The sequence below is a fragment of the Boleophthalmus pectinirostris genome, unplaced genomic scaffold (genome assembly GCF_026225935.1).
Source record: "Boleophthalmus pectinirostris isolate CB_2022bp ecotype Guang Dong unplaced genomic scaffold, ASM2622593v1 HiC_scaffold_5, whole genome shotgun sequence".
NCBI classification, from domain to species: Eukaryota; Metazoa; Chordata; class Actinopteri; order Gobiiformes; family Gobiidae; genus Boleophthalmus; species Boleophthalmus pectinirostris.
In genome coordinates, this window is record NW_026571404.1 from 29,783,358 (window position 1) to 29,855,446 (window position 72,089).

Below are 72,089 nucleotides of genomic sequence, written 5' to 3' on the forward strand. Positions count from 1 at the left end.
ATTACTACATGACATCACAAGGTGAAACAGAGTGTTTTCCATTTGAGAGATGACCTCCACTTAAATATTCAGGATTTCTGTATGTATGTACGTGTGAATGAAAAAAAAAAAACAACACTCACCTGGATATGCTTTTGATGAGGAAACATTATAACACACATCAAAAAATGGCGTTATAATGCCCTTTAACACGAAGAAAAAAGGCTCCTGTAGGCTTGGTAAATGGAAATATATTCAAATTTAAAAAAACAAAAAAAAAACATTGTTATAAAGTAGATTTCATTGTGGATTTGCCTTCCTACTGTTTATAAACAAATGAATATTGATGGTGCAATGTTGGGAGAAGATAGGAGTCTTAAGAGACATGAAGTGACTAAAAACAGCTTTTACCCTTGGGCCAGAAACACTGTGAATAAATAAATAAATACATAAATGACTCAACTTTCCTTTCAATAAAAACATTTTATGAAAAACAACATATTTAAAACCTGGTGAGCTTATTCCAGCCATTCACTCGCTTGTTTTAGTGAAGTCAAGTAGGTGTCTTGACCTTGTCTTTGACCTTGAATCCTCCGCAATCTGGCATTAAACATTTCTATCTCCACATAAAAAAGCAAGTTACAGGTCAGATTTGGGGAGAAGCAAGCCCAATCACAGTAAAAATGTATGTATTCATTTGTATGAATAATGTATTCTTTTCTATGTATTATTATTTTTATTTTTTTTTGCAATAAACATCTTCATGCATGGAGACAAGCAGCTGGCCAGCATATCCTCCACCAGAATGTTACATAGCTCACCTTTAAAGAAAACATATGATGCAATAGGATGAAGCTGTATTTTGTTTCATTTGCACTTGTTTCATTAATCCATTAATCCAAAGTCATTTTCTCTGAGCACTCAAATGCTCTGTTTACAAATTGGTCATTTAGTTGTGTCACAGATAAAACACCAGACTTCTCTTACCAAGCTTTTAAGCCCATAGACCACACGACCCATTCTATAGTCAGACTGTGTTGACAACAAACACATGTCTCTATTACCATTCATGGAGGATAAGGACTTCAGCTGTTTAGTTTGTAATTGTAATTCCCCTTGCTGACAACAGAGGGAGCTACAGCCCAATGTCCCACTGGAAAAAAAAGAGGTTTATAAAGTTTATAAAGTATACCTACCTACCTTTTGTTTAGTAGAGACTGGCAATTCCAGGGCTGAGATTATTATCCAAATGATTCTAGGTGTATGGAGAATAAAAACACAATGGAGCACTTCCTTTAACTTGTTGGATTCTTTTTAAAAACAATACAGTGTACCTCTTCTTCCATGGGGAAAAGCTGTCCGTATTTCTCCCCTTCATCCCTTAGTTCTTGTTCGATGTTTCTCTGCTTGTTGATGGTGATGCAAATCCTTTCTTTTAACAGTGCTTTCTTGGCCTTATCAATGATTCGTTTTGCGTTATGGGTTGGAATCAGGGCCTTGATGTTAATACTTGCTGGGATGATGTCCTGGTCTCTGCATGACAGGTTGAAATGTAGGTGGTTGTTGTAGTGGACGAGCACCCTTTCCAGCCTCTCCAAATGGTGAAGTGCTTTGACACCTTTTTGTCCAAATCTTCTTAAAAAGATTCTTCTTATGTACTTAGTCCATTACATGGGCCTGGTGCGAGCTAACAGGGGAGAGTAAGCAAAGGTTTAAAATGTTTATTGATAAATGATTAAAGTGCCTTTGCAGTAAAGAAACCAGTAAAAGAAAATGAAATAAGTAAAATAAGTGCATTTCAATGTAAATAGTTGTGGTTAAAATTAGTTGTACTTATCCTCTGGTGTTGTCTGCCTCAGGTGTTCCGGCCAAAAGAGTCCCCAGGCAGCTGGAGCACTTTAAGAAGGTTTAGGGGCAGGCAACCATTTTGTGAGGAGGAGGGGAGCTCAGATATTTTTACTTTTCTATTTAGTATTTTTAAATGAATAAAACACTGCTAATTTAATAAAGAGAGATATTTTTGTATTTAGATTTAATTGAATATTTGTTGCATTGATCGATCATTCTTGATATCTAACTTTTTAAATATTGAATGTAAATAGTTTGAACGTACCTGCACTTTAAGTTGAGCTCACCCAATTAAAGGAGGTGGCCTATAAAAGGAGCCAGCCTCACCTTTGTATGGGAGAAGTTGCTGTGTGTGAGCGCAGGATAGAGCCATGTAGTGATTTCTCGAAGCTTCATGTGCACATGAAACCACCAGGAGTATAATGACAGGCAGCTCTGTCTGAACAACATCATGTGTGATGCATAGAATTTTTGTGTCTTATGTCTGTTGGGAATGACTATGAATTACAAAAAATGTATGACCCAATAATTTTTGTACATTATCACAAATGTGTATAATAATTTTTGTATGTATTCTGTGTGTGTACATTTTTCCCAAAATAGTAATATCATAATATGGGTAAGCTGTTTTTCTGAAAATGGCAAGGGTGTAATCAGGCAGAGGACAGTGAAAGTGCTTGTGGAACTAGGAAAAGGGCACAGATTATGCTTGTGTAACTTGGACAATGAATAAAATGAAATTTTATTCATTTTTATTCAGAAACAAGTGTTTCTCAATAGTTTTTGGTTTTAAACGATTTCTTTTTTTTTTTTTTGACACAACCTTTCCGGCCTTGGAGAGACTATAAACTCTATCCAAACTCTAGTATCCAACTCTCCAAACTCTATCCAATCTCTCAGCTGACCGCAGCTCTCCTTCAAACACCCACATTGTGAGTGGAGCCTGAGGGGTCTATATCACTGTAATAACTCGCAGCAAAATCTGAACCACTTCCCGAAGCAATCACATGGTACAGCCGGGCAGCAAGGCTTCGAACGTCATCATTTTTGACTCCTTCCTCAAATGAAGCAAGCCTCGATACGCGCTTCGCCGAAACACCCCCTTCATTACTCAACACACGCTTCAAAGCCTCGGCACATCTTGTAACATCACTACTGCTTTTTTTTTTTTTTTAATGTTTGTACTTTTGTGAAATATTTTTTCAATTTTTTTTGTCTTGGTTATGGAATAAATGCACTTGGGATCTGCACTACATATCAGCTCAGCTCTACTCTGTTCCTCTTGTACACTTCCTGTTTTACCACATGACATCACAAGGTGGGGTGTTTTCCATTTGAGAGAAGAACTCAGCCTGAATATGAAGGATTTGTGTGTTAAACATGTGTGAATGAAACAAACAACTTCAGGTAGGTTTGTGATGAGGAAACAACATTATAACACAGAATCAGAAAAGCGTAATATGGGCCCTTTAACTTCATATACATATCATCAACTCAAGATCACCACACCGTACATACACTTTTGAATTATGGTTTAGCATTTCTTTCTATCCCTTATGACCCTTCACTGCTCTAAAATCCTCTCTTGCGTTAGCCTTGGGGAGTGTACGCATTTCCTCTTGTCTTTACAGGAAGAATAAAGCATCCCACAGAAGGTCATGTTAGGGGGTGTAGAAGTACGGTGGAGCGTGGAGGGGCACGAGATGGAGTGTGCCAGGGAAAAGCCATCAGATGCCCTCCTCTCTCTTGCTCCTTCTCAGCCAAGCACAGTCCTTAGCACAGTTATTGATGGGTGCCGCTGAAGTACAGAGGAGAGGAGGAGATGTCTCAATCCTTGGGCAGGCAAAACAAGTGCAAAGTGAAGGGTCAGCAGGAGACGTGCATGTACTGTTTATGACTTGGTTTAATAGGAGAACAGACAGACAGAGGAGCAGAGGGGATTTACAATAGAGAAAGAGGAAATGCATCTTATCATAAAAGTGGTAGAGATAGTAGGCTACAGTAGAGCCCTTGTTTTGGATGCGGGAAAACACATCTCGCAGTGTTTACAGGTCTGTCCAAGGAAATATGAGGTGAGACTGAATGTACAGAAATAATACATTATCGTAGCAATTAGTCATTATTTAGGTATTTTCCAGTAAAGCAGGTTAACTGGTCAGTATCTGGAGGGCTAAAGGGGAGAGGAAAAGAGGGTGGGGCTTGAATTTAATTAGGTCAGTCCTGTGTGATGTCATGTAGTACTTGAAATTGCAGTGACCACCGGAGTTTTGGGCCATATTGATCAGAAAGATGCAAATTGACCTAGTTTGCACTAAAATGGCAGAAAATGGAACAGTAGACAATTCTATTATAATACCCTGTACACATTTAGTGGCTTTAGTTTTTAATGCCACTTTTTTCCAGTGATGCAGTGTGTTAGAATTTCCCACAAGGGATTTCCACTGTCTACCATCTCTAATGAGACATGTGACAAAAATACCAGACGCAGATCTGATTAGATCTGATGCCAATGAAAACAAATGTCAGGATTAGCAGCTCAACTAAAAACATAAATATTTACTGCCAGCGTTTTGGATTTCTGCTTCATGTGTAAGATAAAACTACACTAAATACGAATTATGTTTTTAGATAATAACCTTTCAGAATGCAGATTATTAACATTATTTTTGGTACACTACAGTGCAAGATAATGTCCTCTACTGTCTGAGACCTTCTCCATGGACTACAAGACACTATCACCATCTCTACACCATCAAGTTTAAAGGAAGGCTTAAAGATTGTTTTCATTGTTTTGCATAATTTGGTGGGTCTTATTCCTTAACTTTATGTGCTTGATTATTTTAAATTGACATGTTTTTTTCTTCACTGGTGCTATTTTGTTGATTAAAATATTATTGAGCAGTTTTAAATTTTGGATTTTATCCTGGGACTAAACACCTAAACTCCACCCTCAACCACATTTCAAACAGAGCTGCTAAACTGGGGAGTAACCCTACATTCAATCATCTTCCAACTCCCACTTGGACCTCGGATTTGACGTCACGGCCAATCTTGATCTTGATGTATTATTATGTTTCGTGTGTTGGACTCAAAGACCCTCACCACAACACCGACTACTGTATCCATAGGCAGCAATACGGATGCGGTAAAGTACTGCAGTAATACGAGTGATTGAAATTGTCATTTAAACCACCAAAGTGTCCAAACACAATGAAAACAGTTCATATTCACACATCACAGTGGGTGTAGCCATTTTGGATTCTGACTCGGAATTCTTGCTCGGTTTACTTTTTCCACCACTGAGGTCTGAGTCACGCCATCCCAGGAAAAGGGGCGTGTCACACATGTCGCTAGGCAACTTCCTCGGAAAATGGAAGGATAATCGAACGCAGGGTACCTCAAGGACTAAAGGAGCAGGGTCCAGAAGTATAAGAAACTGTGTGATTGGTCTAACAGCTATCCACACTTCAAATTCCGCCCCTGCAGACAAGTGTTTGTCATCAGTTTGTCTGTAATCAGGGCAGTCTTTTGTGATGTCACCAACTACTGGAAATTGCAGAGGCCACTGAAGGCAGCACATGCTTAGATTTTTTTTTTTAACTAGAAAGCTACAAATTTACCCAAAGTTGCCAAAAAACAGGAACAGTATAATATAACAGTATAATGCCATTAAAATATCACATACACACTAAAGCCGTGAAAATAAGTTGATTTAGTGTTTAGTTTTATTTTATCAGGCCATGCTACTGTCTTTGGGTACAATCAGGACAATAGTGGTGCTTGGTGGGTCTCCTTAGTTATTATGAGATGGTTTTCTTGAGTTTTGATAGACAAGTTAAAGGTGCGTTGTGCAACTTTTCTGGTGGAGGGTCCTACTTATACTTGCCATGCTTAGCTCCATGGAGATGCTATTGCTTGGTATGGAATGTTTCACAGTATTGCATTAAAGCTTTTTATCATCATGAACACCAAACCAGACCAAGTTACAGGTCAGATCTGTGGAGACGCAAGCCTGCTCACAGTCCGAAGTAAAACCGTTTAACGTCATACTGTGGAACATTTCAGGGAGAGCAATGACATTCATAGAAACAAATAAATGACGAACCACCAACCAAAAAGTTATATAATGCACCTTAAATTAATTCAAAAGTTCTCAACAACAGAGTTTACTGTATTTTTAACACTTGTGCGATTACAGCTGTGTATGATTCCCAAACTAGGAAAATATTTATAGATAAAAAATGGGGGAGGACAGGGGAGAGAGGGGAGAGCAGAGGATTTACAGCAGAACAAGATGAGAACTGGTGTTATCTCACAGAGCTCTGATACACAGCGCTTCCTCTGAATGGGGAAAACATATCTCACAGACTCTTTGCACTTGCTCTGAAAGTTTAAAGTGCGGTGTAAGTCCAAATGTTTACATATCTCTGAATAAATTGTAATATTGATGAGGCAAAAGAAACAGTAGATTTTGATTCAGTAGATATCTGTTCTACATCCCAGGTGGGTTTAGCTGTACTTTCTTTATGCACTTTTTAAACTTTGGCAACAAGAAGACACTAGTTTAACACATGACAAGGATGCATAGAGCAAAATTATGTATTTATGTATCTGCCAATGGCAATATCAGTACTTCTATAATTTTAGCATCCTTCAAATTCAGTTCTTTATCCTTATCTCTCTTACCGTTGTAAAATTATAAAACTACAATTTCATATTGTTTGATTCTCTCCTGTTTTTTTTTTCTTAATGTGGAGCTAAATACTTAAAAGTTAGCCTCAAACCACATATCAAATAGAGCTTCTAAACTGCACAATACCTGTAGGACTAAAGGAAAAGAGAGAGAGGCTTGGGCTATAAACTGTATAAAGAAGTGGACTAAGTGAATGTGACGTCCCCCATAGCTTTTGGCTCTAGTCAAATGAAGCCAATCAAAGCAGTTAGAGCAGCTAATTTAAAGCCCAGTTCCATCCAATCCAGAGCAAGGGTGTTGAAGGTAACAACCCAGACTTCGCTTTCCACACATACTCCCTCCAGCTCTTCCTTGGGGACCCTGAGGTGTTCCCAGGCCAGCCCAGAGACATAGGCCTTTCAGCATGCCCTGGGCCTCCTCCTGGTGGTACAGGCCCTGAACATCTCACCAGGGAGGCCTTCAGGAGGTATCTGGAACAGGTGTTTTAAGGCAAATCAGCAAAATAAAACCATGAGGATTATGTAGAGCATGTTTCTTTCCACCTTAAGGTTTATCCCGTTGATTCATGTGGAATTTTTATTGCACATTATTGCTACTGTAGAATACATGCATCAAGAATCTCGGACTTCCGGTCATTGCGCAATGCATACTGGGAAGGATTTTCCGAAAAAGTGAGCATCAAACCGCTGTGTTTGTTTTCCCAGTGGGATGCGTCTATTTACAAAGCCGATCTTTTCTACTTTTTTGAACCAGATCGCTTTTTTTTCAAATTCTGATATTGTCATATTTTAGTTTTAGGATTTGGACATCGTAATTGTGTGGTTGTTGGATCCTAACAGCGGAAAACGGCTCGAGAAATTTGTTTGCAAACTCTATAAATGCAAAAGGGAATCAGATCTGTGTGACTGCAAACCTCTGTTCAAACTGTTTCCCTTCCTAACGGAACTGAAAAATAGTGAAAGGCGAAGGTGATGGTGTTTTCATTGGTGTAAGTCTTAAACCCATTAACTTGAATAAGATACAATAATCTGAAATAGAAGATAGTACAAAAATAACTCAATTGCTGCTGAAAGAATGCAACTTTTGACTCTGAAAAACATTATGTTGCTGTAAATACTGTATTATTTTTGTTACACATAATAAATTGACAATGGTAAATTTGGAATGAATACAGTATTTTAGAAGCTGAAGTTTCACACTGAATTCCCTTTTACATACACCACAATTATGTATATATATTTATAAATTCATACTTTTCCATGGTAAGTAAACACCTAACTTTCACAGCAGACATTGGGAACCCAGCTTGTTCAGAAAGAAGAAACTTTTAGAAGCCAGACTTGAGATCTCATGGTGTATTTTCTGCAGTTTGTTTGGCACATTGCTGGAAGCCCTCGCTGACAGACAGTTGAAACCACTTCTGCACAAGGCTGAGGGCAGGAGACTGTAGTCAAGTCACTCCGACAGGCAGACAGGGGTCAGACAGCAAGCTAAAGACACTGCAACTGAACAAACAGCACAGAAAAACAACCAAATATGAGAAAATGTTATGTAATGTAACAATAATAATAATACGACAAAAACAAATATTATGCAAGATACTTTTTTTTTTTAGCTTTCTGCCATGTTATAACATGTTCTCTCATCAAAAACATTCCTGAAGAGCATGCATGTTTGAGTAATTTAGCGATCTCTCTTTATACCCTCCTTATAGTAAGCTGCAAGATTTTGTGCAAAGCTCTGCCCACAAATCTACATCACCCACGCTCCCACACGACAGTTCTCCATAAATATAAAAAAAGCATGATATAGGAAAACAGGAAGTAATACAGGAAGTGCTCCATTGTGTGTTAAACTCCACCTTCACTATAATAGCCCATCTCTACTAAACTAATGGTAATGGGTAGCTGTTGGATGGGGAGCTACTGGTTCATGACATCACAAGGTGGAACGGAACATTTTGAGCATGGAAGATGTAGACAGATAAGTAAACTAGGCTTACTTAGACATGTGTGAATGCAACAAAACACAACTCCAAGTTTCTGAAGAGGTAACAATATTCTAACATTCTAACATGGCTTATAACTCCCAAGAGTGAATCTGCATCATATATAATAAACAAGTAAGAAACTTTACCTCTTAAATGACCTGACTCATCTCTACAAAGGTCATAGAATGTGATAATATTTGCCTGATTAACTTAAATATAATATCAAATGTAATTCAGTTTCTATTTTCATGGCAACAGTCGCACATCCACAAATTACAAAGTGCTTGGTTTCCCTCCCAGCAAAGATACCAGGGGAAATCATCTCCCTTCCAGTGTGTAGTGTTTTGTTCATTGATTTGGCATTTGGGGCTGTAGCAACGTAAATGCAACCTGCTAGATTGTATTGGCTCTACACTGAGAGATATTGCTATCAATCTGTGGCATTGGCCCCTAGTTCTGACCTCCTCCAATCGCTCATGTATAAATGACATTCATACATAGACAAGGTGAGGTCTGGCTCAAGGTCCACTGCTAATTGAGTTGGGGAACATTTGCTGCTATGTTCTTAATCATATTTTAACATTTTGTACACTTTTCATAATGAACAAATATTTTATTAAGAATGATCAGGCTTAATAACATTTAAAAATACCGTAACTCCTTAATGGAAGGCACTGTACCTTAAAATGTTCATTTTTAAAGATTTTTAATGGTCCAAAGTTATTCCTCATTAATCCAAATTATCCACAATGTGTTCATAAGCAAAACTTCCACATTTCAGGCCATAGCTGAGTTTGCTGTCATAATAATGCTGACAACAATGAGCATGCTAAGCCTACACTTCCTGATTTTCTGAAAGTGAAACTGTTGAGAGGTTGGGAGACAGACGTTGCAGCTAACTTATTTGATGTCAAGAGCTGCAGACACATTCTATCTGGACTAGACCAATTTTGCTCAGATACATGAAAAAATGGGATACTGACCCTTTAAAGGTGCACTGCTCAATGGCTAGTAAGAGGGGCCGCTACCTATTTGCCTCAATGGAGATGTTATTGCTTGAAATGTTCCATGGTATGACTTTAAACATTTCCATATAGCATTTCTTCATCATTGGTGTTTCTGTTGCTCAAAAATACAACTCCTTCTGTGAATAGAGGCAACTTCCCACAGATCTGAACTGTAATGTAGAGTAGTCCTTTAACCTGCTAGTCTCCCGTGTGACAGGTAGGTTTAATTTATAATATGGAAGATTCTAAACCAGACATGTCAAACTCAGGCCCTGGGGCCAAATTTGGCCCGCAATATAATTATACTTGGCTCCTGAGATCATATCAAATATGTATTAGAGCTGCCCGCTAACCCTACAGATATAGAGACATTATTTATTTAAAATGTTGTTATTTTATATTATGCTTATTCTGGATTCAATGTTTAAGCAAAATTATTATTAAACATTTATTTTAATAAGAAAAGGTTTAACATTACATATCTCGAAAGAAGAGAAAACATGCAGTTGTCGTTGTAATTTCTCAATAAATATTTAATTTGACCTACGATTTAGTCCAAGTTTTTAATTTTGGCCCTCTGTGAATTTGAGTTTGACACCCCTGTTCTAGACAAAGAAACATTTCCATGGAGACATGCAGGTGGTGGACCCTCTATTAGAAAAGCCTCAATCATTAAATTATTAGTTCATTGTGATTTAAAGCTTTCTTTCTGCATTATCACTGCTTATTAAGAGGTAGTTTAAAATGATAAAAATTTGCTTGGAAGGACTGACATATTTTATAGAAATAGTTACCTATTACTAAAGTATTTGGAAGAAAAAAGCAACAAATGATGTAAAATCATGCACCTTCTACTTGTTTGCACAATTTTCCCTCCGTTACTTTTCCCTCCGTTACCATGACCTTTCTTAATAAAAAATCTCATGAGTCAAAAAGTAAGAGGTTTTTCAACCTAATCTTGTACCATATGGTAGAAAACTATATGAAGCAAATATTCAAACCAGTTTGTTAAGGATATGTAAGTGAGAACCGCTAGTTATCACTGTTTGGATTTATTGCCCAAAAAGTGCTGCATATTTCATTCCCTCTGTTACCGACATGAGTTTTTACATTTTTTGTCAACAACTTGAAAGAATATCACAGGTTTAACTTGACCCTGTTGGAGTGTTAACTCTTTCCTACATTCTAATACTTTACTTATTTCAATAGTCCCTCTAGTTTCTGAATAAGAGACATTTGAATGTCAAAAATCTGCCCCCGTTTCCCTCCGTTACCACTTGAGTGGACCCACATGTAATCAGAGGCTGTGATTGGTGGAGGCCACTACAACCCATACATACTAATATATGTATGGGTTGTTCCAAGTAGGTGTCCAAGGGGGAAAGAGTTAAAAAGGTAAACAAATGGTTAATTCATTTGTTATTACAGAGTTAAAATTACAGTTTGATAAATAAATATATTCAGATTGAATTCATTACAAGACTACAATAAGTTAATGTTTAAAAGGCTATATAATAGCTTTATTTGTTATGTAAAACCAGAAAAGGATTATTTTCCTTCAGTTGTAGCACCAGATATTTTCACCCATAGATGGCGCTGGTTCTCTGTATTCCAAAGGAGGATGTTGTTCTTTGAAAACCTCAGCTGAAGAAGTTATAAACAGTTATAAACATGTTTGCTCGTCAGATAGAACATCGCGAGTTGTTACAGAAATATGAGTGATTTGACACTGGCAACATTTTTTCAGTAAAGCCATTTTAAACTGAAGTTATCGCTCGGACATTTTTTTTTCATTGTAGTTGTAGCCGAATCCACAACACAGAGAACAACAGACTGTTAACGTCACATATGAACAGTTCTTCAGATAACTATAGCATAAACAACAGAACAGAACAAGTTTAACAAACTCTCCATCTCACTCCAAATCACTAAATCCATTCAATTCTTCATCCTCGGTGTCACTTCTGAACAACTCCACGACCTCCGGAGGTAAACAGAGCGCCGCTTCCTTTTCTGTGTAGCTGTCGTCAGACTCAGCATCAGTTCCAGTTGGAATTATTCCGGCTTTTCTGAATCCCGACAGGAAGGTTTCAGTGTCACTGAAGTCCAGGCTTTGTCCATCCATCCAGTGACTTCAGGAAAGTTGCATGAAACTGTTGAAGCTGTGTTCTCCATCCCCGCTTTCCACCAGTCCCTCACAAGTTTTTCGCTCACTCCAAACTTTCTTTCTGCTGCTCGATTACTGTATTCAGCTGAATATTTCACTACTTACAGCAGGACACAGGCTCTTTCTGCAGGAGACATGCCCAGTAGAGTGAAGTGACAGTGGTACAGGAGGAACAGATACTGACACACAAGACTAGAGCCTCTCATGGCTTCAGTGTGAACATTTTAACACGGTGTACACTTAGTGCTGTGTACTTTGTGTGACTGCTGTAACACAAAGTATGAAAAACGCAATACAAAACGGCAAAGTGAAGCTCCATTCAACAGATAGGAGCGTGTAAAGGTGCATGAGATTGAAAGTTGAGTCCTTTTGATGGAGTCCTGTTTCGTAGGTTTCATCATGCTTACAGTATTTTTCACTCTGTTCCTGTCTACTGCCAACAAATCCATTTTCTGATTCTGTTACAATACATCACATCCCCCAACACAAAAGCAAATCTGTTTCTCCAATTCTCTTTGTCGTTGGAAATATTGACATTGCAACTCCGCTTTGTGTATTGAGAAGGGAACATACAACTGCACAATGTTATGTACAGTAGAATGTTGGGTCAAATTAAGGTCCAAAATTGACTCTTGTGAACTTCAAGCCATGTTAGAATGTAACATACCTGGAGTTGTGTTTTGTTTCATTCACACATGTTTGAGTAACCCTTTATTATTAGTCTGTCTACATCAGGGGTGTCAAACTCATTTTGGTCCGGGGGCCGTATCCAACCTGCTTTGATCCCAAAGGGACCGGATCAGAAAACTCATGGCATATAAACCCCAAAAATAGCAATAAGTTCAAATATTTGTGCAGAGAAACACAAATCTATTACAGAAATCTTTTTTAATTGATGAACTCTTTCTTTTACAAAATATTATAATATTATGAACAACCTGAAACTTTAAGAAAAATGTAATTTCAACACAGTGTTTTAACATTAAATTGTATGTAAATAGGAATAAGTCAAATTTTTTTGGGAAAATCCTGCACTCGGCTCCACTTTTCTCATTTTTGACATTTTTCTGATGAGGGTGTCACGGTCAACAGTCAAAACGATCGTCCTTTTTCCAAATCATCGAGTATTTGGAAAGAGACAAGTCTTCATTTGTGCTGCTCTGGTGGGAGGGGCCACGCACAGAGACGCTGGAGACGCTGCTATGATAAGCACCGCAGAAAATACAATATTTTAAAAGAAAATATAATTAAAATATTTTAGTACAAAATCAGCAGAGGGCCACATTAAAGGTCTTGGAGGGCCGGATCCGGCCCTCGGGCCTTATGTTTGACACCTGTGGTCTACATCTTCTAAGCTCAAAATGCTCTGTTCTCCAACTTGTGATGTCATGGAGTGGTAGTTTTCAAGTTAAAAGCTATCTTTTACCTTTTGTTCAATGGAGATGGACAGTTCCAGGGCTGAAATGATTTTAGTGAAAATGTATAGAGTTTAAAAGCACAGGAACACTTTGTGTATTACCATATGACATCATAGGGTGGAATGGTGTTTTCACCCTAAATATCCATGGTTTGTGGGTTAAACATGTGTAATCAAAACAAAACACAATGCTAGGTATATAGGTAAACTTGAAGAGTCACGATAACTATACTCACTTATTGTTCAATATATGAAAGCTGAAATGACTAATGTAGCCAAGCGCCGGGGTTTCAAAATGGCCGTCCAGTCAAGTCAATGGGCCGATCTCAATGGCGTATGATTCCAGATTAGCCTTTAGCCCGGCGAGGTACTTCCCGTCGCTGTGGACCGACAGAGCATGTGCAGTAGTGCTCTTTTTTCCCGTGGGCACACACGCGAATGCATGTGAGCGCACACACGGAGGGCGGTCTCGTGTGTCATGTGATTGCTTTGACCAATCAGAGCGAGAGGAGCTGGAGCGAATGATTATAAAGTGTTTTTTTAAGACAACTGAAGGACCTGAGAAAAGGTTTATGATCTAAAAATAGGTAAAAATCGCCAACAAATCCAACATTTTTAAAAGTTGTAGGTGCCCTGTCAGCCGAACACGAGCAGTCTGTGATTACATTGTGCTCTATGAGAAAAATCCTCTCAGTCCATGGGTTTTTTCCACCGAAGTTCCAGTCAACCAGAGGTAGCTACTTGCTAGCAATAACCTATCCAGTTATTTTAATAGATCCATGACCGTAGCTAGTCCATTACATGGGCCTGGTGCTACCTAACAGGTAAAGGACAGAACAAATTCAAAGTTTTTAAAATGTCGTTGTAGTTGTACAACAAGTTGTATTTTAGTGAAGTGATCTGTACAAGAAAATAAAATAAGTAAATGAAATAAGTACATTTATTTAAGGAATTGTGAGCAAAATCAATTGTACTTATCTGTGTTGTCTGCCTCAGGTGTTCCGGCTTAAAGAGTCCCCAGGCAGTTGGAGCACCTTAAGAAGGTTCCGGGACAGGCAACCATTTTGTTAGGAGGTGGGGTGGACAGATATTTTAACTCTTTTCTATTTAGTATTTTTAAATGAATAAGTAAAACACTGCTAAATTAATAAAGATATATATTTGTTTTTATTTTGATGTAATTGAAGATTTGAGCACTGTTTTTGATAGCAAACTTTTAAACAATAAAATAAAATGACCTGTAATTGTTGCCTGTACTTTGAGATGAGCTCACTCAATTAGAGGAGGTGGTATATAAAAGGAGCCGGTGTACTTTTTGTAAATATTTTTTCCATTTTTTTTCTTGGTTATGGAATTAATGTACTTTGGGTCTGCACAAAAAATCAGCTCAACTTGACTCTATTGCTCTTAGACCTAAATGCTAAAGTTGCTATCCGGGCTATTACAATGACATATATGAAAAGGACTGACAAAGAGGTGTGATCTTTAAAAACACAGAGGAGCTTCATGGAGTACTGCAACGTGATGTCATGTGCTGATGAGAGGTTAAGTGTTTTGAGAGCTGACGCAGACAGACTACATGCAGGATTACTGAAATGCTAACAAATGCAACAAAACAAAACATACACAACTACAGAGACGGCAGGTGATGCCGTAGGGCCAAGTTACACGTCAGATCTGTGGAGAGGCGAGCCCACCCACAGTAAGTATGCAAGTTTTACGTCAATAAAAACCTACGTTATTGAGTAAATACAAAATGGATATGTTTAATGCCATACCGGGACATTAAAGACAAAGCTACTAAGTGTTTGTCCACTGATGCGAAGGTTGGCAGTTCGAATCCCGCTCTCAACATTAACATCATCGGTAGAGCGATCAGATCCACTTGCCCACAGGTTGATGGTGAGAAGCAAGCTCCCACTGGTGAATACTGCTGTTGTGTTCTTGAGCAAGACACTTAACCCCCCCTCCGTGCGCTTGTGTATGAATGTGTGAGTGAATGGACAGGCGGTTCAGCTGTGTTTATGTTACGCAAATGGCACTACAGCGTGAAAGAGTGTCCTAGTCGGCGATGAAGGGCCCTTGATTAGAATAAGAGCAATTCCCAAGTGTCCTTCTGTGTGTCCCTCTTTGCTTTCCATACGTCAGCCGCTGTGATGTTGACACTTAATATAAATCCCCCGGGATGCTTCTGTAAATGTGTTCCCTCCACGACATTGCTGTTTATTCATGACACGGACTGGGCATGCTTCAGTCCGTACACACAAATGTTAAGAGCACTTACCCCCGTCACTGTTATGGCACCCCTCATAAAGGACGTCCTGACATAGACGCTTTATATGAATGAGATCATCTGCAAAGGGTCACTTTTCACATGGGGGAAATCACAAAGGGTTTAAGGGTATATAACTTCTGATTGGATTGTGAGTGGAGAAGAGGCTGGGCTACTTGGAATTGTTTTGCAGTCTAAAAAAGTTCATATTGTCTTCATTTTAAATTGTTCATATTAAGATGTTTTCTGATCTAGATTATAATAATTTAATTTCCTCATCAAAAACATGTTATTACATTATTGTTGTGCAGTGTATTTTTGACATATCTGACTTTTTAATCTACAAACCAGAATTTGAGTAGTTATAGTATTCTACACTACAAAGGCAAAACACTGTAACATCATGTTTGGTCAAAAATTAGTTCATGTCATTTTGGGGGTAATTGAGACCTCCTTTATGAAAAATATTGAGCTTAAAATTGACCATTGACCCTTATTTGGCAGTTCCTGTACTCTGCCTTTGTATCATGTGCCAAAACTAAGGAGTCGTGCAAAGGCAAAAGGCAATAACAGTGTATGTTTGGTTTGTGATTTAATTTAATAAATATATTTTATTTTAAAATCCAATCTCTCGCCTCCTTATTTTTATTGCAGCCTTGGCACAGGGTCTTAACACATTCAATAAATATACTTTTGTATTCAGTTATACTTAAATTATCTTTAATGTGAAAGTATTTTGTGTATTTATTCATATTGTATATACTATACTGCAAAGTCACTTGTCTGTCAAACTGTTTAACTGTGTACCTGATCAGCACTAAAATGGGAATCCACAGGTCTTCTGTATAATTTCAGACTAACACCATGATGACTCGACCTTGGTGAGGTGTTCTTATAATGGCTGGAAGTCTGGTGAAACAAATAATGATCATGTCAGTTACTGCCTTTTGCTTTTACAAGACTCCGTATTTTTGGCTCATGATAAAAAGGCAGAGTACAGGAACTGCCAAATAAGGGTCAAAGATCAATTTTGAGCAGATATTTTTTTGCTTACAAATATTTCTTCATTATAGCAACTAGGTGTCAAATTTTGGGAGCTCTACCTATTATACTCTGGTTTGGTCTGGACAAAACAGAAACTTTGAATTCATTTTTCTCAGTTTCACACTCTGGTGAGTTTAGGTCTTTTGCTTTGTAGGGAAGTAATGTTTAGATAAAAAAGAAAAATATCAGGCATACACATAGTTAGAAAATATTTAAAATCCTTCATTAAAAACAGTAAGAACTGTAAGCATCCTTCATTATATGGATACCAATAGCTTTCTGTCACTGCTGATTTATTATTATTATTATTATTTTTATGACTTTAAAGGAAATGTATATAAGATTTTGACTTTATATTCATTTGATAATTTCATTTAATGCTGAAATCCAGTTGGTTTAAACCTAAAAGGACTCTCTCTGGTCTGAATCTAAACCCCAGAATCTGCAGCCAATCATGAATAAGTGCCTCTGCTGGAGAACACGCTGTCCACACTGAGAATGAGAAAGACTTGTATGTGTCCTCTATGTGCAGATATGTGTGTGCAGATATGTGTGTGCAGATAGAGGACAAGGCAATGGCAACCCGGGCTCACTGTGTAATGCGTTTTTCACTTAATTGCATATGAACTAAGCTTTGAAATGGGTTTGTCTTTCCCTCTAGAATATCTATATTTGCTTTATTTCTGTCAGGAAGCAGATCCACATTACACTGAATTCCTTTGGCTCTTGTCTGAGATGGTGAGCAGCAGAGGTCGTATGTTATTGGATTGTAAATGAGTTTACGGGGCCCTCTAGAGGAGAATTAGGGACATCACAAGGACTTTTACAGTTATAGCTATGAGTCATCCCTCTCACATTTCCTAATATAACATGTGTGCAATATAAATAAGAAATAAGGACTAAATATATGCTGTGAAGTCATTGAATGATTTATGTGTATCGTTTTTTCCCCACAAAAATTATAACATTTATTCCTTTCTGATAGTGTTAGTGTAAAACAGGGGTCACCAAACTTTTTTCTCTGGGGGCCACATTACCTCTCTTGACTGTGATGTGGGGCCGGGATCAAGTCGGCCGTATAACAGAATTGTATGAGCCTGACGACGCAGATTATATTCTTTGAACACCGCAACACTTTCTTTACATGTCAGACAAAACTGCATGGTCCTTAGACTGAACAAAAAAAATAATCGGCTGACTCTCTGTCAACTTTTTGTACTTTAACACTCACCATTTTGCTGTCCTTTACTGCACTACAGAACTCTGCGCGTGCGTTGACTGTCACTGTTTGATCTTGAACTTGTCAGGTGATGAAAATTCGGCAGCAAATGTAAATACGTCATATAATTATTTAAATATAAAAATAAATACTTCATGTAATCGTTTCTAATTGAAAAAAATCAAAAAAATACAAACTGCAGATGTGTTATTATTTGCCAGAAATTAATAAAAAAAAAAAGGCCATGACAAGTTTTAAGGATTGCTTCATAGGGCCAATTCAAGGGTTTGGGGGGCCGGTCAAAGGGGCGTGGAGGGCCGGAGTCTCCACGTGGGCCTTAGTTTGATTACCCCTGGGATAAAAGATCTTTTTATGCAAAACTTTTCCATTGGGTTAATCTGTATTACATTTTAAGAACAAAATCAGCAACACTATGATGGGACAAACTAAAAGAATTTAGAAACTTTTATCTGCAGATTTAATATAATTTTATTTTCCTCTATCTCAACCTGACAGGAAATATGTAAACAAATATGACTAATGTGTAGGCCAATCAGAGTACTTTATTTTAAATACTTAGAATACTTTTACATCACATTGTACTTAAATTTTAGTGTAAAAACGCAACATAGACTACCACCAAATGAAAAAGTAATTATAGTGGAATTCAATTACTCAAAATTTGTATTCAGAATATGCATTTCCGGTGCATGTATTGAGTTGCTTTCCAACACTGTGTACAGCTATATAATAATGTTTATCAGATTATATATATAAAGGGCCCATATTACTCTATTTTCTGGTTTATATTATAATATTGTTTCCTCATCACAAACATACAGTACCTGGAGTTGTGTTTTGTTTCATTTATACATCTTTAACTCACAAACCCTGCATATTTCGACTGTTTTCTTCTCTTAACTAGAAAACACTGTTCTACCCTGTGATATCATGTGGTAATAGAGGAAGTGCTCCACTGTTTTTTAAACTCCACACACCTTCACTACAATCATTTAGATCATTTCAGCCCTGGAATCTCTACTGAACTAAAGTTAAAAGGTAGCTTTGGACATGTACACAGACTAACAAAACAGCCATACTCAAACATGTGAGAATGAAACAAAACACAGCACCATGTATGTTTCTGAGGAGGTCACAACATTATATCACAGTTAAAAGCTTGCAAGAGTCATTTTTGCTTAATATATGACTTTTAAGCATAAGTGTACCCACCTACATTAGTCAGGTGAAGAGTTCTTTATAACACGCTAAATGAAATCATGTGAGTGAGTCATATTGTTGAGATGTCATGATGACCTCTATGGTAAAAACTTTATACTGAACACAGCCAAGGGTGTCATAATGAAATAGGCCACCCACATGGAGTCTATGTCTATTTACTCAAAATTTTTAACTAAATAACAAAATAAGAAATCACATATTAGATTTAAATGTTTGGTTTGGCCTCACTTTAAAGGCCCTATATGATTCAAAATGAACTCTTATAAGCTTTTAGCCATGTTATGATGTTGTTACCTGGAGTTACATTTTGTTTGAGTAATCCTTTATTATTTGTCTGTCTGTATCTCCAAAGCTCAAATTGCTCTGTTCCACCTTATGATGTCGCGAAGTGGTAATTTTCAAGTTTACTTTTCAAGCTACTTTTTACCTTTAGTTCAGTAGAAATGGACAATTCTGGGGTGAAATTCTCCAACTGACTGTGAATGGTGTATGGAGTTTAAAAACACAGTGGAGCTCTTCCTGTATTGCCACATGAGATCACAAGGCAGAAGCGTTTTCTGTTTAAGAGAAGAACTCAGAATAAAAATGCAGAAATTGTCTGTTAAACATGTGTGAATGAAACAAAACACAACTCCTGGTATGTTTTTAATGAAGAAACATTATAACATAGATGAGAAAATAGCATAATATGGACCCTTTAAAGTTTCATCATGTAACTTTTCTAGTGAGGGTCTGTTATCTGATTGTCTCCATGGAGATGTTTTGCTTTGCTTATTGGTTGACATTAAACTTACAGTATGTGTCTAGTGTTATTTCAGTTACAGGCATTAAAATTGCACCTTGAAAAACATACATTCTTCCTGTGAGCTGGGTCGCCTCTTCACAGATCTGACCTATACCTAGTATTCTTACTGACCTGAACTCTACTTTCTTATCTTCATGGAAATAAATTTTAACCTTTAAAGAAAAAGTCGTTAAACTGGTGTACACAGATGCTGACACATCTGACTTCCTTTTAAAGCGGGGGACTCTTCACACTTTTGTAAAACCACAAAGTGTGAAAAGTAAATTTGAAGTGAATGTGAATTTTAACCCACAAAACCATGAAAACAAAAACTAACAATTATATTTGCAAGTAAAAAACCCAAGTTGCATTGTTTTCCATCACTCCAAAGTGTTCCGATCTGCTTGTGTAACTTTCCAATTTAATCATAGTCAGTGAATCATTAAAGGTTGGGAAATTAAAAAGTAAGATTCTAAAAGTAAACTTCTGGACCACAATCACACAACTTTGTCTGCAATATATGTAGCCCTTATTGGGTAATGACCAAAAGAGGAAGTTTTGTTCACAAATAGCTTAAAGTCTGACAGATATCTGAGCCAAAGTTTAGTTAGGTCAACAGAACATGCCCTTTGAAAATTACACATTGTTAAAATGGCAGAGTAACTCATAAAGAAGAAATAATTGTAATCAAGTAATGAAATACCTGAATCATTTCTTAATTATTTTACTTGTACATATACATTGATATCATTATGCCTTATTTGACACCAGTCTTGCCATTTTTGCTACTTATTTAGAATGTATTATTACCATTTATATTTTTTAGTCTTTGTTATTATGTCAGAGCTAGTGTGTCCAAATAATTTCCCTTGTGGATCAATAAAGCTTGTCTAAGTCTAAGCCTAAATCTAAAATACAGTACAGTAGTAGCAGACTAGGAAGCTGTGAAAGTGAAGTATAAATAGATGAGGTAGAATTATTTAGAAAGGCTCTTGGTTGACTGCATCTCATTTAGCTTTAATTTATTTTATCCATGTTAAAATTGCTATCTAATGTTCGTATTGCTATTAAGGATTGGTGTTTTGTTTCATTCATACATGTTTGAGTAAAGTCCAAAGCTCAATTTGCTCTGTTCGACCTTATGATGTCATGAAGTGGAAGTTTTCAAGTTAAGTGCTACCTTTTACCTTTAGTTCAGTAGAGATTTGCTGTTCCAGTTCTGAAATCATCCACATGATTCTAGCGGGGTGTAGTGAGCATGGTACACGGGGGTTAGCTGTCCACCTTCTTCTCCCAACGTGAGATATAAAAAAAATAACAAATATAAAATAGCTACAACTTAAATGTCAAACCAGAGCGATTGGCAATGGTGAAAACAACCTGCATAGGCTCATGATATCTGCACTACTGTCCTATAGTGACCTGAGACATGAGGGACCACGACTGAACCAGGACTGAACCAGGACTAAACCAGGACTACACCAGGACTGAACCAGGACTAAACCAGGACTGAACCAGGACCAGGACTAAACCAGGACTGAACCAGGACTACACCAGGACTGAACCAGGACTGAACCAGGACTAAAACCAGGACTACAGGACCAGGACTAAACCAGGACTGACCAGGACTAAACCAGGACTACACCAGGACTGAACCAGGACTGAACCAGGACTAAACCAGGACTACACCAGGACTGAACCAGGACTAAACCAGGACTGAACCAGGACTAAACCAGGACTACACCAGGACTGAACCAGGACTAAACACCAGGACTGAACCAGGACGGAACCAGGACGGAACCAGGACGGAACCAGGATGGAACCAGGACTGGATCACGCTTTGTGGACACCCTGCTCTGTGGGCTCGGGGTTCTCTCTTTCTCAAATTCAAGATTAGTCCTGGTTTAGTCCTGGTTTAGTCTTGATTTAGACGTGGTTTAAACCTGGGTTAGTCCTGGTTTAGACCTGATTCAGTCCTGATTTAGTCCTGATTCAGTACAGGTTCAGTCCAGGTTCATTCATGAAATGCATACCCCCACTTAAAAAAATCTCCACTACACCACTGGGTTTTAGTGAAGGTGTATGGAGTTTAAAAACACAGGGGAGCACTTCCTGTATTACCACATGACATCACAAGGTGGAACAGAGTGTTTTCTGTTTGAGAGAAGAACACTGCCAAAATAGGGTAATGCAGGTTTTGTGTGTTAAAACGTGTGTGTGAATGAAACAAAACACAACTCCAAATGTTTGTAATGAGGAAATATTATAACATAGATCAGATAATAGCATAATATTGTTTATATATTTATATCTTTAAGTGTTACTACTTATTTATGGAGTTACTTTTTACTTACTTAAATAAATTTTACTGTTTCTCTGTTCCACTTTCAATGATGCTGGTAGTGTGTCATACCAACATGCTTCTAAAACAGTAGTAGTAAAAATGCATCTAAATATTCATTTCAGTATAAACTCTTTTCCTGGGTGTGTACTGCGTCCGCCCTATCACAACACAACAGAACAGGAAGCAGGCTGAGGAGTACTGCCCCCCCCCCTCGCAGTAGTGTCGAAGTACTTCCTATGAGTGTGTGGGAGGGTGTGAATGACAGGCAGCCCAAGTCCACATGTGAGCATAAAGACAAAACCACACAAGCTTGCGGTAGAGTAAAGGTGAAGACATGGCAGAGCCTGAGCAGATCCGAGAGGGCTACCTGGTCAAGAAGGTAAGGCTGATGGGGTTAGAAAATACTGCAAGAAATAACATAGAGGAATTTCAGTAATATTTTCAAACTTCTAATTTTATTTATATAAATTGTTAAACCTATTTCAATATAACCTAGTCCCTTACACGGTCTTAAAAATGTAGATAGGTAAAAGATTGCAAGAAATAATTGAGGAATAGTCATGCAAAAAGTCAAAGTAGTCTAAGTTACAAATTATAAACTATGTAAATTAATTAGTGCTAATATTACTTAACTTTATGCATTGAGTTTAATGACAAAGACAATACTTGGATGGGAATATGCAGCAAGATAAATACAAGTAATAGCAGTAACTTTGTAGTATTTGCGTGGGTAGAGCTATTAGAAGTTGTAGTACTATAAGCAGTATCAGTATGCCGAGTCTGTATTCACCACAGCCTGTACTGTCGGTGAATCTGTAGTTTAAATGTAGTTGTTGTACAGTGTTACAGTTAAAGTCTTAAACTCAGGAAGATAGTTCCTAATGACACACAGACCTAAGCAACATTTTATTTCCAGTGTTGTACAAACAGCTTCCTGATTTTGCACTGTGGCAGAAATAGGTCACAAAAAGGTTGTGATTATTTCATTTATGTATTTATTTATTTATTTGTTTATTTATTGGCACTACCGGTCAAAAGTTTTAGAATTTTTTCCAGTTATTTACTGCAATTCAAGTCATGTGAGTCCAGTGAAGAGCTTGGAATGGTACAGAGGTAAGAACTGAACAGCCAGAGGTTAAAAAAAAGATAAAAAATACCAAAACACAAGTCCAAGCTCTGCCAAAAATACCTCAGGAAAAGATAATAAAATCGAGCTGGTTTGGCATGAACTGGACAGAAAAGTGAAAGCCAAGAAACCTACAAATGCCACACATTTATGGAAACCTGGTTTAAGCCTGGTATAGTACTGGTGTAGTCCTGGTTTAGACCTGGTTTAGACCTGGTTTAGACCTGGTTTAGACCTGGTTTAGGTCTAGTTTAGACCTGGTTTAGGTCTAGTTTAGACCTGGTTTAGACCTGGTTTAGACCCGGTTTAGACCCGGTTTAGACCTGGTTTAGACCTGGTTTAGTCCTGGTTTAATCCTGGTTCAGTCCTGGTTAAGTCACGAACCACGTACCCCCACTTAAAAAATCCTCACTACACCACTGAATTCTAGTGAAGAATGTATGGAGTTTAAAAACACAGCAGAGTTGATTTGGGATGAGCTGGACAGAAGAGTGAAAACCAAACAACCTACAAACACATTTATGAAAACTTCTGCAACAGACTTGGGAAGAACTTTCTGAAGAATATTTAATTTCTATTGTAAAAAAAAAAAAAAAAAAATGCCACGAGTCTGTTCAGTTGTTATATCGGCTAAAGGTGGACACTTTCATGAATCAAAAGTTCAGAATATGTTTTGGTCAACAGTAAACAGTAAAAAAACAAGAAAAAGTATGGTGTTCGAAAAACTTTTAATTGGTACTGTATATATGTATATATGTCAGTATTTATGAATTTATTTAGTACTAGTTTTGCAATATGAGAAAATGTATGCGTAAAGATACATTATGGGGGTTGCGGTCCTTCACCTGCTTGTTTCTATCGATATCCCATTTCTCTGCCTGGAATGTTCCACATTGTGACATTAAACAGCTCTACTTTACATTTATTCAATTACAGGTGGTTTTATAGCTCAAAAATACCTAGAAAAATAGGCGTTCTGACTGTCAGTGGGGTTGCCTCTCCAGAGATCTGACCTATAATTTGGTCTCCATGATGATAGAAATAGTTTAATATCATACTGTGGAACATTTCAGGCGTGTTCACAGACTCCTAACCAAAAAGTTATTCCAGTTTGACATGTTACGTTATTAGCTGTTTGTAAAAGCTCTATAGGTGTATTTCCAAATGTGTGGACTTGTTTACCCTCTATACATTTTATAAGTTAGTGTTTGGTAATATAAGATAAGATAAAGATAAGATAACCATTTAGAAAGGGCATGGGAAAATATTACAGTGACGTTTCTATTTTGTCATGGAGTTTCTGATAAATATCTCATTTATTGAAAGAGTTTTTTTTTGTTTCACTTCTGCATTTTCATCTAATGGCATTTTGTTTCATTTCTTCATTTTATTTGAGGGTACAACGCAGGTCAAATATAACTGGTGTAAGTTCACTGTGTAACTTTTTAGTGAAAGTTCCATCACCTCTATGGAGATCTTATTGCTTTGCCTTGAATGTTTCGCAGTATGGCATTTAACTTATTTATCTCCATGGAGACAATTAGACTAAGTTACAGGTAGGTGCATGGAGAGGCAACCCACATATTATGTTTGGTAATAAAAACACCTAAAACTAAGTAAGTAAATGCAAGATTGCGGAATATTCCAGACAAAGCAATAACATCTCCATGGAAACAAGCAGGTAGTGGTCACCCCCCACCAGCATCTGAAAAGTTACACAATCCTACAGCATGAATAAACATCATGGGCTGTAAGTCATGTTAGAATGTTGTTCCCTCATCAGAAACATACCCGCAGTTGTGATTTGTTTCACTTACAGGTTTAGGTAATCCTTTATTATTAGTCTGTTAAGTTCCATCCTCCGATGTAATGTGGTTTTCAAGTTAACAGCTACCTTTTGCCAGCCTGATTCATCATCCAGTTTCACTTTGTGCAAACTGTCTGACCTCATTAGGATTCATTTGCCTGATGGTAGGCAGGTACTTTTTATTATTTAATCAATCACTGCTACGTATGTAATGCGCCAAATCCCGTAGGAAGAAGAGCAATAACGTCTTTCCTCTTGATAAAATTCACCAAACATTCTCTTTGTTCCTGTTTAAAATCCTCGATCTCAGGAATCGTTGCCAACACAGAATGTATCATTCATTTACATCCATCTCAATCACTTTGTTTACTGTTGTGCTGCACCACAAAAGGGCCTCAGACAGACGTTTGAGTTTGAAGTCATGGCTTCACAGCTCTTTGCTGATTGGCTGGTGCTCTGTCTACAACTTCTGAGGTTCTTGCAAACCGTCTAGTGCAGACATGTCAAACTCAGGCCCAGATATTATATTTGACCTGCAAGATCATATCAAATATGTATTAGAGCTGCCTGCCAGCTACAGATAGGCTACAGAGACATCAATTATTTAAAATGTTGTTTTTATTTTATATTATGCTTGTTCTGGATTCAATGTTTAAGCAAAACTATTATTAAACATTTTTTTTTAATAAGAAAAGATTTAAAGTGACATATCTCGAAAGAAGAGAAAACATGCAGATGTTGTTGAAATTCTTCAATAAATATTTAGTTTGGCCCACGACTTAGTCCCAGTTTTTAATTTTGGCCTCTGTGAATTTGAGTTTGACACCCCTGGTCTAGTCTATTCTGATTCCTGATCTAGTCATTGGAGAGAAATAAAACTGAGTGGAGGCTCTAAGTGGAGCCAGCCTGACTAATCTTTTACCTTTTACCTTTAGTTTAGCAAAATGGCAGTTCCAGCACTGAAATAATCCAAATGGTTCTAGTGAAGGTGTATGGAGTGTAAAAACACAGTGGAGCACTTCCTGTATTGCTACATGACATGGAAAGGTGGAACAAAGAATTTTCTGTGTGTTTTTCATTTGAAGAAAGAACTTAGCCTAAATAGGCAGAGTTTCTGAGTTAAACATGTGTGAATGAAACTAAACACAACTCCAGGTCTGCATTTAAGGAGGAAACAGCATTATAACACTGTAGATCAGAAAATAGCCTAATATCAGTCCTTTCAAATAAAATACACATTGATTGAAAGATCATATAAACCAAAACAATAAACCAAGACTACAAGTGTGCAATTGTTTTCCAGGGCACTCTGTTGAACACTTGGAAGGTGGTGTGGGTGATCCTGTCCGAAGATGGCATTGAGTTTTACAAGAAGAAAACAGACCAGTCTCCAAAAGGAATGATCCCACTGAAGGGAGCCACGCTGACCAGCCCCTGCCAGGACTACAACAAAAGAACAGTGAGTTAGACCTGATATGATTTCACACTCAGTATCTGTCCACTATTACACTGTGGTCATGATGGAAATGTTGTACTGATGGTGCACTGTGTAACTTTTCTGGTGGAGGGTTTGTCAAATGTTTTTCTCCATGGAGATGTTATTGCTTTGTCTGGAATATTTCACAATATGATATTCAGCCTTTCTATCCTCATGGAGACCAAACCAGACCCAGTTACAGGTCAGATCTGTGGAGAGGCAACCCTGCTCACCATCAGAGTACCTGTTTTTCTAAGTATTTTTGAGCTTTAAAACCACTTGTAATTGAAAAAAAAATACAACAAGCAGGTGACAAACTCCCAACCAAAAAGTTACACAGTGCACTTTTAATGAGTAAGATAAATGTACTTTTCCATGCAGAGCCATCTTTGCTTTGGCGACGCCCAAGTTTCATAATCAGAATTTAAAAATATATATAAATGAGTAAGAACCTGCAATGCTTTTTTTAAGGAAATAAAACTTTTGTAATACAAAGATAAGAAGATCTGGCAGAACTTTGTAAATATATTTTCCAGTCAAAAGTTCACACATTTTTTTTAATGTACTTTTTAACTATTATACAAATACAGAAGACATCAAATATATTAAAAAGATGGAATTATGTAGCAAAGACAAAACAGTAAAAATAACTCTATTTTATATTCAAATCCTCAAAGTAGCCACCCTTTTCTTTGCTGACAATGCTGCAACCCCTTGGCCTTCTCTCAGTAATATTTGTGATTGACTGATAGACTTATTTCGGTCACGGGTATATTCTGACATTATTTCACAGCTAGTCATATTTTACATACACAGACCGAAAAGGTGTAGGCTGAAGCTTGAGCTTATTACGCCTACCCTTTATTCCTTTGTCAGAGCGTCTTCTTGACCCCACTTCATCTTCATAAATACAGCAAGAGGAAACAAACTAATCAGTAACAGTACAACAAAGTACTAGAGCACAAACTAAGAATCATAATTCATGTATCTGCCCAGAGTTAAATATTTAAACTTATTTATTAAATAGAAGAGAGTGGTGCACAATTTTAGGTTTTCTGTACAGTTGTTCCAGAAGTCCACCCTTTAACAAATATACAAAATTTCATAATGTTTGTTCTGGTTTTCTTTTTGATAAACGTGGCTCACATCAGCTATTTCGGATTTTGAACATATTCTGTAATGATTTTGACAAGACACTGTTGTTTACTTTGAACATGATTTTTAAAGTGTAAAGGTTGACTAAATCGTAAAATTTCAGAGTTTGAAGGTTTATAAATAATGTATTGGCTGATTCATTTTAAGTTGATAACATGATTGCTCTTATTGCCTTTTTTTTTTGCAATGTAAAGATTGGATTTGTGTTAGTCTTATATGTATTGCCCCAAATCTCAATACACTCGGTTATGTAGGAGATTAATAATGAGTTGTATACAATAAAAAAGACTGTTTTTTATCCAGGATATAGCTATATTTGTATATAATTGTAATGAAGTGCAAAATTAGCGTTCAAATCAAAGAGCGGCTTTTTCAAAATCTCAAATCTAAAACAAGTTTGGAGTTATTCTGAGCTTATTTTTGTTTGTTTGTTTGCTATACTCCATATGCGCCCTTTCATAGTTTTGACGCCTTCAGTCAGTTCTACAATGTAAAAATCACATAAGAAAAGAAGAAACATAAATGAAAATGTGTGTCCAAACTTTTCAAACTGTTCAAACTTTTTCATTAAACAGACTGTCTCTGTGCCAAATGAAAAGGACAGAAATCTACTAATGGATTTTTATGTTTTGTTACGTAACACCTAGGTTTAATCACTCTGTTTGTTCCAAGTTCGTCAGGGTCAGTAGCTGTTTAGAAGTCTGCACTTTACACCAATTAATCAAAGCACTTTACTTCAGTTGGATAAATACATTAGTTGTAGATAAAGATTCACCATTTTATCATCTAAAAAAACACATGTGTATTTGCAGGTGGTGTTTAAGGTCACCACGGAGAAGAAACAGGACCACTTCTTCCAGGCGTCCCATGTGGAGGAGAGGGAGGCGTGGGTGAAGGACCTGAAGAGGGTGCTGAGGTGTCTGGAGGCGGGCAAGAAGTTCGCCCGTAAGTCCACCCGCAAATCCATCCGCCTGCCCGAGACCGTCAACCTCAGGTACGCACAGGGTAATACTGTAGTGAAATAAAGAAAGGAATAACATGTGAAAAGGACTCAATTCAAATACAAGTTAAACAAAATAGTATAATATGTATCTTCTGGCACATCAGCACTTTAAAACAGTGATCCACGCCTTTGTGAACACCCGGCTGGATTACTGTAACGCACTTTATGTTGGGGTGAGTCAGTCCATTTCCCAACTGTAGCTCGTCCAAAATGCGGCTGCGCGTCTTTTAACTCGCACTCGAAAACATGAGCACACCACCCTCATTTTATCTTCCCTTCACCGGCTGCCCATGCACTTTAGGATCCATTTTAAACTGCTTGTAATTGTTTTTAAGTGTTTTAATGGTACCACCCTGCTGTACCTCTCTGAGCTCCTCCGTCCTTCCACCCCTGCACGGTCTCTCAGCTCCTCCTGAGTGTGCCAAAGACTGCACCAAAACTGTGGAATGAGCTGCCTTTGCACATTAGACAGACCACTTCTGTGCCTGTTTTTAAATTTCATCTTAAAACACACTTCTTCTCTTTGGCTTTTGACACAGTTTGAGATGTTGACATTTTATGTGTTGTTGTTCTATAGTTTTTATTGTTTTTATTGATTAATTATGTTCTGTAGCCCTTTGGTCAGCCTGTGTTGTTTTTAAAGTGCGTTATAAATAAAGTTGCAGTTGCAGTTGCAGTATGTAACTTTTTGGGGTTGGACGTTGGTCACTTGCTTTTTTTCCATGGGTATGTTACTGCTCTGTTTGGAATGTTCCACAGTATGACATTAAACAGCTTTACCTCACATTTATTCAATTACAGGTGGTTTTATAGCTCTTAAATACCTAGAAAAACAAGCATTCTGACTGTGAGTGGGGTCGCCTCTCCACAGATCTGGCCTGTAACTTGGTCCGGTTTGGTCTCCATGAAGATAGAAAGGTACCATACTGTGAAAACATACCAGACAAAGCAATAACATCTCCATGGGGAAAAGCATTTGACAGGCTCGCCACCAGAAAAGTTACACGATGCACCTTTAAAGATCCTATACTGTGCAACATTGACTCTTGTGAGTGTTTAGCCACGCTAGAATTGTGTTACCACATCAAAAACACAGCTTGAGTTGTGTTTTGTTTCATTCACACGTTTTACTTGACTTGACAAACTTTATTATGATTTATCTCCAAAGCTCAAAATGCTCTGTTCTACCCTGTGATGTAAGGAGGATCAATGAGCATTTTTTATTTTATTTATTTACTTTTTGTGATCAACTTTTTAAAAATTGAACTGCAGCTTAATCACACTGACTGTACATTCATGAGTTCTGAAGTTCTTGATAATCACGAGTACAGCTTGCATACATACATACATTGTCACAATTACTGCAATCCAAGTTTTTTGTTGATGAATGAGTATTTTTCATATTAACAGGTACATTTTAACTTTTGTTTAGTAGAGATTGGCAATGTAATTATCAAAAAAAATATTCAAGTGAAGTGTGTGGAGTTTAAAAACACAGAGGAGCACTTCCTGTATTACGGGTTTATGCGTTAAACGTGTGGAAATGAAAAAAAAAAACATAACTCCAGGTCACATAACTCGTATAACAGATAAATTTAACATTTTTGACTCTTAATAAAGTGCCTGATAAATGCCCCTGTTTTTTTTTTTTTTTTTTAATTGAGCACCTGCACCCTGGACGCTCATGACCACATTTATGGAACAGCCCAGAACAAAGCAATTTGTAGAGCGGAACAAATTCAGTTTGCACAATAACTCATACAAGTCTAAACATGAATGGGAATTTCACATAAAATCTAGTCAAATAAAGCTGCTCACAACTTCACTATTCGAGCACAATGTGGCACGAAGGCTACACAAACACAATGGCAGTCTGTTAGTTCCTGTTACTAGATTACACTTAGAGTACTGTTATTTGTTTTGTTCAGAATCAAAATCAGAATCAGAATCACAGTCAGAATGTATTTGTCATTTCAGTCCAAAAATTACACAGAAACAAAACACTACTGTCCAGACTATCAGCAGCATAAAAACAGGAAAACAAATAGCACATAGCAAATACATTTTAGACTCAGATTTAGACAGAGTTTATTGATCCACAAGGGAAATTATTTGGACACAGTAGCTCACACATCAAAGCAAACATACAGTATAAATGGTAATAATAAAAATAAGTAGCAAAAATAGCAAGAAACTGATGTCAAAAAGGCATAATTATATGTATAGTTCTACAGTGAACTTCAGCTTGTTTTAACATTGGTGCTTTCTTAAAAATGCAGTCTAAAATTTAACACATAATATAACTGTAAATGGTGTTGGCAGACAACTTTATTTTCAATTAAAGAAAACACAAATTCTAAAGACATTGTACCTGATTTTTATGGTCTTTAAAAAAACAAAACAAAAACAAAAAACAAACTTTATTTATTTGAAACAGTTTGTAGTGATCCAAACCTATTTCTCACTTACATTATGCATTCTGAGCATTCTAATTATTCTCTATGTTGAGTTTATAAAAGCATTTCACAGCTTTTAAAACTGGGCAAAGTGCCAGTAAAATCTGCAGCGCACTTCCTGATTATCCTGACAATGAAACCTTTAAATTTAGATGCGGACAGAAAACAGCTGCTTATATACAAGAATATTTCCAGCTTTCTGAAGAATTTTATTAATTTACTTTCTTATTCTCTGCCTTTCCTCCACAGTCAGCTGTACGCTGTGATGAAGGACCAGGACGACGGCATTAAGGAGATGAGGCTAGAACAGGACAACAAAGTGTACAACCACTGTTTCACTGGTACTGCTCACTACTACTAACAATACCTCTCCAGCTGTGTACACATAATACTTTTACACAACTGTTATTGTACTATATATGACATCACAACTTTCAGAATTTTGAGTGAGTGTCAATGGGAAGTAATGACATTTTCTGCTGTAATGGTCAAAAAATGTGAGCTGCTATAGTTTAATAACAAATATAAAAGTCTATACCTCAAATATTTAGTTTGTACCATGACATCTAAAACAAGAATCAAGTAACAGTCAAAGAAAACAAGTTAACAGTAGCAGACATTGCAGGCTACACGCACATTTGATTCACACTGATTCAGATTTTGGCATCAGACAAAGTTTTGATTGATTGATTCATTTTTATTTCGAGTTTGTGCCAAGCGAGAAACAATAATCGTGTATACTACATATACATTGTAAACAACAGAAAAGCACATTTCTCGAAAAGGAGTGGGAAGAAGAAAAATGTTATTATTATTATCTTAACCCACCCCTATTCATGACATAGTTTTAAAAATTATGTGTTTACTTCTGTACATTGATCACCGAACTTAACAAATATTTACATATAGCAAAATAAATTACATATTATGCATACACATACATACACACATACATATATATATTTGTACATACACATATACATACATACACATATACATACACCACACACTGATTATACATATATATATATATATATATATATATATATATATACATATATATATATATATATATATATATATATATATATATATATATATATATATATATATATATATATATATATATATATATATATATATATATATATATATATATATATATATATATATATATATATATATATATATATATATATATACTTTTCTTTTTTTCTAGATCACCCAGTGCTGTCGCACACCCTTATACCACAAAAGCAAAAATTCTTTATAATTCCTTTTGAAGCTGTGAATATTTGGGCACTGCTTCAGGTTTTCTCCCAACCCATTCCACAGACTGACCCCACACACAGATACACACAGGCTTTTCCTGGTGGTTGTCATGGTGAACACAACCTATGGAGTAAGAAAGCTATCAGAAATATTCATGTGCAGAAGGTAGAATTCTGTGCTATTTGGCTGTAGTTGAGCATAAAATAAATACTTGTAAACTCTCAAATGATTCCAGTTGTACATAAAATGTATAATGTGTATTTCATCCGTCAGAATACAAATTGAAAAGTTATGACATAAAAAATTACCATCACAAAATGAAAATTTACAATTAAGCTTTCTTCAGTATGAATACGAATTCACAGATGCAACTTTACTGTCAAAAATACATCATCACTTCACAAGCATTATTTATTTAGAAGAAGAAACATCGATCTAGATGCTGGACTTTTGTGCCGCATACGGACTGAACTAAGAAACCAGAAAAGTCGCTTGTGTGAATTTGTATTCGTACTGAAGAAAGCGTAGTCGTTCATTTTCATTTCGTGATTATAACTCTTGATGTTGTAACTTTACACACAACATGTTTTATGTATGACTGGACTCATTAGACAGTTTGCAAATATTTATTTTATGCTCAACTACACCCAAATATGCACTGTTTTCTATCCTATGTACACAAATATTTCTGAAAGCTTTCTTACTCCATATCAGCCTTTCTCTCCTTAAATAAGATGCTTCTGAGTCTGTGTGTGATTAAAGTTCCTAAAAAAACTGATTCTTGTGAGCTTTAAGCCTTCATAATGCTGTTACTCCTTCAAAAACATAACTGGAGTTGTGTTTTGCTTCATGTTTCATTATCCAAATGATTCCAGTGAAGGTGTATGGAGTTTAAAAATAAAGTGGAGAACTTATATTCCCACATCATGAAAGTGGAACCGAATGTTTTCAGTTTCAGAGAAGAACACACCCTAAATATGCAGGATCTGTGTGTTAAATGTGTGAATCAAACAAATCACAACTCCAGGTATGATTTTGATCAGTAAAATTATGTCAGTGCGTAACTTCTATACTCTGCACTCTGAACAGGTGCGACTGTGGTGGACTGGCTCATCTCCAAAGAAAAGGCGAGGAACAGACCTGAAGCCCTGATGCTGGCGACAGGTCTGCTCACCGAGGGCTTCCTCCAGCCGGCAGGAGACACGTCCAAGGATGGGGCCCATTGCGCAGAGAGGTCTGTGCTGCTCGATCAGACGGAGGCGCTATACTACTTTGTGAGTACTGATGTAAAACACACTACAGCAGAATTAAACTAGGACTAAACCAGGACTAGACCCAGACTAAAACAGGACAAAAACTATAAAGAAAGTCTTATCTCGTATCTCTGAACAAAACTGGACTCAGCAGATTGGACCAATATTGATTTAAAACAGCTTAACAGAAACTGGAGCATTGACTTCCTGTTTAAAACTGCAGAACTGAAATCAACTGTATATGACCTTTTTTTTTTAAATTACATGTCAATACAGTGGCTTTTCTTAAACCTCAAACATGCACATGAATGAATGATGAGGAAGTTTTGTTCTAACATGATTTAAAGGGCCCATATTACACAATTTTTCCACCTTGTGATGTCATCTGGTAATTCAGGAAGTGCTTCACTGTGCTTTTAAACTCCAAACACTTTCACTAGAATCATTTGGATGATTTCTGCCCTGGAATTGTCTACTGAACTAAAAGTAGTTGTAGTTGTTAACTTGAAAACTACCACTTCATGACATCACAAAGTAGAACAGAGCATTCTGAGCTTTGGAGATATATCCAGACTTACTACAATAAAGATTTACTCAAACATGTGTGGATGAAACAAAACGCAACTCCAGGTATGTTTTTGATGAGGTAACAACATTACAACATGTCTTAAAACTCACAGGCATCAATTTTGTGTAATATAGGACCTTTAATGCTTATAAAGGTTGTTTTTAACTTTAACATGTCCCCTTTACGTATTTGGTGTAGGCACAAAAACTCACAATCTTGACATTTACAAATAGCACCTCAGATCTGTTCACAAAATCACCCTCTCTTTCCCCTTTACACCAGTAGGAATCATCATTTGGCTGTCATCTGTGATCTGATAGAAAGCGTGTGTTGACAGGCGGACAGTGGCTTCTTCTGTGAGGGCTACTCCAGTGATGAAGACATACTGGTGAAGGAGGAGTTCAGAGGAAACATCATCAAACAAGGGTGTCTACTCAAACAGGTGAGTTATTCTAGGATACAGGCCCATAAAGTCACACAGCACTGCATGTCTCTTATTTACTTTGCAGTGACATCATGCTGGAGGTGTTCTACGTGTATTTTTTGTACTTATTTTTGTTGGGGGGAATGTTCACTAGTCACCATGATGGCACACATTAGCAAACACTGTCAAAATGTTTCAAAGGTGCACTGTGTATCTTGTGCGGTGGAGGGTCTGTCACTTGCCTGTCTCCATGGAGATGTGCCTAGAAAACTCCACAGTAGTTGGACAGATTAGTTTAAAGCAGAGGTCTCCAACCTTTTCCTCTGGTGAGCGACCTTTACAAAACAAAAATGCTAGAGAGCTACTCATATTAGTGGCCGCCAGAAATAAATATAAGAGCCTTTAGATGGGTACAGTGTGATGCCTATACCATTTACATAGTTATGATCCATTTATTAGTGTACAATGATAGACATAAAAATTACACATTTACAATGATAATAGGCATTGCATTACATCAGATTTTAGTTATTCAGCACAATACGTATGATTCAGATATCCCTTGGCGAGCTACTCGTAAGGGGGTGGAGAGCTATTGGTAGCTCCCGAGCTACAGGTTGGAGATCCCTGGTTTAAAGGGACAGTCTGAAATTTTGGACATAGGACCTCATTTTCTAGTGAGTCAGAGTGTTGGAGACGTGTGGAGACACTTTTAAAAATATTCCATCCAGTCCTTGTATTTGCAGAGGTCGCTGGTGCTAGGCTAGCGCATGTCAATGGCCATAGTTAGCCTGCCATTAAAAACAGTCTTACCCACTCCACAAAACAATTATAATGCCAGACTGTCAATGTAAATGTCTGTTGATAGAATAATGTTTGAAATAAAACTAACTTTGCATTTGAAGTATTTATGTCTGAGCAGCAGCAGCGATTTGTACTTCCTGATATAAAGCTTGGCAGTGGCGGACTGATATCACCTAGCACCAATCTTATGGGCAAAGTAAAATTCCGCTTGTGCTGAGAAAATAATCCCTCAACATTATTCTCTCAACACAGACATTCACATCGATAGTCTGGTGTAATAACAGATTTGCTTCGGGTGTTTTGGGGGGTGGGTAAGACTGTTTTTAGTAGCAGGCTAACTATGGCCATTGACATGCACTAGCCTAGCACCAGTGACCTCTGCAAATACAAGGACTGGATGGAATAGTTTAAAAAGTGTCTCCACACGTCTCCGACACTCTAGCTAACTAAGAAATGAGGTCCTATGTCCAAAATTACAGACTGTCCCTTTAATACCCATACTGTGGACAATTTAAACCAAAACATTAACGTCTCCATGGAAGCAAACAGACTGCAGACCCTCTCCAGAAAAGTTACACGGTACACCTTTAAGTCTGAAAATTCAAAAAAATAAAAATAAATAAATAAAAATAAGAACAAAAAAGGATTCAAATAGCACGTTTTCAGCTACCTGTGAGCAATACAAGCATTTATGGTCCTGTTTAGGTGATTTTCAACAAAAAGGTGGGACAGGGACTAACTGAAAATTGTCTAGTCTAACTTGAGTAGTGCTTGCAGTTAGCATCACACCCCCACACCAGGCGCAAAGTATCAATATAGAGAATAAAAATGCATAAAGTTTAGCCTTGTGCACATACATTTTGCATTTTGCTCAGTTACGGTAATGCATGCAAAATGGGGAACTTTAGTCTGAATACTGAAAGCACTTATCATATTTTGGGGTTTGCAGTTCCAGAATATATTAATATGAATGAATAAGTCGATTGTATTATGATAATGGAAATTGACAAGTTAAATTGAGTCTTGGTACACTGGGAAATTCATAACCTAATACAGCTTCCGGGGAGAACATTTTTACTAAACTTTAATAAAACAAAATTGTATACTTAAATACCGTTAAATAAGAAGTATTGCGGTAACTATGTGTCTGAGAGGCTGTAAACCACATTTCTGCTGATATGCATCTGGGCAGCTGGATAAATAAAGCAATGTAAATCAGGGTGCTGAAAAATGCTATTTAAATTTAATGTTGTTATTAAAGATGTTATAATATGCAAGCTATTTTAAAGGAAGTTAACCCAGAAAAAAAAAAAAAACAAAACAAAAAGGATATGTACGTAACAATAATGAGAATGTAAAATGTAAAGATTTTTGTGTTTGTTTAGGGTCATACAAACTAATAACAGTGATGAAAAAAGTACTACTGTTTATCGTTTATGAACATACAAAGTAAACAGTAATAAGAAAAAGTAAGGATTTTGGTTTTCATTTATGGTCGTAGAAACTGATAATAATGATGATAACAATGGTGCAAAAGTTTATTGTTTATGACTTGTGCAAAATAAACCACAGTCAGAATGACACAACAAAAATGTAAGTACTTCTTCGTTTTTATTTCTGGTCATAGAAACTAATATTAATGAAGGAAAATGCATTGCTTATGATTGTGCAAAATAAACCGCAATGAGAATAAAAAAATGTAAGGATTTTAAGGCTGGCTGCATGCTCTGGGTATAGTGACCACTCAGATCAAAAAGAGGCATTTTAGGTTTAAACTGGATTTCAGCATTATAACTGGCAACCCAAATGAGACACTCATGTGAAGTTCATTCTGCTTTCTGATTGGACGATTGTCTTGGAAACAAAAACACCCAAATAATAACATTACAATTATATGATGTCAAGTTAGATCAAGTTTATGAAATTCCTTTAATTGAGACAAACATGGTTCACTTATAATTAAGAAACCCTTTTTAATCACATTTAACTTTAAGATTCAAAAAGATACAAAAGAATACATATAGAGTTATGGTATCTAAATGTGATCATTTGTCCACCACATACAATAATAGTGTCTGTGTACAGTGGTGGAGTTAGCAATTTGGGGGCCCTAGGCGAACTTGAGATTGGGGCCCTCACTATAATGCACTGTTTTGTTGTTGTTTTATTGTCTGTTTTTCCCCATTGTTCATGTGGCACGCAAATCTTTATTTGAATTAGAGTGAATTGGAAAGTTGTCTTATTAGCTAGGAAGTCTACTAGATAACAAGAGCTGAAAGTAGTTTTATTTTTTACTAGTACAATTACATTTTTGTTTACATCCATTACATATGATTATGATTATGCTATGATTATGTTCAAATCAGAGCCAAGCGGACTAGTCCATTCTAACGTGAAAGGGGGAAAGCTTTGAGTTAGTTAAAATAGATTTGACATTCAAATACTATTTTGATGCAGTTTTTTTGTTTGTTTGAGTTTTTTTTTAAGTAAACTACTCTCATTTAATGTCATACTGAGAGAAAATCAAATTGCTCGGAGGCCTCGGCCATTAGTGGCACTGAGGGAAATTGGTTGGGGGTCCCTCCAGGTTCAGGGGCCCCAGCCAGTCACCTACTGTTGCCTAATGGTAGCGCCGCCTCTGTCTGTGTAACATGCTTTCCTGGCTCATATTACACTATTTTCTGACTTACTGTATGTTATAACTTTGCGATACCATGGTGGTAATACAGGAAGAGCTCCACTGTGTTTCTGAACTCCATACACCTTCACTAGAATCATTTTGGATCATTTCAGCCCTGGAATTGCTAGTCTCTACTGAACATGGTAAAAGGTATCCATTAACTTGAAAATCACCACTACATGACATCATAAGGTGAAACAAAGCACAATGTAATAATGCAGGATTACTCAAACATGTGTGAACAAAACAAATCGCAACTCAATTTTGTGTAATACTGGACCTTTATAATATAGTTTATAATTCCATAATCTCTATCTCTTTTGTCATAGGGACACAGAGTAAAGAACTGGAAAGTGCGTAAATTCATTCTCCGTGACGACCCAGCCTATCTCCATTACTATGATCCCACAAAGGTACTTATTGTTCTGACTAAATACATTTGGAGTGTGATGGGAAAGGCTATTGAAATTCTTTATGTTTTATGTAGGAGGAAGATGAACCCCTGGGCTCCATTCACCTGCGCTCTTGTGTGATTACAGCAGTGGATTACGTCCCCGATGGTAGGCCATACGTTATATAACACATCCATTATGCATAGAATTTTATAATGATGTTTTTGTGGTGTTTTTCAGCTAAGAAGTATGATGTAGAGGGGAACCTATTTGAAATCATAACATCAGAAGAGACGCATTACTATTTACAAGCAGCAACAAGCGATGAACGAAAAGAATGGATCACAGCGATACAGAGTGTGTCCAAAAGTGGCAAATAAAAATATACGTAAATTCAATATGAGATTATAATATATGAATGAATAAAAATGAATAAAATTGAAATCACCTAATGTATTCTCAGTATATGATATAGGGATATATACTAAAGAGAATTGGACCAATATGCTTTTTTTTTTTTTTTTGCATGGCAGTCTAATCCAAAGAAACCAATGGATGACCAAAGAAACAAATGGATGATATGCTTTGACTGATATTTTTCGGCCAATATTCTGGGTCGATTTTGAATTATATAATTTTTTTTTTTTTTTTTACAAGTCCTATAAACCTATAAAAGAGCTGTGTGGTCACATTTTGTGCAATTCTCTGTGTTAAAATAAAACTTTGTGTATTTTTAGACAGCGTTGACCAAAACAAAATATTGGTGTGTGCTGAAAATGTAAGGCTGATAGCTGATACACTAAAAAGTTTATCTATCTTAACAAGACAGTAAATGTTTTGTACTTAAAGGTGCATGGTGTAACTTTTCTGGTGGAGGAGCTGTCAAATGCTTGTCTCCATGGAGATAGTATTAAACCTTTCTGTCCTACTGGAGACCAAACCAGCACAAGTTACAGGTCAGATCTGTGGAGAGGCAACCCCACTCACAGACAGAAAAACAACTTGTTTTTCTAGGTATTTTTGAGCTTTAAAACCATCTGTAATTGAATAAATGTAAGGTAAAGCTGTTTAATGTCATACTGTGGAACATTTTAAGCAAAGCAATGACATATTTATAGAAACAAGCGACGAGACGGACCCTCAACCAAAAAGTTACATAGTGCACCTTTAAATACACCTTGCTTGATCTTAATTGTCTTAAAAATGTAAATCCAATTTATTTATTCAATTTTCTTTCAACTGTAAGACACCAGAGAGTTTGCCATGACGGTACAGCTAACAACAGCTGGCATGCTAATGTGCACTTCCTGATTATTGGAGAATAAAATGCTTTTTAATAAAGCGTTGCTGTCTTATTTTGACCTCAAGAGCTGCACAATATATCTGTATTGGGACAAGACATATTTTGCTCAAATAAAATCAGCAGGGCCTTTAAAGGTGCACTGTGTAACTTTTCTGGTGGAGGGGTTGCCTCCTGCTCGTCTCCATGGAACTGCAATTGCTTTGCCTTGATTACTCTACAGTATGGAAATAAACTTGGTTATCACAATTGTCATGACCCAGCTCGTTGGGGTCAAGGAAGTAATGAAAAACCATGACGGATAATGGAATAAATTAAATAATGTTTAATCAACACGGATGTGAAAGGTAAATTAACAAAACAGACTAAAATATATACAGAAAATAACCTAAACTAAGAAACAAAACAGAATTAACATACGAGTTTTGTGCCAAAAAAACAGGTCACGCAGGCTTACAGAAAAATTAAACTAAGGGACACACAAAACTAAAATACAAGTGCCCCAAAATAAAACCACATAAACCCACAAACAGAATCGAGTGACACAATTTAAAAGGCACAAAAAAAAAAAACTAAACTAGTGTCACAACAAAACTCAGACACGTACTAGTACAACACAAGTGACTGACACGAAAGAGACACATGCAAACACAATATGGCAGACTGGCCACAAAGACCGGCAGCCTTGAACAAGTATTGGCAATCTCCTTAACTAGGGGGAGGAGGCTGGGGGTGAAGCAGGATTGGCCAGGTGAAGATGTGCCCCACCAATCACAGACCGGGACTCCCACAGCAGGAATCAGGACAGCCAGCAAAATAATTAAAATCACACAAAACAAGTCAGAACTGAAGGCCTGGGGCTGTAACACAATGGAACAGATCTGTGTGCATAGTAGCATAGAATGTGCATAATAACTTTATGTTTTATAAGATATTTTTGAGCTATAAAAAATTGTAACTGAATATATGCAAATAGGCAGATATGTTGAATGCCATACTGTGGAACATTCCGTGCAAAGAAATAACATCTCTGTGGACACAAGCAAGTAGTCAACCCTCCACCTTACTGTAGAAGTTACATAATGTACCTTTTGAAGTTTCCCATTGCAGTACTTGTTGAAGCACACGTCTGAGTGAAAATAGAGTTTGAATAGGTTAATAATAAAAGTATAGAGACCGTAAAGTAGAGCTCATTTTACGGTGTTATTTTCATTTGTCACTCATCTACATTTCCTGTCCCACATACGATACATGATACAGATTAAGTGGTCATATAGTTTTAGTTGTAAGTCAGTGCAATATAAGTCACACTGTGAAAAAGCTCAGACCACATATAGACTCCATTTAGGCAAGGCAAGGCAAGTTTATTTGTATAGCACAATTTGTACACAAAGTAATTCAAAATGCTTTACAGAATAAGAAATACATTAAAATCACAATAACACAAATCAAAACATCATAAAATTAAAATAAAAAAAGAGAGAGAGAGAGATTAATTACATAAATTAGAGAGAAGAGTGTGGAATAAAAAAACTTTCATATGCACATCTAAACAGAACTGTTTTGAGCCTGGATTTAAACAGCATCACAGAAGAGGCCTGTCTCACATGTTCAGGAAGACTGTTCCAGGTTTTAGCTGCATGAACCTGAAACGCTGACTCCCCTTGTTTAGTCGTGACTCATCATCAGCATCAGCAGGAGGCCGGTCCCTGAGCTCCTCAGTGTATGAGATGGTTCATTATGACACTAACATGTCACAGATGTACTTTGGTGCTCGGCCATGGAGAGACTTGTACACAAGCAGAGCTGCTTTAAAGTCTATTTTCTGAGCCACAGGAAGCCAGTGCAGAGACCTGAGCACAGGACTTATGTGCTCGTACTTCCTAGTTCGTGTGTGGACCCGAGCTGCAGTGTTCTGGATGTCATTTACAATGAGTCAGTCCATGTTCATGTGGTAGAGTAAACTAAAACTTAAAAGGCCCATATTACTCTGTTTGCTAATCTATGCTATAATATTGTTTCCTGATCACAAACATACCTGGAGTTGTGTTTTGTTACATTTACACAAACCCTGCATGTTTAAGCTGAGTTCTTCTCTTAAACAGAAAACACTCTGTTCCACCTTATGATTTCATGTAATAAATGAAGCGCACCACTGTGTTTTAAACTCCACACACCTTCACTAAAATAATTTGGATGATTTCAGCCCTGGAATTGCCACTGTACTGAACAAAAGGTAAAACGTAGCTGTTAACGTGAAAAATACCACTTCATGACATCACAAGGTGGAACAGAGCTTTTTGAGGTTTAGAGATGTAGACAGACTAATAATAAAAGGTTACTCATTCATGTGTGAATGAAACAAAACACAACAGAAAAAAAAAACATTGTTACTGTCAGGGGTCGCCTCTGCACAGATCCAACATGTAATAGGGTCACCCAAGTCAGCTGGCTGTCTCTGGAAAGAAAGATACATTTAATGCCATACTATGAAACATTCTAGGTAAAGAAATATCATATCCAGGAAGAAAAGCAGGATCTTCGAGTAGAAAAGTTGCAGAGTGTACCTCCTTAACTTAACAATTTTTTGATGAATCCTAAAAAAGTTATAAATACAGTAGTAGTAGTAAAATTATATAAATATTAGTGGTGGAGTTCTACACTGTTGGCTTCTACATTGTTGAGTTGAGTTACATAATGTACAACTAGAATTTGTGAAATTTCTTAAACCTTAAAGCTATAATGTGTAACTTTTTTCAGTTTGGTTGACTGTATAAATAACTGTATACACACTACGTTCATATACCCACAATATTAAGCATATACTGTACATAAGAATCTTTTGTGTCAATCCTTTTAGGTTTTAGGAGATATAATTATTGTTCATAGTAGTAGTAGTAGAAGTAGTCCTCAGTACCAGGCGTGCTGACCTTATAACTGCTGTGTGGTGGCTGGCTGCTGACTTCCTGTGTGTTCCTGACTCATCCGTTCATAGTTAATGTTAGTAATCTCGACCACACAGTCAGTTCCTGTGGTGACAGTCATATCTTCACACTACCCCTGTCAGCCAGCAGAGGGCACCAGACCTACTTCATAAACAACAAGGAAGTTACTCATATTAAAAACGCATAGTAGTTAAATAAATGATTATTATTACGCCAAGTAGCAACAGTTTTGTGAAGTTGCCTAATAAAAGCATTCTGATTTTGTAGTTTATATAAAATAATAGAAATGTAAATACATCTTTGAATAGAAAGTACTATACTATATTAACTATGACTACAAAAATACTACTATTCATGGGTTTCAAAATTATGAAAAAATAGGACTGTTGCCATGAACTATTTGAAATTGTCTTTTCAAAGATTAAAAGTTTGCAAAATGTCACCTATAAACAGGAATCTTAAAAGGTATGAAACTTAGGTAATTTAAAGGTGCACTATGTAACTTTTTGGTTGGGGGTTCCGTTACCTGCTTGTTTTCCTGGATATGCTATTGTTCTGCTTGGAATGTTCCACACTATGGCATTAAACAGCTCTGCATCTTACATTGGTTTTATAACTCAAAAATACATTGAAAAACAAGCATTCTGACTGTGAGTGAGGTCGCCTCTCCACAGATCTGACCTGTAACGTGGTCTGGTTTGTTGTCCATGCTGATAGAAAGGTTTAATGCCATACTGTGAAACATTCCAGACAAAGCAATAGCATCTTAATGTAGAAAAACATTTGACAGACACTCCACCAGAAAAGTTACACAATGCACCTTTAACCAACCACTTAAACAATACATAACTATGACGATACACTTACTTCGTACATATCTTTTACAATACTTTTTTCTACCTTGGTCAAAAATAGCCTACTTTGTAAAACTACAGTATCTTGAGGTAAAGTATTTTATTTGCAGTGTTGGGAAGGTTACTTTTAAAATGTATCCCCCTACAGATTACAGATTACATACACCAAAATGTAGTTTGTAACGGAATCTATTAAGTTACTTGAGGTGAATAACGTAATCTGAATACGTTGGATTACTTGATATTGTCATGGTTTTTAAAACTAGATGCATGTACTAACCACATCCTGAAAATTCATGTTTGTTCTCTTCAAATTGGCCCTGGTTTAGACCTGGTTAGTCCTGGTTTAGTCCTGGATTTAGTCCTGGTTTTAGTCCTGGTTTAGTCCTGGTTTAGTCCTGGTTTAGTCCTGGTTTTAGTCCTGGTTTTAGTCCTGGTTTTAGTCCTGGTTTAACCCTGGTTTAAACCTGGTTTAGACCTGGTTTAGTCCTGGTTTAGACCTCGTTTTAGTCCTGGATTAGACCTAATTTAGACCTGGTTTAGTCCTGGTTTAGTCCTGGTTTAGACCTTGTTTTAGTCCTGGATTAGACCTCATTTAGACCTGATTTAGTCCTGGTTTTAGTCCTGGTTTAGTCCTGGTTTAGTCCTGGGTTTAATCCTGTCCTGGTTTAGTCCTGGTTTAGTCCTGGGTTTAGTCCTGGTTTAGTCCTGGGTTTAGTCCTGGTTTAGTCCTGGTTTAGTCCTGGTTTTAGTCCTGGGTTTAGTCCTGGTTTAGTCCTGGTTTAGTCCTGGTTTAGTCCTGGTTTAGTCCTGGTTTTAGTCCTGGTTTAGCCCAGAATGTGAAAACAGGAAAATACCACCACGTAATCCATTTATTTCAACAAAATAACTGTAATCCAATTACCACTCATTGAAACAGTAACTGTAACTGAATACATTTACTCATAATTTGTACTCTGATTACATAACTCTGGTACATGTAATCTGTTACTCCCCAACACTGTTTATTTGGAATACAAAATAATGAAATTGCAGAATACTAGAAAACGCACACTCATACACACAATACAGATGTTAATACTTCTCCAGTGTAAGATAAGATTTTGTGCAAGCATCCTTTTAGTCATTCAATGTGTGTTTCTCACCACTTGAGGGCACTCTAGCGTAACTTACCACTGCAATATCATGCCTCACTGTTCCACTGTGGAAATTGCAAATGGTTAGAATCTATGTGTCCTCCATTGGGGGCATTGTAAAGCACATGTCATGTCCTTTAAACCACAATTAAAAGAAGGAGCCCTAAGTATCACAATAAAATAGCTGAAAAGTAAATACATTAAATTTGTAATCCTGGTATAATGTATGATACTTCGTTGAAATGGGTTGATCGAGAATGTGAAAGGAAAAAGTACACGAAAAGGCCGTCAAACAAGTAAACATCATACTTCACCTCATATCATTTAGTTTACAAAAATGTGTTGGTGCCTATTGCATTCTGAGACATCACCATAAAGTGCATTTGTTACCAATTCACGGGAAGTGTACACATGTTGAAATAAGATGGAAATTGCCTCACATTGGCTCAGCTTGATTTTTGTGCATTCCCTGTCGATTCTGCTGCCAACCACTGAGTCCATTCTAGCTGATCATTTGAAGAGTTTTTATTTTTTTTTTTTACAAGAGTGCTGTCTTGATCGACCCAGCTTTTATACGCAAGAAGACCCCCCAAAGAGATGTGGTCATTGTCAAAGGTGTGAGCCGAAAAAGTCAAATCTCTACCCCGCTGTTACATCAAATGGCTGCACAAAAGTGATTAAAAAATATATGAAAGAATGGATAGGTCAGTAAGGTCGTACCTGCAATTTGTTAATTCTTGTAAAGACGCTGTAATCTCTTTAAGCTTGACTTTGAGTATGTCCTTTTCCAAATGGCTACGTCTTGGGGTTTGCTGAAAAATAAAAGTAATTTTTTCATCTGACCGCAGTACAGCAAAGTGCTTGTTCAAATAAATGGTGTTGATGTTGAGAGTGTTAGACTGTGTTGTTTCAGAGTCTTTTATAATCCCCAAACTGTTGTAACAGAAGTTTTGAACCACCTGAAGTTAGACTCACTGTTAGGAATTACTGGTCGGACCCAAATATGCAGAAACAAAGGTATTTATTAATGAAAATAGTCTTGGAAGGGGGATAGGTTCCAGGGGAGACAGGACGGGTCCAGGTTGGCTGCAAATGCGAGGTATGCAGGCAAAAGCCTGAGTTGTTCACCACTGGAATGACAGAACGATCTGGCATTGGAGAGCAGGTCAGCAGGTCTTTTATGGCAGGAGATGATTGCTAGAGGAGGACCAAGAGTGGAGATCAACAGGTGTGTAACTGGAGACCCGCCCAGGAAATGCCAAATTAGGTGAGGAGAGAAGGGAAGAGGGAGCAGGGAAAGGAGGGGCAGGAAGAAACCCTCACACTCACATCCTTTGAAACACTGTGGTCATTATAGGTGAGTTTCAGCTGAAGTCATTGTTATTAAAAGCGCGCGTTGCATGCTGGGAAATATTTTGGTGGGAGGCAAGAAACACGATAGCGGTCAAACACAGTGCGTAACCTCGCGTATTTATCCCAGATAATGGTAAATTCCTGCTGCATTATGTGATGCACAAATAGAAGCACGGAAGAAGGAAAATGTCTTTTGCGTATTAAGAGTGAAAAGAACCACCAACGGTGAATTAAACGGCTTTCAAACATTCGCAGAGCAAACTTAGAAGATCCTTGCAAACCGTGGACTTCCAACAAGTTCAACAACACATCGAGACTCTTGGAGGCTTTCAACTTTTCTGCTGTGAATGGCCCAGGAGTTTCCACCAAGTCATTATATATCGCCAAAGTGAATATTTGGCCAGGTGGTTGGCGATTCCGACCAGAAATTTGGTTTGGTCCAGGCTTTGTAGGGGTTGAAAAGGGTGATTTGGCTCCATCGATGCTTATGACCAATTTCTGGTCAAATGGTCTTGGGTCCTCTGCCGTTAGAGTGGATAAATAACCGGGATCAATACCCTTTACGTGCTTTCTTGTGCTATCCGTCATGTTGAATTAGTGTTTATTGCTACCGACCAAAATAATTCCCAGCATGCAACGCACGCTTTTGTCAACAATGAAACTCGCCTATTTTATCATTGTCTCAGTGGTTTACATTGGTATTTACTGTACTGGACCGCCTGGGGTGGGATGAGACAAAATTCCCACAAGACATTAGAATCAGAATTGGGTCCAGAAGAAAAAGACACAATAAGAAACCATAAATAAATTAGGTCACAATTTTGTTTTTACATGTTTGTCTTTTGTTTGGGGTCAGTGTGGCAGTGGTTTTTTGAACCACAGCACCAGGTGTAACTCACCAGCCCAGTGTACACAGTTGGAAAACAGCCTCAGGAGATCATTTTCCACGGTCCTGTGGCCCCTCATGAGCTCTGTGGCACCAGATGTTGTCCCACACTTTCCATTTCCTAAAGGTCAACTGCAAATTTAATAATAAACAATATATTCCTCATTCACATTTGCTGGAGTGTGTTATGTTAAATATTTCTGTATTTTACTGAATTTGAACTGCTACTATTTGTTTTAATATTCATTTTCATGCTTCATGTGTTTTTTAAGAAACAGTATGTAGCCTGTGCAGTTTTTAAATATAATTTTACACATTTTACAGTTGTTGAAAAGGTATTCCATTCACAACTACCAGTGCCTGTCTTTTAAAATTAGTCTTAATGTCTTCCCCTTTTCCATTGTACTATGAAAATATTATGTAAATGAGTTAGAATGAGACAATTGGGTTGGAGTTTTGCTCTGTTGTTACAGGCGGAAATCTTGAGGAGATAATCAGCCCCATAATTGCTGGATGCACAATACTATGAGTTTATGAATAGACTCCTACAGCTGCAGTCTTCCCTGGTCAGACGGTGGCACTTACACAGTCAAGTGTCTGAGAAGTGGTGTTCCTCTAAAACTGTCATTAACCCTTGTGTACCTCAGATAATAACACTGCTCTAATGTAACCTGCACAGCTTTTTATGACACTTCTACTGACTGAAAACATGATCCAAACTGTTTATGAAGAATCACAATAAAAATAAATTAGACTGAAATGCCTGTGAGGAGTTTTTTGTGTGTGTAATGGAAAGTTAAAAATGTTGATAAACTCACTTTTTTGTGTAAAAGCAGATTTATTTATTTCTCTCTCTACTGTGACCATTATAACAACGCTCTGTTATTGGACTTTAAAATCATGAAATGTGTGTTTTTGTTGCTGACAGTGAGATGACCACATGAGCCCATTATACATGTGCAAAACAGACCTCCTGCACTCACTTTGATAGTTCTGAGAGAATCTAAAGAGTACCTCCATTCTCAGAACAACCAAGGGCCTAAAAGAGTAAAGACCAATCCAGACGTATTATTGTGGCCCTGCATGAGAGGAGCAGTGTGAAACCAGCACAGAAGATTTCCTCCTGATGGTGCTTTTGGATTGTATTTGGCAACCTGATTCTTCGCCTCCTCTCCCATCGCACAAGTTTATTCAGAACACTCTGTAGTTAGAATTTTGACAAAGAACAAAGATGATACATGTCGGCACGACCAACCCCAGTGAGAGCAGCAAAGTGAAGAATTTTAAATATCTGGATTCCATTAAAAAAGACCACAATAACATTTTATAAAGAAAGTTTGCCTTTTTGCATGCTTTTGTGGAAATTATTATTATTATGTCTAAGGCTGCGTTCAGACTGCAGCCTGAAGTGACCCAAATCTGATTTTTTGGCTTCTATGTGACCTGTATCTGATCTTTTAATGACAGTCTGAACGGCACAGATCCGATTTTTTCAAATGCGACCCAGGCCACTTGGATATGTGGTCCTGAAACCGATACATGTCCGATCTTTTGACATGCGACTTCAGTCTGAACGGCCAAAGCGCATCCATCCGACCTACACATTATCAACAAGTGACAAACGTCACTATTCTGCGCTGAAGCAGGCGGAAACCGGAACTGTAAAATCGCCAGGTGCTCAATGCTCGCGTCCATGTTTGGACAACTTCCGTAAACACAGAGCACGCTCTCTGCGGTTGATGCATGGGGTTGACGTCATCGTGTCCTCCAGTGCGCATGCGGGACACTTTCGGGCCGTTTACCATTCACACTGGAGTCACAGACAAGTCGCATTTAATTGGAAATGTGAAGGACCTCGCAAAAACATCGGATTTCACAAAAAAATCTGAATTGAGCATTAAGCCCTGCAGTCTGAACGTAGCCTAAGAGAGCTTTTAGAGATAAAGTTAAAAAGGCAACACAATGCAATTAAAAATGAATCATGTATCATTATGTATAATTTTGTGTCAGTAATTGTAAAAACGCTGAGATATATTTGTATTACACCGGTCTCTTGCTATAATTGCTACTTATTTAGAATTTACCATTACCATTTATATTTTTGCTCATTGTTATTATATTATATTGTGATGACTGAGCTACTGTGTCCAAATAATTTCCTTTGTGGATCAATAAAGTTTGTCTAAGGCCAAGTCCAAGTTTCTTAGCCGCCTTACTTCATCTGTATTCACCCCACTGCAACTATTGAATCTTCTGTATCTCACACGATATTGCAAACACTGATGCTAAAATCCAATTCAGCCATTTAATTTAAAATGTATAGACCTATGGCTACGGGGTTTCCATTAACAACCTTTCAAAAGTGTTGTGAGATGAGATGAGGGTTTTCTATTTAAGGTAAAAGCGGAACAGTTCTGAGAAGGGGGAGGGGGCATGTACTGGTTCCCCTCTTGACATTTTAATCCAGTGTCAAAAGGGCTGCACCAGGGCAACTCTTCACCCCCCTGCTCTGTTTGATTCGTCTTCATCGATTTTTGGCTCCAGCTCCAAGGATGACATTTCACAGACAGCAGATTTGTGACGATGGGGTTGTAGCTACGTCAGGTTAAATCTATGGCTTAAACTGCAGCCTGCAAAGCAATCAGTTAAAAGGGACCAATAGTACTGCAGAGAGAAGTACTTTGGTGGTTTTATGTAGTATAATCAAAGGAAAGAAAAAATATATATAGCAATGTGTCTATAAATCTATATATCTAAGACACAAGGTAAAAGTGTTCAAATCAAATGTTGCTTTTACTGATAACTATTCTAATGAGGATGTATTCTTAAAAGGTCTATATTATGTTATTTTCTGATCTGTTATAATGTTGTTTTCTCATCAAAAACACACCTGGAGTTGTGCTTTGTTCCATTCACACATGTTTAACACACAAATCCTGCGTATTTAGGCTGACAGAAATCTCTCTGTTCTGCTTTGTGATGTCATGTGGTAATACAGGAAGTGCTCCACATTGCGAATCTATACTGAACAAAAGATAAAAGGTCATTTGAAAACTACCTCTTCATGCCATCACAAGGTGGAACAGAGCATTTTCAGCTTTGACAGACTAATAATAAAGGATTATGCATGTGACTAAAACAAAACTAAACTATGGATATGTGTTTTGATAAGGTTACAACATGGTTTAAAACTCATAAGAATTATTTTTGTGTAATTTTGGACCTTTAGTTACAAACCCATTGTACAAGCATACACATCTTTTGAAAGTGAAGCACTTTGAACTGGGCTAACAACAGCTGAGGCGTGGAGGGCAACTTGTGAATTACCACCTGATGACATCTTGCAGTGGAAAGACAGACTTAACGGTCCTACACAAAATTGACTTGTGAGCTTTATTTATGTTATTTATTTATTCATTTTTTTTTTTTGAAATCACAATGTGTAACAGTGTTTTCTGTCTGAGAGAAGAGAGTACACACACAAGTGTAAATAGGCAAACAGACAAAGTTTCTTTGAATTGAACAGGTCGATGTATTCTTTGAACACTGTAAATTATTCTCCACTCTTGATGTGGGAACAAAGCTGTAGAAAACCTGTTTGAGAGATCCCTTATGGAGCAGACTGCTTTAATATCCATGAGATATCTGATCGACTGGAGTGTGTGATGTTGGCTGGCCCAAGCCATGGCTCGGCCAGGGCTTGGGCATGTGCAGATATTGTTATTGCCTTTTGTACCCCACTGAGCTTCACACTGTACTGTGTTTGTGTTTGGAATGTATAGATCAATATAACATGTCTCATCTTATGAGTGCATTGTGCTCTTAGCTGTACTGTGACAGAGTGTACTGAAGCCTTGTAATTTGCACAAGTGTCAGTGTGGATCCCATTCAGTCTGTGTGATACACTGGCCCATATTAAAGCTGCAGTGGTCCCCCTGTGGCAGGACCACTGTGCTGTCACTATCCTTTTGCTCACATGCAGAGTGGGATTGTGTTGCTTGTCACAATGCATCTTTCAAAAGGGATGTGGGCTATTTGAAGAGAATTTGGGGAATAGAAGATTTTTTAAAGAACCTTGTTCTGTTTTCAGAGTTTACATAAGGTAATATATGAGAATATGTATGTTCTTCACTCTTCATATGAATGATTAGATTTGGTTACCTGATAGAACAGTAAAACAGAACTCCAACAGCAGTTCTATAAATTTAGCCAAATCCTGAAAGTCACAACAACAGAACAAACAGATAAATCTAACTCCAGTAAGAGGAGGAAAGCACTGACATCTTCCCCATCCACAAGTGCACAAAGTTGTTGAAGTTGTTTGCAATAAGCTGTTTGTAATAATTTTGATTCATTTTGATACTTTTATTTATTTATTTTACTTTTTTTATTACAATAGTGCTAAAACTAACTAATTAGTCTGTACTCAAGTAAACTACATTTTACTCCTACTTTGCTACTATTATTATTAACAACCCACTTGGTTTTTGCTCTGTACCACTCCAAAGCATCCCAAACTGCATGAACAGAGCCAAAGTTGGCAAAATAACAATAGAGAAAGCCGCTATGATGTACGATTTAAAGAGAAAGAGGGCGTGGTCACATCAGATCAAACTGAGCCAAGATGAGAGAAACAGTCATGGAAGATTAATCTTTAGCTTTTAATCAAATCTACTGTGCATCCTCCTAACTGCGGAAACAAATGCAGAAGAACACTGACAATGATTAAAAGGCCATTAAAAGTTTTGTTTTCTCCAGCTGTGACTGCCCGTCCAGATGCCACCACACTCTGGTCTAACTGAGGAGAAAGATGCATATGGAGCTGGCAGTCTGTTAAAGAAAGTATGGGTCAGAAACAAAAATCTAAAGCCAGTGGTGGAACGTAATGAAGTAAAAAAAAAAGTACTGTAACGGTGCACTGTGTAACTTTTCTTGTGTCTGTCAGAATGACTTTAAACAGCTTTACTTTACATTTATTCAATTACAGGTGGTTTTATAGCTCAAAAATACCCCAAAAAACAGGCATTCTAGATTTGAGAGGAATTGCCTCTGCACAGATCTGACCTGTAATTTAATCTAGATCCGTGAAAATAGAACTATAGAAGCAATAACATCTCCATGAAAAAAAGCATTTGACATAGTGCAGCAGATTAGTTAAAAAATTGTTAACTTTGGTATAAAAGCATGAAATTTGGCACAGATACTCTCTAAGGGCCACTATTTTGGAAAAAGGCCACTCAAAATTTCAATATGGCGGCCATTTTTCAGTCATTTTTCACCATTGCTATTAAATTGTTACTATATAAATGATTCAAAAGTGATCCAAGCGTAACATTTGATATAAATACTTTCTAGTCTAGTCTTTCTTGTCACAAATTCAAGACAGCCACCATTTTTTTTTAAAATGGCCACCGTTCCTGTAGAATATTAATTACTTCAATTGTTCAAATGGTGATGCAAACATAAAATCAGGCAGAAATACTTGATTCTTTCTCAAAGTAGCTTCTATACCACCACTTTCATCGAGTTATTCCAGGTTCAGGGTTACTTTTGCTGCATTTTGCTGATCTTGTGAAAGAGTGGAATGTTGGTGTCAGTCATTTTACAGCAGGGGTCTCCAACCTGTATCTGGAGAGCTAACAGTAGCTCTCCACCCCCTTTCAAGTAGCTCACAAAGGGATTCCTGAATTACATATATTGTCCTGAATAACTCAAATTTGATTAATTTAATGCCTATTATTATTGTAAAGCTATCATTTTGATCAATCAAGCAATCAATCAAACTTTATTTCTATAGAACCTTCCAACGGCCAAAGCCGACCAAAGTGCTGTACAACATTAAAACAGGATAAAAAACAATAAACATCATACAAACAAAGAGACAAAGCACATTACACCATTAAAATAAAGAAAGTGTCACAGGGCCACTAAGTGTTAAAAGCCATTCTAAATAAGTACATTTTAAGTTTGACTTTGAACAGAGGCAGGTCATGGATGGACCGTAACTCAATCAGCAAAGAGTTCCAGAGTTTTGGACCGGCCACGGCAAAAGAACGGTCACCCCACTGGGACCGGGGGACCTCCAGCAGATGTTGTCCAGCAGATAGTATAGCTCTGCTGGTTTGGTGAGGGGTCAAAATCTCACACAGGTCATTTTGATGCCTGAATTTGTGCACTCATAAATAAATAATGGTTTGTGTTCAATGTTTTATCTAACTGTACCCCATCTAAGTCTTCCCATGGCTCTTATGTATACTTTATTTCCTGCGACTGCTAAAAATTGGTAGCGCTCTGGAATATTCATTTTGTAAAGGCAGCTCACCTGAGGAAAAAGGTTGGAGACCCCTATTTTATAGTAATCATGTTGAGTAGATGGTGATTGGAGGGGCTCCTTTGTGTCTTTCTGACAAAGACAACATTTCATCCAATCAGTTGGCCTTTTTGCTGACATGGGACTTTCATTTAACATTTTGGGGGGTTGTTGCATGATTAAGGCAGAGGGGTTATCCATTGACCACCTCAATCATAGACAATGTACACACATAGTTCACCTTTAACTTAATATTTCAAAATTTAAGTTAAGTTTGATAACAACTTCTCCTTCATCTTTTCAGCACATGACTTCTGATTAAGAAGACTCAGCTTTTGGATTGTCTTTGTGGATTCAGGTCCAATAAAGTATCACATGTGAAACTCTTCATTTATAACTGTGTCATGTCTGTAATATGTGGTTTATGTTTAGATTATGTGATGGGAATGTTACCACATGTCATATTTGTCATAAACTGTTTTGTAGTTGTACAGCAGACACTTTTCCCATAGTATCAGGAGCAGTAGTAGTAGTAGTAGCAGTATGAGGAGTCTGCTCTTTCTCACCTTTATAATCACCGGTGGTAAGAAGAACTGTATCTTATAATTATATTGTAGAGAAAAAAAACTGGGGTATTACATGAATATACGATTACTTATAATATTTAGAAAACAATGTACTTAGTTTAGTCACTAGTGTTGTCTGTATTGTTGTTGTTTGCTTAAAATGGTCCATATTGAGCTACAGTATTTTCTGATCTGTGATGTTTCTCGTCATAAACAGACCTGGAGTCGTGTTTTGTTTCACATGTTTAACACACAAAGTTGCTATTTCTGTTGAACTGAAAACTCTGTTCCACCTTGTGATGTCATGCAGTAATACAAGAAGTGCTCCACTGTGTTTTTAAACTTCATACACCTTCACCAGAATAATTTGGATTTCAGACCTGGAATTTTCAATCTCAACTGAACAGAATCTAAAAGGAGCTGTTTACTTGAAAATTACTTCTAACGTCATGACATCACAAGATGGAACAGAGCATTTTGAGGATTGGAGATTAATGCAGGATTACTCAAACATGTGTGAATGAAAGAAAGCACAACTCTGGGCATATTTTTGAGGCGATAACAACATTCTAACATGACTCAAAACTCACAAGTGTCAATTTTGCGTAATATAGAACCTTTAAAACTGAAAACATTTTACCCAAAAAAACCTACATATATAGTCAAAAAGATTTTGTAGATGTCCTGAACATAAATGGAAATTAATATTGCTGCTCTGTGTAAGAAACAGAGCTGTCAAAGTTCATGTGTGAATTCATTGGATTAATCAAAGAAAATGTTGCATAAATCATGAAATAATGTAAACTAATGACATGATGTGTTTTGATTGGTGAGTTACAGAGGAATGTTATGAAGAAAATAAACCTTGTGAGCTACAAAACACTCATACACCAACCTAGCTGCTGTCAACATTAGAGCCAGTTCCATCCGCAAGTGGAAAAGAGGGGCCTTTGCCGAAGTAAACTTGGGGTCTCCCCCTGGAGGAAGTGTGCGTGGAAAGGGAAGTCTGGGAGTCCCTGCTTAGACTGCTGCCTCCGTGACCTGGCCCTGGATAAGTGGAAGAAAATGGAATGGATACATTGAATGACAGACCGGGACATTCCAGACAAAGCAACAGCATTTCCGTGGAGAAGAAGGAGATGGCGGACACTCCACAAGAAGAAAAGTTTTGTATTGTGCCTTTAAATAGATTTTTTGTAGTAAATAGACTTTTACTTGAGGATTTTATTTTATTTTATTTATTTTTTTGCTCCAGTATATGCACTTTTTCTAACAAAACTGAATCTGACCAGCCAAGGAGGTAAGGTCATTGCTCCCATGCCCCCATTGACACCAGACAAGGTTGCCAGACACTTTAATATCTTCTCCAATCCAGAATTAAACAGGCAATAAAAGAGTAGGCAGAATATTAGCTTTTCTATCTGCTTTGAATTCACATGCCCCCTCCCTGTACCACTTTCATTCATTTAGTCAATTTATGTCCAAATGAAGCCAAGTTATTGCGAAACTAGAGCTTCCCAAATACTAATATTAAAGACACAATCATTCGTGAGCAATATTCAGGCAGGAAAATTAGGTTTCGTTTAACAATGTAGACGAGATCGTATTTGTTGTGAAGGGGGTTTTAGCAGAAATGGAAGACAGAAAAGAAAATTGTAGATTGCTGATTGAATGATATCGCTGTAGCACTTAAAGGTCCTCTATTATGTAAAATTGCTTCTTGTGAGCTTTAAGTCATGTTTTAATGTTGTTACCTCCTCAACAACATAAACAGAATTGTGTTTTGTTTCATTCACGCACGTTTGAGTAATACTGCACAATTTGTCTGTCTATATCTTCCAAGACTAGAATGCTCTGTTCCACCTTGTGATGTCGTGAAGCTGTAGTTTTCCAGTCTGAACAAAAGTTAAAATGTCGCTGTTAACTGGAAAAGCGACATTTTAACTTTTGTTCAGTAGAGATTGAAGAGCACTTAAAGGACTGAAATTATCCAAATGATTCTAGTGAAGGTGTATGGAATTTAAAAGCACAATGGACCACTTCCTGTATTACCGCATAACATAATAAGGTGGAAGAGAGTGTTTTCTGTTTGGGAGAATAACTCAGCTTAAATGCAGGATTTGTGTGTTAAATGTGTGAACGAAACAAAACCCTGTGTGCATTTAATGAGGAAACAACATTATATACAAAATAGAGCAGAAATGGTGGAACACAATTTTAATATGAAAAAAAAAAAACATAGAAGTTGACTTTGCATAATATACAAATCTCTTTTTGAGTAAAATATATTGTCTCAATAGTTGAAGACCCTGTGCAGATACTTTTCCATGTATTTGAGCAAAATTTGTCTTGCTTCAGCACTGTGCAAACGTTATAGGTAGGCTGCATTACATTGATGATCATTAGCACATGTTTGGTAGAATTGGTTGATCATACACGTGACTATAATCCTACAAAATCCCCGACTTTGTGTGTACCCCTTTGTGCAAATTGAGGTCAAAAGGTATTTGATTTACATTTTTCTTTTGTTCGCTCACTTTACATTTTGTAAATTGATAAAAACAAACAATCATTATTTGAAAGCATTCTTTGTTTACAGCATTTTTCCACACCTGCCTAAAACTTTTGCACTGTACTGAACATTGTTAAAGTATCTCTTGGGGTAAACAAGCCCACTGTACTATCTGCATCTAATAATAAAGCACTTTTGGGTCAGATAATCAGGAAATGCACTGTTAACATGCTATTGTGATGACAAAACTCCACTCTGGCCTCTGAAAGTTGTGAAAAGCACTTCCAAACTCTTAGTATCCTCATTATTGCCGAGAATAATTAGCATACTCCGAATGTAAAATGTACATGAGTCATAATTTTGGATCACTGCAAACCATTTAAAATTATCGATTTCTGTTGTTTTTTTTTCTCTCTCTCTAGTGCCATTATGTTATTGTATTACAAGAGTATGTATTCTTTAGGTGTTTCATTTATTCATTTGCTTTTTTTGTGTCATTCAAAACAGAAATGGCCATGTGATTGACCAATAATTCTCGGTTTTGAACTCATCCCAACATATAAACTGATCATTTACTGTCTATTTCATTTTCAAATCACCATGTTTGACAGCCTGCAAATATATTTGAGACCATAATCATCACATTTACGTGTAGAAAGCTGTCAGATTCTTGATTTCTCTGCCTTATTCCACTGAGAAATAATTACGTTTTTCGTGTCAGTTGTGAACAGTGTATGCATGTTTAAAGGCCTGATTGTACACAAATGCCCATCTTAGAATGCTCTTACCTCCTCAGAAACATACTCAGAGTTATGTTTTGTTTCATTCACACATGTTTGAGATTCTGTTGATGGTTTTGACACCTCAGTATCTCTTCTAGCTTCTGTTCATGTTCCCAGTAGAATCCTTGAGTTCAGCAAAAAAGATGATTTTAGATATTCCAAGGTGCTGGCTAAAAACTAAATGTAACTGTTCCCAAACTCTATTACTGTTCTTCCTCTGGGTATTAACAGCCCTATCTTTAAAGGTGCACTGTCCAACATTTCTCGAGGAGAGTCCGCTACATACTTGTCTCCATGGAGATGTTATTGCTTTGCCGGCAATGTTGCATGGTATGACATCAAACATTTCCATCTACCGTTTATTCATTGCGTGTGTTTCTGTTGCTCAAAAATAGTAATTCCATCTGTGAATAGGGGCGACTCTCCACAGATCTGAATGGTAATGTAGCGAAGTACTTGTTTCCATTGCAATATAGAGGTTTAATCTATACCGTGAAACATTCTAGACAAAGCAATAACATTTCCACGGAGACAGAAATGTTACACAATGCACCTGAAAATAACTTTTAACACAAGCTGAATGGGCATTTGTAATGTATTGTTTTATCGTGTTTTTGCATGTTTAGTTTCATAAGATTGGGCAGCTGTGGTTGTTTATAAATGTTGTCAGCATGAATTCCCCTATTTGCAATTATCTAAATGTATATTGCACGTGACATTGCTGTTTTCTTGTTATTTTTGAGCAAATATTGAGAAATAGTTTGAAATCATACATAAATGATGTTTTCTTTGAAGTCATTGCGGTCTGTCTAGCAAATTACAGTGTATTTCTACCTGGCACTATTGCTGCTGGGGTGTATAATAATCATAATCTTAAAGCATGAATGATTACACATTTCAATTGCGTCACCCCGGAGACACAAAACGCCAATTGTGAAGCTGACAAACCAGAACATCCAAGGACCATTACACTGAGAGCCCTCCAAGATCCTACGCTTGCTCTGCAGATGACTCGTGCTCCATAAAAGCCTGTTAAGTGAATAGACTGGATCAGTGAATGGGCAACCACATGTGCACAAGGACATAAAGGTGCACTGTGGAGCTTTTCAGGTGGAGGCTTCATCGAATGCTTCTCTTCATGGAAATGTTATTGCTTTGTCTGGAATGTTTCACAGTTCTATTTTCATGGAAACCAAATCAGACCAAGTTACAGCCAGAATGTGTGTTGTTCTAGGTGTTTTTGAGCTATAAAACCACCTGTAATTCAACAAATGTGAGATTAACATTATATTGTGGAACATTCCAGGCAAAGCAATGTCATATCTATAGGAACATAATTCATTTAAGAATTAAGCTAAAAATCTTACAAATCTTTTCCTAGTTTGGCAAAGGAGAAGTTCAGTTTGTCAAATGGACACAAGTTTATTTTGGTCAAATACATTTCAAAGTTCATCCAAGCTGTTTCTTCAGTTCTGGTCAAAATGCTGGTAGACACTTCCTCATATCTGCCTGCAGGGAGGAGCTAAGTACACTGAAACTACTCTGAAACTAACGCACCTACTTGTTTACAGTTTCTGTTTTTGTTAGCTCGGTCTATTGTACTGCACTGAGTGTGGGGTCATTTTAGCATAATCTTTCAGGCCCATAATGGCTGCTTTCATAACTCTGGACCTGACCTGGCTATCCCTACTGTTTTCAATGTTTTGATTTAGGTCCTATCCTCAGAGGATAGTGAGGTACAGATCTTAGCCAGAGAAAAGAACTGGTTTGAGAGGGGAGTTAAAGAGGCAAAAGAGAAAAGATTTTTATTAAGAAAGACAGTGCATCCTTGAACTGAAATAGAGGCCTCACACATCATCTGTCTCCCATCTACAACTCCATCCTCAGATCTAGTTGGGTTATTCTTTTAGTTTTTAGTTTTTACTTCCTGGTTGGAAATCATTGCATGAGGAAATCCATAATTGTTACCAAGCAACTATGTAGTACTCTGTGCCCAAACTCCTCTAATGTACACAATTTTAAATCAATTATTTGATTTAAAATTTTAATCTTCATTTTGTTGAAATTGTGTTGAAATTATCAGAAAAATGTATTTCTTAAGTGTAAAATGTGTTGTGGATAGAATTCTCCCTATTGTGATGTCATGAATATGGGACTATGGAATTCTAAAACAAAACTCTACTTACTGTCATTTTCAACACATTTTTCACAAATTTTTCTTCACAAATTACTTCTTGGTTGCTGTAAAACTATAATTTATATTTAAAGCAGGTATTTTCACAGTAAATTAAGTCATGGGAGGGTCCATCACCTTTTTGTTTCTATGGATATGTCATTACTCTGGTTAGAATGTTCCACAGTTTGACATTAAACACCTCTACCTTACACTAATTCAATGACATATGGTTTTTAATCCTCAAATATACCTAAAAAAGAGCATTCTAACTGTGAGTAGGGTTTCCTCTCCACAGATCTGACTTGTAACTTGGTCTGGGTTGGTTTCCAGGAAGACTGACTGATGGAGACTCCACCAGAAAAGTTACACAATGCCACTTTAAGACTGAATGACCTTGAATGGTGACTTGTTTCCAGGACTGCTGTAGTTTCTTTTCTTTGTTTTGTTTGGGGCTCCTCTGGGCTTTTCACTAGAGAGGTCCCAGAATGGTGACCAAAAAAGCGACTCATTGGAACTGGTCCTGTTATCGCCACACAGTCCTCCAAGGTCCAATTAAGAGTCACGATGAGTTCAGGCAAGGCTCCACGCTTCAGTGACTCGCAAAGTTAGTTGGTTAAATTGTCGGAAAATATCTGAAATCGATGTAATTGGAGTGGCTTGGAGAGAAGTTTTTTTTTTTTTTTTTTTTTTAAAGACTAACTCATTGCAATGCACTATGAATTCCAATGACAAATTAGCATGCTTTAGGGTATCATTGCCTTGTGATCTTGGAATTTATGTGCGACTATTTTATTATTATTATTTTAATTAGGAAAATTGAATTAAAGCGATATAATAAGTTACATTTTCAGGAAATAAAAAAAAAAAAAAAGCGTTCCTTAAAGGTTGTATGGAGGATTTTTTTTTGTTTCAAATTGTCAATGATAGCATTATAGAGGTGCAGTAGCCTTGTAATTATGATGACCAAAAAAAGAGAAATAAAAAATTCATCAACTCTGGACGTGGTGGGGCTAAACATTTGCCAATAGATAACGACACTGCCTCGTTATCTGTTAGCTGACAGGCTGTCAATCAATCTCCCTACGTTTCTAGCGTAACTGACTTGCCTGCGCGCCGCCGGTACGTGGTTTACGTACGCCTGTCACGCAGTCCACAGACGCACAAAGCACAAAGTTTGTTGCAATGGCAGACAAGAATCCAGGAGCAGTTAGCCGCAAAAGAAAGTCCGTTTTTGAGGTCGCTGAAAGAAGAAGACAAGGGGAAAAGCAGCGAAGCCAAACTAAGGTGATTCTTGAAGATTCATTCCAGCGATGGCGCAACTGAAGCAGACGAAGGGTCTAAAGACTGACGCATTGGTCGCCAAATTACTCCTGGACAGGTAACTTCTGCTTATTATGAAAACGTACTTTATTTCCAAGAGCTAGTCAAACGTTTTTCAGGACACGAAAGCGATATCCTATGTCTGAAAACGTAATTTTCAAGGCAAAGAAAGAGTCCGCTTGCTGCTGCGTGTTGTAGCTAGTTCATTCGCACTGAATCTCCGCGCAACCTTCTCTGCTCCCCTTTCCTGCTCCTGTCCCCGCTGCCCGATCCGCTCTTCCCCCTGCTCCTCACTTCTCCGGGCACGGAATCTCCGCGCACCGCTCCCCTCTCCTCTCTCCTCTCTCCTCTCCTCTCTCCCTGCTCCGCTCTTCTCCCTGCTCCTCACTTCTCGTCCGCGAACGAAATGTCCGCGCACCCGCTCCCCCCGCTCCTCACTTCTCCATCTTGCCTAACCAACACTGTAGTTAGTTGTTTACAAGTCATGTGCAGCGCACCGGCTGTAAACAAACCTGTTTCTGGCGTAAGGAGGAGGCGGGAGGAGGCGTTTCTACGTAGGGAGCTGTAGGGGAGGGGGGGTGGTTTCACGCATGCGCAACATTTGAAAAAGGACAAACAGTCGCTTAATTTCTCGTTCCTTGGAAAAGGAAATAGCTAGAAATGTATCTTAATTTGCCGTAGCGTATGCTATGCAATATTTTCGATTGGTTCACTCAGCCCCAGCTCAAACTGTACAACCACATCGCAGAGTTTAAAAGTCAACAGCTCACAATTCATGTTCTCACACTATACGAACGACTTCGACAATGTGAAACCCTCATGAGAGGTGACTGGATTTCAAACAGGTTTGATATTCTTGCAACCTACGATTACCGATCTGGATCTGGTCGTGAGGTATTAATTGGTTCTCGTTACCCCATGTTTACTACACGAAGCTCGGCACACGATTAAGCCAAAACTCGGCCCGATCCCAAAAACATTAGCCTGATTCATCAGTTGTTTTCACTACGTGGAGACTGTCTGACCTCGCAGCATTAGGATTTGTTCACTCGACAGTAGACGGGTACTTTTTTCATTTAACCAATCGCTGCTATTTGGTTAGATGTAGGTGATGTATGCAATGCGCCGCTAACGGGGCTAACTGGTATATTAAGCTTTTCCCAAATCCCGAAGAAAGAAGCACAATAACATCTTTTCCCTTGATAAAATTCACCAAACATTCTCTTTGTTCAGGCTTTAAATCCTTGACCTTGAGAATCGTTGCTCACACAGAATGTACGGCTCTTTGCTGATTGGCTGGTGCCTGAACTCGAACTTCCGGGATTTTTGCGAACTGTCCAGTGTATTCTGATTCCTGACTTAGTTGCTGGAGAAAAATGAAATTGAGCGAAGGCACTAGGTGGTGCCAGCCTGGCTACAAAAACAGTGGCATGAGTGAAAAATTTGCTGAGAAAGGGAAAAAATCTCACAGTGTACATTCAGCGATAGGTAAGTTTGTGAAACTTATCTGTGAAACATTCCAGGCTGAACAGTTAAGTATATGATACATTTACATGGAGATTAGCATGTGACTTACCATCCCCATGAAAAATTGCACGGTGTACCTTTAATGTTAGAAAAACTGTAATGCCAGAAATGAGTGAAAAGGTGACTACAATTGTGCGGTCAGGTGTGGAGGAGCCAATAGCCACTGGCTCTGTTTCATTTCACAGATTTCCTATTACATAAATGGTGCAAGATCCTTATCACAGAACAAGGTGCTCAGGTGAAATGGAAATATTAGCAGAATGTAAGTGAACGCCGCTGAGCTTTCATTAAAGTAAAATCATTTCTAATTTGGTTGAACAGTTTGCCTGCATTTTGAGTAGGTGCTGACATTGTGGTGTGACCTGACCTGAATTTAAATGAGCCACTGTGTGAAAAGAGCTCTTCAGCCTCTCCATTCTCTGCATCATAAATACTCAAAGGCAAGTACTCCCATATGATTTATCTTTAAACAAACTTTGATAACACTGTTTAATGCATGAGTTTTATTTATTTTTTTTTTTTAAACTTGAGGCATCTTAGTCTTATTATAACATTTTGATACTAAGATGTCAAAAACTAAACTTTTGCATGCTAAAATATCAACAATAATTAATAATAATTAAAGTATATGGCATTAAAGACCTTTGCCCCCCTTGCAACTGTGGAGTACTGACAATAGGCTCTATTCACTCTTACATCACAAACCAGGAAGACATTGCGATGACAACTTTTAGTGTAGTTACCGACAATGGGCTCGCCGACCGACTGTGATAAAATCCACTGAAGTATATGTGATCAGCGGTAAAATGAAGACTGAATGCATACGTGCTGTTTGGAATCATCTTGAATTTGGCACCCTCATCTCTTCTAACATCATGTACCCAGTGTGCTCGGAGTTGTGTGTCAGTGGGGAAATGATGAAAACTGAGGTATGGCAGTAATTGTCGATTAGCTGAACATAACCGAACGCTACAGTGACATTTAGATGAAGAAAACTGGGCCTAGGAAGTTGTAATCGCATCTTTCCAGACATCTTCCTGGTTTATGGCATAAGTATGAGTAGAGCCCATAGTAAAGAGCCTGCCTCTCTTCCCTGCCTGCTATACTCCTCCCCCCAATACTTTCATAATACGAAACACATAAGACATATCTGTACAGATTTGATTTGTATATCATTGCAAATATCTGCTCTCTGAAAATGTTTCATGAGTCAATGACAAAAAAAAAATAACTTCAATGAGGCACTGGAGCCAATGTATGATATTCTAATTGATCGTCATTAAATGTTTTTTGCGGGTAAAAATGAGAAAATATTTCACCAGAAGTGCCTTTTCCTTAGACAGTGACGCCGTTTTTGGAGCTTAAAATGCAAAAATCTGAAACCACCCTCCAGAGTGGAAAAACTGAGTATGCTCTGCCTTAGTGTTTCTGTCTACACTGCCCAAGACGCAAAACTCTGGTCAGATCTGCTCCCGTCATGTACGCGTTTACGTCACATACATCACCACCTAGCGTCACCACCTAACCGCCTGGCATGCATACCCAATCAAATTCCCCACACTTTTGTGTTACCGTATGCACACAGATTTCCTCCTGAAAACACTGGTCTAAATGAGAAATAAAAAGTGAAGACGCGATGCCACTTTTGCATCTTCTGTTCAGACCATCATCATATAAACGTAGCCTTAGTGTCTTTGATGAAAACTGTAGGAGGAGATGTCAAATGTACCATGGTGTGCGCTTTTGTCAGTCCCTGGTGAGATCCAATATGACAAACTTCCTGTAGGGTTTAGGGTGGGGCCATAATACAAATTTTTGTGATGTAACAATCCTGGGAATTTTAACATCACATGTTATTTGAGTGCTCAGAGGAAGCTGACTTACTAAACAGCATGAAATGAAGTCAAATACAGCTCCAAGTATGTTTTCTAATGAGGGAACAATGTTATAATTTGGTTAAGGGCACTAAAAGTAAAATGATCTATTTCTTCAGTGGCTTCAGTGATTAACAGACAGCTGTAAAAACTGTTGAAAAGCTCCACCGCTGTCTCTCCTTGTGTTTAACTTCACTTTTAGAAATCCTTGATGCCATTTTGTTCATTAATTAAACCAGTTTATTCACAACGGAAATAAACAACTCTGCTGCTTTATGATGCAATAATACTTTTGAGCCAGAACGTTTATCTCTGACAAGCATTCCCAGCCCCTCGTTCTTTTAATTTGAGATAATTGATCAGAAATATGATAATTACTGTGTCTGTTTACTGAACTTCCCCTGCGGACGTGTTATGCTTGTGCAATGAGCTCAGTCTCCGTCGGCTCTCATCAAAAGTGTCGTATCACTTTAGACAATGGGCCCTCAAAGCAGATGGGAGCACAAACTGACAGTGGTCCTTAGCTTGTTGGTATTGATAGGCCCGTTAAGAACACTCAGGAGTTCATAGAGGGTGACAACTGATGCTGGGTTTGTGTTTGGGTGCACTCCTCTTCTCATCAGAGGGTCTAGAGCTGCTAAAATGTGTTTCTGATGGACTGTCATTACTACCCGGGGCACAAGTCAGTCACTCACCAACAAGAAGAAACAAAGTCAATGTTTCTTTGAAGAGCAGCCTGAGAAAATGTTTTTATGTTTAATTCTTTGTTAAATTTGAAGAAAAGTTGTATGCTTCCTGAGTGTGTTTTTATTCTTCTAGTTTGAATACACCCAAAACCCACGGCCTGGTCAATGACACTCATACTCATTCAAAGTGTTATTTTGAGGCCAAGACTGCAGGACATGTTATTAATCCACAGAAAGTTGTGTTAAGATTCTCTGCTTCTTAAAAGCAGGGACCTTGCTTTGGAGTGGGTCCCCCAAAGGCGTTCTGTCTGATCCAAGAGAGTCCTGGGCCCAAAACAGATGTAAGAAAACAGGGAGAATATATATGGATATTAATGGGCCGTTCTACTGCTGTTACTCATCTCCAACTACACGTGGCTCTGTGACTGGTCAGTTGTTAATGATCAAATCTAATGAAACTGGCCAATTAAGGTGCATCTGTTAAGGCCCACCCCTGTAATGCACAGCATGACAGGGGGTGCTGCTGTGATGCTTGCAGCCATTGTCATACTGCCCCTGCCGCTCCCTGTCCTGCTGTGCTCCCGGTGTTTGAGGCCATCTTGCATCATCATGCATACAGATAAAAAAAAGGGTCTTCTCCCTTTTTTCTGCATTTCTTTTTGTGTCTTATGTTTGTGTGCGTCAGTGGGCTTAGTGCTTCTTCTCCATTAAAGCATGATGAAGAGAACAGCAGACTGGCCTCATCCAACCTCATCCATGAATGAGAAGAAGGACAGGTGCTGTAGGCTTCCTATTCTCGCCTTGGGGTACTTGCATTTCAGACTTAAAATGAATTATTAGTAATAATTGTTTTAAAATAAATAAATTTTTTGTACCTTATACTTTGTTTGTTGTTACATTTTCTGCAGGCCAATGCAAGCTAACCATTTGGTCAGGGATGAATCTGTGGATGTGTAGTAAATAATGCCATACATTATTCTAACGTGAAGAGAAATATATTGTTAAGTGGAGAAAAGACTCACTTGTAGCCTTAGGCAGCGCTGTCTCGCCCGCTGCTTTTTATATTGGATTCTGAGACAGACAAACTCCTGTGTGTTCCCTTTTAACCCTGCAAAAATAGAACTGTTAAAGGCAATAAGCCATTGCAAACTTTTCCTGAGCAGTCTGTTCTTTTTGTTAACTATAATAGTTGTACAAAAGACTCACAAAACACATCATTATTGCATAAACATCTCGGACATCATGTTCATTGTTTTTGATCATACCTCATATTTGGGGACAAAGATCCGTCATGTTGAATAAAATCTAAAAGGCAAATCTTACCCTATGTTTAATGTTAAATTTAATGGTACTTTTTTCCTTAATAACAAGGAGGGGGAGGGTGAATACAGCAATCTAAGGAGACACTGTCAAGAGCTTGAAATGTTCATGTATGTTCAAATATATAATCATTTCAGGTTTTTCACTAAAGCACAGTATAATCCTATAGTCCTATATATAAACTAGTATATGGTGAAAGTGGGACACCTATGTGAACCTGGAGGTTAGACAAGGAGGCTGTACCCTTTAAACTGAGCTGATTACAAATGACAATTACAAAATGGGGCTGGTTCATTGCTGATGATTTTCCCCTGCGGAGATCGACTGTACTGAGGGTGAAATGAAACTGATTATAAAGCACAGAGTTTCTTGCACAGATAGAAGTGTAGATATGTGAGACAATTTTCATCAATGTAAAATTTCATAGCACTTTTCACCACTTTCACAGGTTGGAGCAGAGTGTATATCACGGTAACATTACATTTACATTATTATGTCTTACTTGACACCAGTCTCTTGTTATTTTTGCTACATATTTGAAATTATTATTATCATTTATATTTTTGCTCTTATGTTATTGTGATATACTGTGATGTGTGAGCTACTGTGTCCAAATAATTTCCCTTGTGGATCAATAAAGTTTGTCTAAGGTAAACAAAAAAACACAAAAACAAACAAAAACAAAAAACATTAACAAGCCAACAGCACACTTCCTACTCTGGCAGCTCCCACCCTTTCTTGTAGGGGTCCAGTTACCTTCTCTTTGTTTCACAGTTTGGCATTAATTAAATTTATCTATTTTTCATTTATTCAGTTCCAGGTGTTTTTAGTGCTAAAAAAATATGTTAAAAATATGCATTCTTACTGTGAGGAGGATTGCCCCTCCACAGAGCTGACATGTAACTTGACCTGCTGGTGTTTCCTGTTTGTTTCCGTAAAAAGAGACAAGTATAAATCCATATACTGTGGAACATTGTCTTCACATCCATGGAGACAATGTTCCAATGTACCTAGAAAAAACAAAAAAAAAGGTCAACTATATAAGACTCACAATACATTTTCTCAGAGCTGAATCACAGCATGACGCTTTCTAACATTTTCAGTGCGTATGGGTATAGCGCTGTAAAACTATAATTTATGTTTTTGTGAGATTTCCAGCTTTCAGTGCTTAGATAATGAACCGTCTGCTACACTAACCCTGCATGACGCAAGTTGGCAAGAATAGACAGTAAAACCATCCATTTATTTTTGTTCATTCTAACTGTGTAAGGTCACGCTTCAGAAGGAATATAGTTAACAATAAATCTTTATTTTTTATGATTGAAAGTTGTAATTACATTCTGACAAAGAGATTACTCATATTCTCTCATCCAATGTTCTCGAAAGGTATAAGTGAGGTATAGGGGAAGTTGGTATAAAATAAACTATAAATCATATAAGGGATTTTACCAATACAGTCATCAAGGGCGTAGGTTTGGTCCCCCCCATGAAACCAACTGACAAACCTGTACATACTTGTAGGTTGCTTTACCGGATAAGAGCGTTGTAGAAGTTTGTAGCCGACTTGTTGGTGATGAGATATTTGTGAGGTAATGTCCGTACATTTTTCCATGGAATATTGTCAAGACTCTGGCTGCTAACAGCGAGTAGGGCTCCGTTTGGGAGGTGCACTTGTCACGATAGTTGGTCTTTTTCCACAGCGACTCATTATAAGGCAAGTTTAATTGAAGATGACGTTGAGTAGGTTCCTTTTGAAAAGTTTTTCAAAGTTTGGTGCACAACGTCTTCACTCATGCCTGCTCAAGTCGCCATCTTCGGGCACTGGCACTTTCCCGTTGCTTCCCCAGTTTAGGCTCCTGGCACCACTAATGACATCACTCTGTTGCAGCCAATAAAAATAACCCTGTCGTCATATCACTGAATACCTCTCAGAACGTCTAATAAACTAAAACGTGTTAAATTAATACTACTAGTTTGGAAAAATATCGGAATGAATTTATATTTTTATTTATTAAAATAAAATGACAAATATTGGTTGTGACGTGTCCCCACCGTCCATATGTAAACCTACGCCTTTGACAATCATCATAATCTTAAAGGTGCACTGTGTAACTCTTTCTGGTAGAGCGTCCTCCATCTGCTTCTCTCACTGTGATGTCATTGCTTTGCCTGGGATGTTCCACACTATGGCATTAAACAAATACATCTTGTATTTATAAATTTACAGGCGGATTTATTTCTCAGAATTGCACAGATCTGACCTGGTAATGTGACCTGCTTGTCTCCACCTAGGTAGATCAATTAAATGCCATACTCTGGAACATGCCATGAAAAATCAATGACATTTATGGAGTCAAGCAGGTGGGAAAACCTTCTACCAGAAAAGTTACACAGTGCACGTTTAATATTATAATCGATATCAATAACAATATAGATCTGTACTGTAAACATTTCATACTTATACACAAATACACACGTCATTTCTGTTTACAGTATCCTTTTTTTATTGATTTATCTGAAATAATATTCTTTTTTTACTGAGACACAGAATTTTGAGTTTTCATTATCTGCAAACCATAATCATAAAAAAAAAAAAAAAATCAAGAAAAGAAGTTTTCACTCTGTGTCACGGGTTTGATTTTCTGAAATGAGGTACAAATAAACTTTTTTCATGAAAAAAACATGAAATAATACAAAACAGTAGTACAACTTTTTTTGTGTCCATGAAAATACTGAATAATTTGTAATAGGTCACTTTTAACATTCCTCTCTAATGAAGACAGTGATGAATGGGGTAACCTTTAAGAGTGGACATGATTCTCCACCAGTTACTACTGTTACATCCTTCTGGCCCATATCCACAAATACTTGCTACTTTACACCTAACCACAGATGACAAATGGGGGCTTTTATATTTAAGTTTTAAGCTGTTAAAATACAACTATTGATTAAATTGTCTTCCATTGAGAACAAACCGAGCCCAAAATCAGGATCATTATTCAGGAGAGGCTAACGATTGTCTGTCAGGGGCTGTGTCTGACCTTTGGTGCTGAGGGGCATGTAAACATAAGGTGTGCCATTGTCCCATATATCAGCAAGGTTTATTTCACCGCATTAAGGTCAATGAAAGTTGGGTTAGGATCAGATCATCACAAAAACACTAGAAAATTAAGTAGATAAAATAATATAGAAACAAACTATACAAGGAAACCGAAACTGCGAGGTTGCTCAGGAAGGAAATGCAGTTTGAAACTTTCTAAATATGACGTGACAATCTTAAAATGTAAATACAAACACGCAAACATTGTATTGAGGAACTCTGAACTACACAACTTTTTAAAATTGTTTTTGTTACTGATTTCTAGTGGAGGGTCCGCCACTTATTTAAGAATAGAATGTTCCACAGCATAGATTAAACCTGTCACAAGGGAGACAAGCAGGTTACAGCACTACACTCCATTACAATTCAGATCTGTGGAGAATCGCCCCTATTTAGAGAAGGAATTATTGTATTTTTTAGAAATAGAAAAAACCCTTAATAAATAAATACTAGATGAACATGTTTAATGTCATACCATGGAACATTCCAAGGCAAAGTAATAACATCTGCATGGAGACAAGCAGGTAGCGGACCCTCCACCAGGTTTCACAAGTTTCACAATGCATCTTTAATTTACCTTTTTTTTTGGATACTTGTTGCATGTCCAAAAATGGAAGTGTTAATCATTTATTTCCATCAATCAAAAAATGCAGTGAATGAACAAAAGAGAAATCGAAAGCAAATCAGTTTTTGGTGTGACTGCCCTTTGCCTTCAAAAGAGCATCAATTCTTGCACACAGTTCTTGAAGGAACTCGGCTGATAGGTTGTTCCAAACATCTTGAAGAACTAACCACAGATCTTCTGTAGATGTAGGCTTCCTCACATCCTTCTGTCTCTACGTGTAATCCCAGACACACTCGATGATGTTGAGGTCAGGGCTCTTTGGAGGCCATACCAGCACTTCCAGAACTTCTTGTTCTTCTTTACACTGAAGATAGTTCTTAATGACTTTGGCTGTATGGTTGGGGTCATTGTCCTGCTGCAGAATAAATTTGGAGCAAATCATACACCTCCCTGATGGTATTGCATGATGGAGTAAGTATCTGCCTGTATTTCTCAGCTTTGAGAACACCATGAATCCCGACAAAACCTCCTACTCCATTTGCAGAAATGCAGCCCCAAACTGCAACCCACTTCCTATGTTTGTGTGCATACTTGAGTCACTTGGCCTTGTTTCCATGTCGGAGGTATAATTTTTTGGCTGCAACTCTTCCATGAAGACCACTTCTGGCCAGACTTCTCCGGACACTAGATGGGTGTAGCTGGGTCACACTGGTGTCTGCCAGTTCTGAGCTGATGGCACTGCTGGACAGCTTCAGATTTCGGAGGCTAATAAGCTTCATGTGTCTTTCATCTGCTGCACTAAGTTTCCTTGGCCGACCACTGCATCTATGATCCTAAACATTGTCCTTTTCTTTGTGCTTCTTCAGAAGAGCTTGAACAGCACATCTAGAAAGCCCAGTCTGCCTTGAAATCTTTATCTGGGAGAGACCTTGCTGATGCAGTAGAACTACATTGTGTCTTGTTGCTGTGCTCAGTCTTGCCATGGTGACCTGTGTCCTCCACAACCTCACCTTGGTAGCAGAGTTTGACTGTTCCTCACCCAGTTTTAAGCCTCCTACAGAGCTCTTTCTGTTTCGGTTCATGACTGTGTTCCAACCTACATGTGACATTGATTCATTAGCACCTGTCTGGTAGAATTGGTTGATCATACACGTGACTATAATCCTACAAAATCCCTGACTTTGTGTGTACCCCTTTGTGTGAACTGATGTTGGTTTGAAGGCAAAAGGTAGTAACACCAAATATTGATTCGATTTAGATTTTTCTTTTTTCACTCACTTTGCATTTTGTAGACTGATCAAAACATGATCATTGTTTATATTTTTGAAAGAATTTTTCACACCTGCCTAAAACATTTGCACAGTACTGTATATGTACAAGTAAATATAAATAATACTTAAAAAAGAACCTAGAAATTTCACACGATGTTAATGCTCTCACCTGATCTATTAGAACAAGAGCCGCACAGATAAAAGCATTGCCGGTACAAGGTAACACAATATATTTTTGTGAGCTCCATAACCCCTGTACGGACTCAGAGCAGGTCATTTAGCAGCCCCGCAGTGGTAAGGGTGGATGTACCAATCTCAGTCATTTGTTGTCAGAGTCATTACCTTTAGGCATCGCTTCACAAACTCCTGATTAAATGTGCGTTTTAAAATGTCACAGAGATATACAGGGACAATGTCTGAAGGGACAAAGAGTACAAGTCTGTGAAGAAAGAAATTAAAACAGTGAAGACCTCTACAAAGGCACTGATCTTACCTTGCAATGATGAGATTCAGTGGTGGAAGAAGTATGCGATTTTGATAATTAAAGGCTGTAACTTTTCTGGTACAAGTCCAGCACCTGGTTGTGTCCATGGAAATATACGAGGGAGATTGCTTTCCCTGGAATGTATCACAGTGTAGCATTAAACTTGTTTATTATTTAATTTAAAGTGTTTTTATAATAAAACTATACTACAAAAATATGCATTGTATTGTAAACAGGCACACCTCTCCACAAATCAGACTTGGAAATTGGCATGGTGCTTGTCTTCATGGAAACAGATAACTTTAAAATCATACTGTGAAAAATTCCAAGCAAAGCAACACGGTGGTGGACTCTCCACCCAGAAAATTACACAGTGCACCTTTAAGTAAAAGTACAAATACTGGATTAAAGTAAAAGTAAACGTATTATGAAAAAATGTACTTAAGTAACAGTATTAAAGTACCTAATAAAAAATTTACTTAAAGAGTAAAAAGTATTATAAGTATATTTCATGCAGACACTTTTGTCGCTGTTGTTTACCTCCGCCAAGGAGGTTATGTTTTTGCCGGCGTTTGTCTGTTTGTTTGTTTGTTTGTTTGTCTGTTAGCAACATAACTCAAAAAGTTATGGACCGATTTTGATGAAATTTTCAGGATTTGTTGGAAATGTGAAAAGGAAGAACTGATTTCATTTTGGGGC

General features: G+C 37.5%; 1 protein-coding gene across 1 annotated transcript; it reads left to right on the forward strand.

The window, feature by feature from the left end:
* Positions 1 to 22,225: 22,225 nt before the first annotated feature.
* On the forward strand, positions 22,226 to 39,764 carry plek (pleckstrin). The gene is made up of 9 exons (XM_020921410.2): positions 22,226 to 22,385; positions 26,243 to 26,398; positions 28,384 to 28,565; positions 31,280 to 31,371; positions 33,392 to 33,576; positions 34,461 to 34,565; positions 38,361 to 38,444; positions 38,519 to 38,591; positions 38,664 to 39,764. The coding sequence occupies exons 1-9, from the start codon at positions 22,341 to 22,343 to the stop codon at positions 38,801 to 38,803; spliced, it is 1,062 nt and encodes a 353-aa protein (XP_020777069.1). The 5' UTR covers positions 22,226 to 22,340; the 3' UTR covers positions 38,804 to 39,764.
* The last annotated feature ends 32,325 nt before the right edge of the window (positions 39,765 to 72,089 follow it).

Bases quoted from the DNA above. Each gene is read 5' to 3' on its own strand.
- plek (XM_020921410.2), top strand. From the start codon at position 22,341: ATGGCAGAGCCTGAGCAGATCCGAGAGGGCTACCTGGTCAAGAAG. The intron at 28,566-31,279 runs GTACGCACAGGG...TTTCCTCCACAG, and splicing joins CCCGAGACCGTCAACCTCAG to TCAGCTGTACGCTGTGATGA. The intron at 38,445-38,518 runs GTACTTATTGTT...TGTTTTATGTAG, and splicing joins ATTACTATGATCCCACAAAG to GAGGAAGATGAACCCCTGGG.